Genomic DNA, 72,089 nt, shown 5'->3' with positions numbered 1-72,089 from the left:
ACATGTGAAGGAGGAATCCATCCCTTGTTTTCTTTCTTTAAAGGGGAAGAGGCAATTAGGACAAATCATTTTTAATCTACAATTCTTGAAACTGAAGTAAATTACAAAGAATGATAACCCTGTGGTGTAACTGTGTGCTTTAAAGTGGCATCCATGTGGCATGTAAAATGTTTCAGCCCAATTGAAGACAAATTTTACTGGGACTCTTGGGGACAACAAAGTCCTGCCATGTATTGAAAGACTTAAACTAGCAAAGAAATGAAATGGAGCCGAAATAATTGAATTAAGGGCAATCTGACCTAGGAAGCTGATTAAGGTCACTGTGACTTAACTCTTGGAATTTGCTGACCACCAGCCCTGAGATAGCAGGATACCAAGAATTCACACTGCCTCTTCTTTCAGTGAGTCAGCAGGTGGTAAATAGGGTCCTTAAGAAACAAAGAGATAGCTGCAACTCCAGTTTGCCCAGACAAGATTAATTAACACACCCCAATGCCCTAAGGTCTGCTGACCTTAATAGCCAGACCATCCTGCCTCAAAGGGTCACTTACTCAATAGACAGAGGGTAATACCCACTCCCTAAGCTTGTGGGTTTTGCCTTTAAAAACACCTGTGCCTGGAGAATGAGACTTCTCTTTAGCCTGCATGCTGAGGGGGGCCATTTGCACAAAGATTCCTGTTCATTAAAGCCTCTTGCGTGTTGCATCAACTGGACTGGCCATTGACTTCTTGGGGGTACTGACCGAAATTGGGAGACTCCTCATTCTGAGGGTCTTACAGCATCACTGTTCACATGTTAACATTGATGGAATTTTCCTAAGTATTTAATTTCTTTTCCTTACAAAAAAATAATTTTTTATTAAATCTATTTTGGAATCCTCTTACCCATGTTTGTTTTAATTAAACTGAAGAAAAAACATGGTAATATAAGTATAGATGAATAAAACATTCTGAAAACAACAACTAAAAAATCAAGTCAATGTATATGAACATTTTTTTTTATGGGTTGATAAAGAAAGTCTACAAAGTGTCATTTCTCTAATTTTAGCCTATAAACCCATTATTTATTTAAGATGTCAATCTTGGTACTTTATTTTCACATACTAAATAAAGTATATGAATATGCATTCAAAAATTGTTTTGTGAACCACATAAAAATAAATTATGCTCCATTTTTAGGGAAAGAATAATTCTTTACACAAAACTACAAATAAAATGTCACTGAATTTGATGGTATTTTTACTAATTATTAATCAATTTTAGGATCTGAAAATCAAATTTTATGTCCTCTATTTTGTTTATGCATACTCACACATGTTCATGTCTAAATTAATAATATAATCATCAGCATTTACACAGAATATGAAGAATTCCTTTTAAAGGCATGGCATGGTGAAAAATACTTTCTAAGTTTCCAGTCTCTTTTCACAAATTATTGCAAACATGCTTTATATGGAGATTGACCTGTGTTCTTTTCCTCTGAATTCATCTGAGGTTCTCGGTGCATTGAGAAGCATCAGCTGTGCATCCCCATAGGTAAGACCTAAGTCACTCTGAGTGTAGCAGATGCACAGAGCAAATACAGCAGCATGGAATACTGTCACTAACTCTCTAAGCAGAAACAAAAAGTCCATATTTTAAAGATGGAGTTTTATTCCTAATCTTGAGTGTTTGAGGGTAGAATTAATTCTGATTTTACCAAAGAGTGATTAAAAAGTTAGTCAGGTCCCTTCATTGAAAATAACTATTCTTTTAAAAGTGGATGTAATCATTAAATCAAAGTATTCAACTAGAAAAAAGTAAATCTTGCATCTTAGATTTCATGTGATTCAATTACCATGGAAATGGTTAAGACCTTATGCTTTTAGGCAAAAAGGATTTCCTTCTATTAATTATGGTAATTTGTAATTTGTAAAGGAATATACACATGCCACTGAGAAATGATGAGAAAGAAAAATAAAACATAGATAATAAATAAGTTATATAAATATTTGACATATATACATTTTTAAAGATATGTATGGAATCTATATGTAGATAAAATTAGAATAAGAATAATAAAATTTCTCTACTGATAACAGAAAAAATTTTAAGATATAAGTAAATTGATATATTACATATTTACATTATGTGAACATATTGGAATGCCAGAATGCTCTTTATAGACATTGACAAAATGATTTTTAAAGTTTTTGATTATATAACGAAATCCTAAAATAAAAATAGTTACTTATTTGGTATTATATCTCACCCTGGAGAGAATAAAACCAATACATGTTCAATATGTTATGATTTTTCAAATTTGAAGATCAGTCTTTTCTAAGGCCTGTGATCATAGCATATCACTATCCTCAACAAAAGAAGGCAAAATGCTGATGTGCCATTAAGTCAAATGTTAATATGTGAGTATTTAAAATGTATTGAATGCATTTTAAGCTATACATTGCTAAGTTATTCTAGATATAATAAATACTTTTACACTTATGATTACTTTCAATTTAAAATGTTTTGATTAAATGAAGACATAGACTCATAACCAGAGGTAATGGTAGCTGTTCATAGTAAAATGTACATGAATAAAATGTGCATACATAACACAATACACCTATAAGATGAGAAGTATCCAATTATTAAACATTGCAGTATTGGTCAAAGAAACAATAATTTACAGAATAAAAATGCTCTAAACCCAGGATTGTAAAATCAACTGATTTTTAAAAGAAGTAGCCATATAATTTTGCAAGGAAATACTTAAATATCGGATGCTTATATCCCCTAAACAAACAAACAAACAAAACAACAAAAACAAAACAAAACCAAGAAAATTAAAAGATACTTATGAATTAAGATATAGATCTTGTAGATCAGGCTGGCCTCAAACCTCCTGCCTCTGCCTCCCAAGTGCTGGGATTAAAGGTGTGAGCCATTAACACCAGCGTGAATTAAAATATAGACCTTATACTGAAAGTACCAAAAACAGAAAGTGATGTTGAATAAAACTTTAAAAACTTTGGGAATTCTACACTAGCCTAAGGAAGGATATTTTTCTCCTTTTGAGTCTAGGAACAATTTTCTGCAAATACCTTCAAAGGCAGAATCCATAGAGGAAAACAATATGTTGGCCTATATTAAACTTAAATACGTATGTTTTATAAAACTACTAAGAGAAGGAAAGATATCTCTCAACGAAGAAAATCATATTCAAAAGAACTTTTGAAATGAAACATATCAAAAAGAAAAAAAAATCTTGGCACTCAATAAAAACAAATCCCCTTCAGTTTTAAAATAAAAAAAAAAATCTGAAAAGTTTCTACACTAAATAAAATCTATCAAATGTAAATAACTTATGAAAATATTCTGCGTTATTTGTCATTATAATATACAAACTACCCCAACAAAGCCATTTCATACTAGACTGATGGAATCTATATCATATAAGATCAATTTCTGAGTATGTAAAAACCACATTGCTATCAAAAATGAAATATTGAAAAGGTATCTTAGACTCTTTTGGCTACTCCACTCAAAAACAAACACAACCTAACCATAGGATATACCAAGTACCTTCCTACAAAAATAAATGTAAATGAGCTAAAAATGTATGCTACAAAACTATTTCTACTATTTCCACTAATTACCCCACTCTGAGAATAAACAGAGGATGTGTAATAGGTGAGTGTATTTACAGAAAACAAAGCAAGCTGAACTGAGGTATTCATAATGAATATTACTCTGTATAAAAAGAATGAGTTATTCTGTTGTACAAAGGTGTGTGACATTAAACTTATATTTCTAATAAAAATAAACCAGTCTCAGAAGATTTTAAATTGTGTGATTACTTTTTTTCCTGGAATTTTAGAAAAAGTAGAAATATATAAATAGTCAATAGTGACCATCTGGGTTTGATTTGTTGGGAATAAGACTTGAATACAGGAGGCTAAAAATATTTTAGGCAGAAGAGGCAATTTGTTTGATGCAACAGTGTTACCTGTATCACAAAGATTAGACAGTTATAGAAGTTAGCATAAATTTTTAAGGAGTTTTTTTTTTTTTTTTTTTTTTTTTTGATTTAAGAATTGAGGAAATTTTAGACCAGTAAGCAAAGTATCATAGACTCATAAAAAGTATATGACTGAAAAACAGATGATGACATTAAGTAGTTTTGTAAGAATAGAAATACAAGTGTCAAGGTGAAAAATAATGCACCCTGTATGCTAGTGCTGTTGATGAAATTATTTTCCATTTTTATGAAGATTAAATACTATGATGTCATTACATATCATACTATACTTAACAAATTTGAATACCTGACTTTATGTGGTGAGAGAATAATTTCTCACAGATAAAGACAGAAAAGTATTTCAATTGCTGACTATGAAAGCAAATTAAAATTGAATTTATCAATCTGGAAGTTCATTAGGATAATATAGATACAGATGAATGTATCCAAACACTTTTCAACCAATACATATGCTCACATAAATATGTATATATACTATGTGTCACTTATGTAATATATATGTTATTCATTGGTTATTACACATATAGGGTTTGGTTTTTGTTAGCTTCCTCAGGTAAGAAGGCCTTGACATCTTATATAAAAACAAAGAAAAAGGCCATCTACTATACACATAGTGATTTGAGAGATTTCTCTAGGATGAATAATTAGCATTCATGATCGATTCCAGTATTATTATAGAAAATATATACTCTGAAAGATTTTGATATTGGGCCCAAAAGTAGAAACTTTAAAAAAAAATTTGGAACAATATATATCAGAAAACACTCCAAGAATTTAGTCAGCTTTCCATTGACACGATAATTTTCAGATAATTAACTAGAAATCGAAAAGGCTTAAGCTGGCTAAGAATTGATGATTTCCATTCTCCATGTGACTTCTGTAACTGCCCTGGTACAGGACATGTGTGGCATGGACAACTGCTCATTTCCTGGTAGAAATACAAAAAAATAAGAGAGAATGCACCATATTAGCAAGGTTTGTTTCATCAGTAATCTATGACTGTAAAGCTTTTCTAAAAACAGCATATTAAATGAATATTATCCATTGTCTTTTAATTTTAAAGAATTATTTTCATGTTTATCTGTGAGTGACTTTATACATGAAACCTTACCACATATCTGGTGTTTGCAGGGGGCTAGAATAGAACATTGGGTCCCTTGTTGCTGGGGTTACCAGGAGTTTTAAGCTATTTCATATGGATACCCTGGTCCTCTGCAAGGGCAAAAAGAGCTTTAACTACTTAGAAATCTCCACTATACTTTTATTTACTCTTTTTTCTAGTGTGTTTTTAAATGCGGCTTGGTAAAGCTAAGAGTAAGTACTTGCTAGATAACTTTATATTGCTCTTTTTCTAATATGACCTACAAATACCCTCTTGCATGGATTCATCTAATTATTAATACTAGATGACTCAAGTGCTTAAAGTATGTTCTTTATCCACTTTCAAATAGTCAATACTTCCTGGTTATTCTGTTTACAGAGAAAAATAGGAACATTTAAGAATGTAATCAAATCTAAGTATGCCTTGTATATAGCCCTCCATTAGAGATACTATGTAATAATTCTTCAATACAAAACAAGCAAAGTCATTTTCAAACTAATAAGATTTCACTTAGTCTATTTCTGTTCCACAATGAGCTTAATACTGAGGGTTCCTTCATGTTCATGGGAGATGACATGTCCATTGGACAGGAAGTGTAGCTAGCCATGGGAAAGTACTTGCTCACTGAGTATGTGATTCTGAGTTAAATTTGCAGCAGTGAAAATATCACTGAAAACCTATAATGAATATATATATATATATATATATATACATATATATGTATATATATATTATATTTTAAATAATGCTGTCCTATTTGGGCATATGATGCTCCATACAAGAGCCAAAAAAGCACTTAACAATCCCTTATAAGACATAAGAAGCCCTTTTTTTTTTTTTTAAAGTTATTGGCCAGTGCTCTCCAAGAGTCTCACAAAATATACAGACTAGTGTTACAGCCCTTAGTTGTCTTACAGTGGTGAAGTTAAGTCTGGAGGCACTCTAACAGGCCCAAGCATTTGCAAACATGGCTTTCACAAGCCTTGCCCTCCCCCTGCATCCCCTCCTGCTTGCTAAAACATGTTAGATTACATTCTTAAAGATAAGACATTTATTTGGCTAATTCCTACTCCTGAGGCTGACAATTTAAGCCCATCTATCAAAGCATTGATGTCCAGCAAATAAAAGCCCACTTTTGGCTACTCTAATTAAACACCTTGTCCTAACATAGGGCTTGCCCTTTTACCATTGCTTATAGGCAACATCTGTTTCCTCTCTATCCAGAGACAATCCTTTGTCCTTTCAAGGCAGTGACAATATCCCTTCCTCCTCTTCCATGTTCTTTTCTCTTCTTTGTCCTTTATCTCCTTTGTCTAGTATTCCCTGCCTTTGTCCCTCTGAGGAAAACAATTTGTTGTCCTGAAAACTTGGTCATGAGATGTTTTGTGCTGACTCTGAGATTACTTTCAAAGTACCTATTGCTGAAGACATCATGCACTTCAGAAATAAAACCCAGGGACACCTGGGGTAGAACTGGCTTAAATGTTTCCTCCATAAGGACTAGTTTTCATGGTACTAAAAGGCACCAAGAGAGCTACCAAAGGAGGGAGGCAAACAACAGCCCTATTTACCTCTGATGCTTTTCAACCACAACAATGAGGAGCTTGGCACAATACTCCTAAGTGTACAATATGTACAGTAATGACACTTAACTTTGTGGTAGCCAACAGCCCTCTAGTTGGTCTTAAGGCCTACTTAGCAGGAAAGAAAACTCGCTTGCTACTGAAGACATAGCTACCTACTTAATGCTAGTGACATCATGGTTATTTTGGTGGAAAACCTATAGACTAAAGCAGTCTACTGACTGTAAATAGGGAACCCACAGCAGATCAAAGTACAGATACCACCAATGGCCAATTTGGTGATCTAATTAGCTTCATTGGGATGACTTACAGGAATGTGGGTGAAAGACCCCAAGAGTTCAGAGCCTGTAAGGGGGAAGGCCCTTGCCCCCAAGAGATGAGACCGGACCACTGGATGCAAGCACAAGAGGCTGTTTATTGCTTATACAGGTACCTGTGGACACTTCAGTCTTTCAGGGGACTGAGCGTGCTGAGGTTAAAACTCTGGCAGTTTATATAGGGTTGAAGTGGCAAGAAGCAGTCTTACAGAAGCAGAAGCATGGTTACAGGGATTTCATTAGTCCATTCAATTAAGGCAATTGGGGTTAACCAAGGACAGAGTTGCTTATTCGGGTTGGGCACAGAGAAAACAAAGAATTCAGTTATGACTACCTCAGCACTCTGGTGGTCTCAATAGAATGCTCCCAGGATCTTCTGTTCCCAGATATCATCCTGCTGACCTTGCTTTGGTCCAAGCTGCAGACCACAGATATCTGGTTGACATTGGATGAGAGCAGCACCTGGTTCCCTCCTGTACTTTTCCCATAACTTTACCTTGGCAAATTGGCAAGAGCAGTTCAAACAGGCAATATGCATAGTGGGGGGGGGTCTTTCATGGGTGAAGGGTTATGTACAAGAGCAGAAATGGCTCAAAGACAGCTGCATCACAAAGTCCTACTACCAACATGGCTGGCAGCTCACAACACCAAGTCCTGTTCTCAACATGGCTGACAGTTCACAAAGCTGGGAAGCTGAAGCACACACAGGCTGCATGCAGATCAATAGGTTAGAGACTATCCTTTTCAGGTGCATTAGTTGGTCTATAAACATGTTCCAGGCAGTTAGAGTAGTTTGTGCTTCTTCCATGCAGGTCTGCTCTCAGAGTTCTATTTGCATTACTTCTCTTCTGAGAATCTTCTTGGCCACTCAGCTTGCTTCTGTCTGAGGAGGACTCTCAGTTTTAATTACTTCCTCTGGCAGGAAAGGAATCAGGTCAGTTTCAGGGGCTTCCTGAAGCTATTTTGATTTGTTTACCTTCCTGCTTAAGGAAGTTCTTGAAGGATAGAATGTTTCAATATTTGAGGAAACTTTAGCAATAATCTAAATATTTGTCTTTATGCACACAGTTAATTGTTGTCTTCATACCTCATCAGGGAAACTTTACTAGGCAACAGACAGAGGCCACTAGAGAAAACAAAACAACTATGGCACTGAAGACTCTGGAAACATCGTGGAAGAGGTGTGAGGAAGACTGTAAGAGCTAGAGGATCAGGGAGTTTGCTGTGAGATTGTGTATTCTAGTAATAGCAGAAACGATGCCATAAGGGCTCACCAACACAATTGCCCAAATGTGTCCTGAACAAGGATAAGAACAGATATGTCAAAGATCAGAAAACCCAATATGACTCAACCTTATATAAAAATCTGTAGCCAGCTGGGTGTTGATGGTACATGCCTTTAATCCCAGCATTTAGGAGGCAGAGGCAGACAGATCTCTGTGAGTTCAAGGCCAGCCTGGTCTACAGATCGAGTTTCAGGACAGGCTCCAAAACAATACAGAGAAACTCTGTCTCCAAAAAAAAAAAAAAAAAAAAAAAAAAAAAAAAAAAATAGAAAGAAAGAAATCATCTATAAGCAATGAATGCTGAGAAGGGCAGAGTGTTTCTCATGGAAAAAAACAGTTACTCAATACCAAATTACCAACCAAGAAAACATAAATGTAAGCAACATTTTACCTACTTAGTGTAAGGATTCAGGCATTATGTTGGCCTTCCTCTGTCACCTGGCAGAATGCACTCAGACAGTACTCTGGTCAGCCCAGCATTCTTTGACTTATAGTCTGTACATAGGGGCAAAAAATCCCCTTTAAAAGAAATACCCCTGTCCAGTTATGCTCTCTCTGCCTGCCCCTTTCTTTTCCCACTGCTCATTTTCCCACTGTTCCCTTGGGGCAGACAAGACCTTTCCCGTCTGCCCCTTCTCTTCTGTCCTCTCTGTGTCTCCATGCCTCTTTACCTCTGTTCTCTTTCTTTCTCCTCACTGCCATTTCTAATAAAACTTCTCACTTGAGTTCCATCCGCTTGGCATGTTTGTCCCCTGCCTCAGTCCACATCACCTGCCATGGAATCCACAAAGGTCCCCCAAGAAAGATTCATCTCGTGTATTATTATCATAACACTCAGTGTATATGTATGTAATAACAATCAATGAAATAGACATCATGATTCTGAAAAACAGCAAGAAGGAGTATGGGATGGGTTGGAGGAAAGAAAGGTAAATGAGGAATGTAGTCACCTCAAAATTTTCTAAGAAAAAAAATTCTGGAAATTGGTCCCATGTGCAATATGTTAAGAGGATAGAAAAAGCTCTTGAGGAGTGTTGTGGGACATTAGGAAATAGAACCTTATGGAAGCCTCAGACTACCTTTGAACTGAATTATATAACTCTGTTTAGTTCTCTGAGTGGCTCAAGACATGGTGATCACTCTGATATTTGCCTTTGTTATGAAGTACTATCATCCTTGGCTTTTACGAGAATGCAGGCTGTGCTTTAGTTCTACCTTTGACACCCGTATAAACATGAGCTCAAGCCAACCCTTCCTTTGTAAGCTATTTTATTCATGTGCTTCATAATAGTAAGGTGAAGTTAATACTGGCTGTCTGGTTTTACACCTAGAGATCATGGTTCTTCTCTTTTCTGTTTTCTGTTTTACATACACAAATAAGCACAAGCAAACGAAAAAAGCCTTATTCCTTTGACAGATGTTAGTTTTCTATAGGTCTGTTTTTAAACAATCTTATAGGTCGTGATTTTATGAATGTTTGACTTTTCTTAAATGTGGCCCTTTTTATGCAAAGTCTCACCTGACCCACAAAAAGAAAATGGAAGTGCAGCTCATTTTTTTCAGTTTGTGTGCAAAACATGGCTGAAGGGAGGGACACATATTGAAAACAAATTGTTAACCTCTGTCATATTTGGCAGTACTTTCCAGTAGAAATATATGTCTAGTACTGTCTGTACACTTGAACACTTTTGTGATTCTTATGCATTCCAAGAACACTTAATAGGTCATTACATTTTGTATATGATATATATATATATATATATATATATATATATATATATATATATATGTATGCTATATACTTTCTATGTCACAGAAAGGGAAGCCAGTATGTAAAATACATTTTTATTACCAGCAGTTTCCTGCATGGTTTGTATTCATTTGAATATAATTCTCACACACAATGAGAATTTTTCAAAACTTGTAAATATTTGCTCCTAATGCATATAGATTTGATTTAACCTTCAGTTTTATTTTGAGAATGAGATATTTCATTTGAAATTGTGTTGAAGTTTGAATTTAAAGCTATACAACTTCTTGATCCTAACAGTTGACAGTAAAAGTAATTAGACACAATTCATCATCTACATTTGATTACAGTACAAGTGACAAAATGGTCCTATAACATGATTGAGTCTCTGGGTACATGTATCTTCACATGCCAAAAATCTAAGTCATATCTTTAGCATGTACTAGTATCAACTTCTAGACTTTGATAACGTATTATTATTCTGTGAAGTGTACCATGAGAGTTAATGGCATACAGAACTTAAATTTAACCAGATTTGTAATTTCCCAAGAGTTGAAAATGCTCTCAAAATAAAAAGTTGAAAATGATATAAAACAAAAATGGAAAACTCAGAGTTCTACATCCAGTGAAGAAAATGTTGTGGGAAATCAGACAGTTGAATTGAACACTAAAGGAGATAAATAACTATTTTTATCTTGTTCTGGTTGTATTTATGACTAAAATATTCATATTTCCTCTTTAATTTTCCCAGACTTGTCATTTTTATTCCTCGTAGAATTCAACTGTATTTTCTAAATATCTTTATTTAAATCACAAAACTTTTCTAGGAATATTTGTGTAAACAAGCTAATTGTAACCTCTAGAGAAATAAATAGAAAGAATAATGGTGTTAAAAGATATATCTGACTCTTAATTTTGTGCAACATATTCAGAAAGCAATAAATTAGGTAGAGGTTCTCCATAATGTTTAATGAGATCTGACCAATTAAAATTCTTTCTTTTCTTGAATTAGACACTTACCTCTTCCATCATTTCCATTGTCTACTACTATAAGATCTAGAGACTGAGTATTTTTAACTGAGCTTGGAAAGACTACACTTGTATGACATAATAAATACTATAAATTGTACTTTTAAAAAACTCAATCAAAATATAGTCTTAGTGTGATCTTTCAGTATATTTACATAGCATACCCTTATCTAATCCATATTTACTTTCTACTTCTACTTCATTCTCCTTTTCCTGACTCCTAGCATTCATTCCATGTTCAAGTCTTCATTTACTTTTTTAACTTTGACATAGAAATCATGAACTATCACTCCTGCATCTCATTTATTTAAAGAAAATCTAAGAGTTGCCTTCATTTTGTTATGGATGAGAGAATTTGACTCTCTTGTGGATGAATTACACAACTGTATGTAGCTGTATTTTTCTTACCCATCCTTCCCAACTAAGCTGGTCCCACACTGTCAGTACTGTGGCTGCTTTTGTAGTAAATAAGAGTGTACAGATATCTCTTTCCTCTACTGTTTATAGGTGGGCTGGAAATGAAGCTGTATCACACTGAAAGTCAATTCTTAAGAGTTTCTTTGTTTGAATTGAGGAACCTTCATCCTTTCACCAATAACAGTGTTAACAAAGTTATAATCACTGAGTACTTTTGACCAATGCATAGATAAATCCATCTAATTTATAAAGGTGGCTTAAGGAAGTCTGTGAATTCTGGTTCACAGTTATGATATACATTAATTCAAAAATCATTTGTATTTTGTGCAAATATTTGCCTTAGTTTTGCTTGGAATAATTGCTGTCCCTCTCTTCTTTGCCTTCTTTGTTCCTTTTTTTTTCTTGTTTGAATATGTGTACATGTGTATGTATTTTGTATATGTTAATTTCAATGTATATTACATGTTTATGTGTATGTGCATGTGTGTGAATGTGTACTGTACATGTGTGTATTCATACCTGTATGTTTGTTTATGCATACACCACAGTGAGTTCCATTGTGTATGTTGGAACCCAGACAGAACCCAGAACCATGTTGTGTACTATAGATGAGTTGGACTGGAGCTTCCTGGAGATTTTCCCATCTCTACCTTGAAGCTCACTCTTGGATTGCTAAGATTTTAGTTGCATATCACCACATTTGGCTTTTTTGTTTGGGTTCTGTAGATCAAACTCAGGATGTCAGGCTTACAGAGTAAGCACATTTACATGCTCAGCCTTCTTGTCTGCCTCACTCTTCCTTTCTTCTTTCTTTTCATTCTATCTTTTAATCTGGTTTTTTGTGCATTCCCATTTTTTTTTCCATAAGGAAGTTTGATTTTTTACATTGATTATCTTTCTATTTCTTCTGTGTCTACCAGTAAGCTATTAGAGTAAATTGTAGTCTCTGATGTTATACTTTGAACAATAATCATTATTATTTATTCATACTTATTCATGTTCTTGTTGTTGTTATTTTTGTATGTGTTTGAGTATTTTCCTGCATGTATGTGCACCATTCATATGCCTGGTACCCACAGGTTCCAGAAGAAGGTATCTTATGCTCTTGAATGGGCCTTAGAGTAGTGAGTGGCTACATGGGTTCTGGATCCTCTGAAAGATAAGAATGTGCTCTTAGCCACCTAGCCTTCCGTCTCTCCAGACCCAAGGTTTGTCATAATTTATAGTTATTGTTTCAGAAATTGTTGTATGAGGCTTACTGAGAACACTTAGGCAAGAGATTTACTAGAAGTTAATTAATATCATGGGCTGACAGACAGAACATACTAGAAGTATATTAGTGTCATCGGCTGACCAAAAAATAAGAACATGGTAAGGATGCTGAATTTCAGGCTCTAGTGCTGAAGACAGCACAAGGGAGAGGGTATCTGAGGAGAGTCAGGATCACCTAGCCAAGTTGTGATTCATGACAGTAGGCTTTTAGTATGGCCATGAATAGTTTTGTGAGCTAGGAAAACAGGGAGATCTATTGAATCAGTGTAGTTTGAGGATCATGGTCTAGATTCCATTATGTTTCATATAGAAACTGTTGTATTTTAGGGAATCTCAAACTTATTTGCCTCCATTATTTCAATATATCATGACATTGATGTCTTTTTAGTTTCCTGATGAAGGATATGAAGCATATCAGTTATAATAGCCTTCTGAACAAAAAAGATATCAATATCCAAATGAGATGTAATGTAATATAGAACTTTTTAAATACAGTTGCCATGCTCTTACTTTTGTTTTGCATGGAAGAATGATTTTCTAAGAATTGTTTCTATGTATCTCATATATCTCATTCCCAGGCTGCCTAAGATAGTCTTCTGCTCTCTAATAACTTTAGATCAAATAAGAAACAGGTCTAACACAATTAGAAATTTGTTTTCTTGTAAGAGCCTTATATTAAGTCAGACAAATTGCATTATTCTTATTTTTTTAAAAATTAAGTTAATTTATTTTTTGAAGTGAACCCCACTATAATATAAATGCTTTTTGTCATGCCCCATGAATTCTTTGGGCACAGTGGTATGACCCTGACTGAATTACTTCTTCTGATTATTATGTTACACCAATGATTTAAATCTAGTTACTTTATGTTAGTCTGATTATTAAAATTGGATGAATGTCATATGACATCATAATGTACTTTTTGCATGTAAAGTAGAAAAAAGACTTAAAACATGATAAAGTATTCATATGTAGAGATTTTACAATCACAAACAGATTACCTTCACAGGCAGCCAAAGCAACACTCAAATACATTGTGAAATTTCAGTGTCCTCTGTGGAATAACAGTCACCAGAGTGACACAGATTGCTCTAAGCCTGGGGAGATAAAATCCAAATAGCAGCAGCATTTATTTTAAAACTTCTTTCCAGAGAATGATTACATAAACACACACACACACACACACACACACACACACACACACACACACACACCAAGCTAGGCTCTTGTCTACTTTTTTTTTTTTTTTTAGTCAGAAATTGTCCTGTGTGGTTTTATAAATCTTTGGCTTTTCTGAGAAACTCCATAAAGGCCATCATCTTTCTGAATTTAATTGGTAACTATTTTTAAATCATTTTTATTTACATAGAATCCAATCTCATTTTACATACTAATTCCAGTTCCTCTCCCTCCCCTCCCATTCTCTCCACCATTCTCCCATTCCAACCCCCACCCCCTACCACTCCTCAAGAAGGGTGAACTCTTCCATGGGGGATCATCAAAGTCTGTCACATCATTTGAGGCAGGACCTAGACCCTCCCCCATGGATCTAGGCCAAGAGAGTATCCTCCATAGGAAATGGGTTCCCAAAGCCCAGCCATGGACCAGGGATAGGTTCCACTGGCAGAGATCCCATTGACTGCCAAGCCACCTAACTGACACCCACATTCAATAAAAATTTTTGTAAAGAGGGAGTAGAAGGAGCAATTCAATGGCAGTCTTATTGATAAATATACATGGGATGGTGCCATGAATCACCCTTTTGAGCCCAATTTAAGCATCAGTTAATTCAAACTTAAAGAAGGAAATAATATACATTATGACACAATTGTGACAAAGAATGGTAACTTCTCTGTTGTTCTTTTGTACCTTGTCTATCTTCTTATCACAGATGGAAAAAAAAGTTCAGATCTCTAAACGTCTAGGCTGTGTTGACTCATTTTGAAGGTTTTTCTTCTTAAATTATCAAATTATATAGGTTTCTATAATAAATAAATACCGTGTCCAATCATTTACATAAGTACTGGTTCATAAATAATTATCTTTTCTTCCCTCATAGGTCAGCATCATTACTCATAATATTACAGCTCCTTGTTTGAGATTTGGGTTATGTTGGCTGCTGTGACTATGGCTATACCTTTACATTTTGATGCATTTCACCTTTGTACTACAAAATGATTGAGGCTCATGATATCTACATTTCACCTCTTTGTACTGTATCAACAATGTTTTCACTGTTGAGCCTCTTTGCTCTTTCTTTGGAAAGAGATCTTGGTACAAAGTATGTGTATTGTGTTGGAATGACACTATTGTTAGGTCATTAATAAAACAGAGTTATGAAAACACTCACGCAAAATGTCTGAATCTATATGCACATATCTCAATTCCTATTATAAAAAATTTAAATTATATTTAAGAATTTATATGTAAATCACTTTAATTATATATGGCTAAAAAAAATTATTCTCCAAAGTTGTTGTGGCTAAGTCTTATCTCCATCATGTATCATCAAATGAGTCTTTTGATTTTATAGCTTTACTTGCTTATGATAATCTACTTAGAACATCATTGGATTTCACCTTGAATTCTCTTTACCTTACTATTTATTTTTCTGTGCTCTGGTAATATTTCTAGAGGTAACAGCCATATATTTTGTACATAGGCCAGCTTATAATCTGTAATGTGAGATCTTTACTCTTCTTTTATAATATGTACACCACCCTTGACTTTTTTTTCCTTTGGCCATAAAGTATTTTTTATGATTTTATATGTTCTATTGCTTTCTTATCTAAATTAGAAAAGAGGCATGGTGTCCATCATGATTACATATTTTTCTAATTGTAAAAAGCTGTGATAAGTGTCTCATGTCTTACATATTTTCTAATATATTATTGGTTAAGCAGATATTATAAGGCTGTAGATACAATAAATATCGTCTTCTATGTTTTTGTGTATAAATATTAATTTTTCTAATTGATTTAATTGTACAAACTTATACTAAAATATTAAGGAATTGAATTATTTTACTGAATTTAGATGAAGGCTAAAGAAGGCATAATATGACTTTTTCTCTTCTGGAAGTTTGCTGAGTCTATCAAATTTTAACTTTGTGTGATAAGTTTTAAGTGGCTATAAAGCTTTCAACTTTCTTCCACTTAAATGTAGTGTCTATTTCTCCAAAAAAGGCAGGGTCACTAATTTCTTTGGTAAATAGTAAAGGAAATATATTCTGTACCATCAAGAGACTGTAGTCATGGTGATGCTGAGAACTTCCTACCATCTACTGCCTGTATGAGTCCAGGCTAGCCTGAAACAAAGTGAAGGATATATGTGCTATCTTCTTTCTCCCAACATCAAAAATGTGTCAAATTCCAGTTATATAAATCAAGGTGTCAGCCATAAGTTGAAAGTAAATACCTGTGTGATCATAGCTAAAGCCAACATATAAACTGTTCACACAGCTTAAGTACAACCTGAATTGCCTGTTGACAAATTAGATCACAGGGATGGATACTAGATACAACAAACAGATAATTTCATTCATCATGTGTTTTCTATTCTCAACATATAGAACAAGGTTCTTCTGATTATTTTATATTATGAACCCATTATATTTACTCTTTACTTGGCCTATAGCTCTTCCCTTTTAATTGTGAAAAAATATTTTATAATATTAAAGAATCATTTGGATGTGTTTTTTCCATTCATCTTGCTTTCAACATTGATTCACTGTACACTATTTTTCTATAACATCAAAATTCAGACATAAACAATAAGCTTTTTGTCTGTGTCAAATACCATCAGAAATTGAAGCATTAATTTCAATGGGGGAAAAGTAGGAATCATATGGACATATGATATAAGGAACATGGATTCAGCATCATGCAAATATCATCTATCTTATCATTATTAACCACAGAGATTCCTTTGTTATTAAATACTTATTTCATCACTAATTTATGACATTCCTTTATATATTTTCTAGTTTATTTTTAAATTTAGCAATTTTCAGTACTTATTACTATGCTTAATTTTTATTTAAATTAAAAAAAAATCTTATTTCACATACCAAAACCAGTTTGTTCTCCTTCCAGTCCTCCCATTCCCCCCACCATCTTCCCATATCCATCATAGAGAGTGCGGACTTCCATGGGGTATCATCAAAGTCTGGGACTGAGGAATTGGTATTGGTATGTAAAGTAAGATATTTAAAATTTAAATAAAATAATTTAAAAAGACTTACTAAAATATAAAGTGGAACCAGTAATTATTTCTCTGTTCAGTTTCTTAGCTTGATTGCTTATCTTTTTGTTTGTTTGTTTGTTTTGTTTTTTTGGTTTTTTTTGTTTGTTTTTTGGTTTTTTCCTTTATAGCTTCCGTTCTCTTACAGGTAGATAGAGTCTATATTTTTCTGTATAAAGGTCCATCACTTATTTTATTCTTGATCTCTGAAGTTAGACTTCAGGTGCTTTCCATGTGACTCATTTAGTAGAATTATCTGATGCAGACTTATTTAGTTGATGCACTCTAATAAAATGAAGCTCTTCAAGTGGTAGTAGGAATATGAATATAAATTGTTTCTTCCCAAGAGATGTGAGAAAACAATTCCACTTTCACCTCATCATTTAAAAAAGATTTTCAGGTAGACTTTGACACCCAATTTACCAAATGTGGAGGAAAACAGAAATAACTGGTAATGCAATAGCATATATTAAACCCATCACTTTAATTTGCATAAATGAACAAAATATATATTAATGACCCTGCCATTATCTAATTCTTTCATATATATATATATATATATATATATATATATATATATATGCTTTTAGCTCTCATCACACGCAGAATTAGCTTATGCCACTCTCTGAATTTAGGCTATGTGTGAAATGTTCTTTGCTCAATGTAATGAAGCAGGAATGCTTGATTTGGACTTCCACCTATATGAGTCTCCTGACCTGTGGCTGCCAGACCCTTCCTGCCATCGATTCTCCCAGAGGGACCTAAAGGCAAAACAAAGGATCCAGCATCAGACACCTTTCCTGTCATGCTCATCTTCCCTCCACTAGAGAGGAGAGGGAGAAACCACATGTATATGCACTGAAAGAAGAGATGGGAAGACAGCAGTAGAAGAATATAACCAAAACAAAAAGACTTATATGATATTACCAGAGTCTAGGGATTCTATACCAACAAGACACAAACATCCCAATGCAGATTAAGCAGAAGAGAATGACATTAAAAACAACTTAATGAAAATGATAGAGGCCCTCAAAGAGTATATGAAAAATCCCGTAAAAAATGAAAAAAAAAAAACCCAAAAATGCAAAAAATCAACAAATCTTTTAAAGAAAGCAAGGAAATCCAAAGGGGTTAAAAAAATTAAACAGATGAAGAAAACAATTCAAACAGTCCATGACCTGAGAACTGAAATAGGACTTAAAGAAAACACAGAGGGAATGCTGGAAATAGAAAAGTTGGGTAAATGACCAGGAACTACAGATGAAAGCATAACCAAAAGAATAAAAGAGTTGGATGAGAGAATCTCAGGTGCTGAAGATAAATTGGAGGAAATAGACTCATTGACCAAAGAAAAATTTAAATCTACCAAATCCTTAACACACAATATCCAGGAAATATGGGACACAATGAAAAGTACAAACCTAAGAATAATAGGTAAAGAAGAAGGTGAAGAAGCCCAGCTCAAAGGTGCAGTAAACATATTCAACAAAATCATAAAGAAAAATTTTCCAACATGAAGAAGGACTTGCCTAGGAAAATACAAGAAGTGTACCAAACACCAAATAGTCTGGACTAAAAAGAAAAAGAAAAAGAAAAGAAAAAATCCCCTTGCCACATGATAATCAAAACACAAAACATACAGAATATAGAAAGAATATTATGAGCAGTGAAGGAAAAAGGCCAACTAATATACAAAGGCTGATCTTCTTTGAAAGTCTGAAAGCCAGAAGGTCCTATATGGATATTCTACAAACAGTAAGAGACCACGGATGCCAGTCCAGACTATTATAACCATCAAAACTCTCAATCACTATAGATGGAGAAAACAGTATATTCCATGACAAAACCATATTTACACAAGACGTATCTACAAATCCATCCTTACAGAAAGTTCTGGAAAGAAAACTCCAACCTAGGGAAGTCAACTGTACTCACAAAAATGTAAGCAATAGATAATACCAATTTACCAGAACACAAGAGAAAAAGCAGAGCAAATAAACTTACAATAACACCACCAGCAACAAATACAAAACAAATAAGAATTAACAATCAATGGTCCTTGCTTTCCCTCAATATTAATGGTCTTAACTCACCTATAAAAAGATACATGTTAACAGAATGGATACAAAGACAGAACCCATCTTTCTGCTTCATACAAGAAACACACCTAAGCTTCAAAGACAGACACTACCTCAGAGTAAAGAGTTAGGAAAAGGTTTTTCCAGTCACATGGGCAAAATAAATGAATAAACAAACAAACAAGCAGGTGTAGGTATCCTAATATCTAACAAATTAGACTTCAAACCAAAAACCAATCAAAAGAGATGAAGAAGGTCATTTCATATTTATCACAGGAAAAATCCATCAGTACAAAGTCTCACTTCTGAACATCTATGCTCCAAATACAAAGGCACCCACATTCGTAAAAGAAACATTAGTAAACTTCAAACTCACACACTTACAATGGGAGACTTCAACACTCTATTCTCACCACTAGACAAGAGCACCAGACAGAAACATAACAAAGAAACAAAAGAAGTAACAGAAGTTATATCCCAATTGGGTTTAACAGACATCTATAGAACATTCCATCCAAACAAAAAAGAATACATCTTCTCAGCTCCACATGGGACCTTCTCTATAATCAACCACATACTCAACAACATAGTAAACCACAATAAATAAAAAAAAAATTGGAATAACCCCCTATATCTTAATAGACCATCATGCTTTAAAGTTAGAATTCAACAACACAAAATGCAGAAACCCTACAACCACATTAAAACTGAACTATATGCAATTGTACCATTCTTGAGTCAAGGAAGAAATAAAGATTTTCTAGTAGTCAATGAGAAGGATGACACTTTGAAAGCAGCACAAAGAGGAAAATTCATAGCCCTAAGTGCCCACATGAAGAAACTGGAGGATAGTAACCTTAGAGAATTAATAGCAAAATGGAAAGATCTGAACAAAAAGAAATAAAATCACCCCAGAGGAGTAGAGGCCAGGAAATAATCAAATTGAGGGCTGAAATCAATAAGGTAGGAACAAAGAAAACAATAATAAGAATCAATGTAACAAGAATTTGGTTCTTCAATGGGTCTCAGTTAGAAGGCTTGGACAGTCTGAGGGACCTTGGGCAGTCTAAGGGACCTTGGACAATGGAACCAGGATGTATCCCTGGTGCACAAAAGGACTTTGGGAGCACATTCCCTATGGGGGGAATACTTCCTTAACCTAGAGGCAGGAGAAAAGCCCTAGTCCCTATTACAAACGACTTGAGAGATTTAGGTTACCTCTCCTAGAAGGCATCACCCTACATGTGGAGTGGAGGGGGGATGGAAGGAGAGGGTGGTGGTGGGGGCATGGGATGGTGGGAGAGAGAAAAGGAGGGGTGGACAGGGAACTGGGATCAATATGTAAAATAAAAATTAAAAAATGAAAAAAAAATTGTTCTTCCAGATAACAACAAGATATTAAAACGTTTATGCAAACTAAGCAAAAAACAGAGTTAGAACATGCAAATTAACAAAATCAGAAATGAAAAGTAGGACAACAATGGACATTGAGGAAATCCAGATAGTCTTCAGGTTATACTCTGAAAACCTGTACTCCACAAAATTCGTAGATTTCTGGATAGATACTGCTTAACAAAATTAAATCAAGAGCAGATAAGCAATTTAAATAGGCCTATAATCCTTAATACACAGAAGCAGTCATCAAAAGTCTCCCAACCAAAACAAATCCCAGAGCCAGATGGCTTCAGTGCAGAATTTTACCAGAAATTCAAAGAACAGTTAATACCAATACTCCTTAAAGTCCTTCACAGAAGGGTTATTGCCAAACTCTCTTTACAAGACTACAGTTACCTTGGAATCCAAGCCACACTAAGACACAACTAAGAAAGAAAATGTCAACCAACATCCATCATGGACATTGATGCAAAGATAAAGTACTGGCAAATCAAATAAAGTACTGGCAAATCAAATCCAAGAACACATCAGAGAAATCATCCAATATGACCAAGTAGGCTTCATCCCTGGGCTGCAGGGCTGGTTCAACATAGGAAAATTCATCAATGTAATCCACCATATGAATAAATTGAAAAAGAAAAGACATATGATCATCCCACTAGATGCTGAGAAAGCCTTTGTCAAAATGCAAACACTTTCATAATAAAGGTCATGGAGAGATCAGGAATAACAAGAACATACCTAAACATAATAAAAGCAACATACAGTAAACCAACAGCCAACATTAAACTGAATGGATAGAAGCATAAGGCAATTTTCCTCTTATATCAGGAACAAGTTAAGCCTGACAACTCTCTCCATATCTCTTCAATATTGTACTTGAAGTTCTAGCTAGAGCAATAAGAGAACAAATGGAGATCAAGGGGATAGAAATTGGAAAGGAAGAAGTGAAACTGTCATTATTTGCAGATGATATGACAGTTTACATAAGTGACCTGAAACACTTTTCCAGGGAACTTCTACAGCTGATAAACACCTTCAGCAAACTGGCAGGATACAAGAGTAACTTAAAAAAAAATCAGTAGCTCTATTATACACAGATGATGAAGGGGCTGAGGAAGAGATCAGAAAAACATCACCCTTTACAATAGCCACAAATAACATAAAATATCTTGGGGTAACACTAACCAAAATAGTGACAGACCTATATAATAAGATATTTGCATCTTTAAAGAAAGAAGTTAAAGAAGATACCAGTAAATGGAAAGATGAGGAAAAGTAATACCATAATAGAGGAAGCCATTTTAAGTTTAAAGAGAAATCTCACACTAAGGGAAATGTACAGAGACCTACATGGATAACCCCAACTAACAATCTAAGCAATACTGGAGACTCTACCTTAAATGCCATTTCCCAATAATGACATTGATAACTACCTTATATGCCACCCTAGAGCCCTTATCTAGTAGTTGATGGGAGCAGAAGCACATATCCACAGCTAAACATTTAGCCGAACTCCTGGAATTTAGTTGCAGAGAGGGAGAAATGATGAGCAAAGGGGTCAAGAACAGGATGCAGAAACCCACAGAAACTGCTGACTTGAACAAGGGGGAGCTCATGGACTCCCGCCTTATAGAAAGGAAACTAGCATAGGACTGACCCAGACTCCCGGAACATGGGTTTTAGGAGGATTAGGCAGTCTGTGGGACTTCTGACAATGGAACCAGTATGTATCTCTTTTGCATGAATGGACTTAAGGAACACATTCCCCATGGAGAGATACTCCCTTAGTGTAGAGATGAGAGGAAGGGTCTAGGCCCTACCCCAAATGACTTGATAAGTTTTGATGAATCCTCCTGGAAGGCCTCACCCTCTCTGGGGGATGGACATGGGAGGATGGGAGGTAGAAGAAACTGGAACCTATATGTAAAACAAGGAAGAAAAGAGAGAGTGCTTGGTTTTCTTCCAAGCCTAAACCTAATGCTCTCCATGCCTTGCCTTCATGTATTCCTAGCAATCTGCTGGGAGCAAACCCATGTTTAACCTTTGTGGGACTGTGGCGTACATTTAACCACTTATTACTACTGTAGCCTTAGTAGATAGCCTGAAATCCCCAATGTATAAACCCATAAAGCAGATAGGAAACAGAATGATGTCCACAGATGAGGACAACTGACATGGGAATGGCCAGCCAGCTGACCCACTAACTGATGGGCATCATCAGAAGCTGTATAAGTAATGAAGTTTTAGCTACAAACTTTGGGATGGCTGGGGTAGTCTAAATCTGATACCTTACACAGCATTTAGGACAAAAATTAGAATTTAAAGCCACTAATTCCCAAATTCACCTGCTCTTAGATATTTGACTTTTGTTATGGAATAAACCTCATCTCCCCCTTAACTGGATATAAATGTGAAGTTTTGATAATAGGTATATGCTCCAAATTTCATTCCTCCAATATACTCCCTGCAATACAAATAGGAAAATATTGCCCTATTTAATAAAAAGCATCTTTGACTCCCATCTTCTATTTAAGTTTTCATATATCAAGCATGAATAAGAAGCACATGGCATAGCCATTATGTTATGGAAGTTATCATAATCACAGTCATAACAGCCTTGAAAACTGTGTTATGTCACTATACATTTGTGCTTGAAATTCTTAGTGCTACTGTCTCTGTTTATCACTGTTTCTAACTCCTCTCAAGAATCTCTATGTTTAGCAACATGTAATAAATGTCAGGTAATATGCACAAGGATTATCTTCTACTTTTGACTTTTGGTGGCACACTTTGACCCAACAAAGGATGCTTCACCAAGTGGTAACTGCACTTAATGGATTTGTTTCTTCAAAGACCATAGTCTATGGCTTACATAGAACAACTGTTCAAAGGGTCTCAATGAATGTTATCTACTGAGAATATATCCTTTATGGGATTTAAAATTGTTGACTTGGTCAGTTATCTAGTTATTTTTTCAATTAAATTAATGGGCTGCAATCAATAAATTTACATAACAAATAACTCCAGAATTAAGAATTTAGTACTTAGGAAGAGATGTCTGAATGACAGTCTAAAACCACGCTTGTGAGAAGGAAATCACCATCAGGCATATTTATTAACTGCAGTTATTCAAATGTATCACAATATCAAAATAAATCTGCAAGTAAAATCCAAGGGTTAATTGACCTCTTCCTTTGTTTCACTAACTGTAACCTTTGTAAATGTGCTAGATGCTTGTCATTTTGCTTTTTGTATTTTCATAGATACTAACATCTGTCCTTTAGTTAGGATATTCTCTATTCTTCACACTAAATTTACTAAATTTTTATGTTGATTATAATTTTTAATCTCACAAATTAGTTTTTTTTATAAATACTAACATTCATCTAGTGTTGTTCATATGCAAATATTTCTTTGGATATGAAATTTAAGAAACTTTTGGAGTGGTTGATACGCAAAGGTAACACACCTTTAAAACTCAGCATTGGAAATGCATTTCTCCATGGGATTTTGGCATAAAATAAAAAGAACTGAGGAAGCGTTATCACTATGAACCTACATAATAAGGTTGATAACTTTTGGGATAAAACAGTGTTTTTAGCATCTAGGGAACAATTAAAACATACAAGTTTTACATTTATGAGTATTCAATTGAATTTATTACAAATTAATAAATTCATGTATTATGGTGTTTAAGAACTAAAAGGCTGGAGAGATGGCTCAGTGGTTTGGAGCACTTAAGTTATGGCAGACGGCCCAGGTTCAATCTCTAGCACTGTCATGGCTCCCTACCTTCTTTAACTCCAGTTTAAGGTGATCCAACACGATTTTCTTATCTCTGAAGACATGAGGCATGCATGCGTTTCACATACATACATGAAGGCAAAAATACACACACACATAAAAAAATGATAAAAAAATATTTTCAAAGAATAAAAAGTGTGCTGGGCAGTGGTGGCACACACCTTTATTCCCAGCACTTGGGAACCAGAGTCAGGAGGATCTCTGTGTGTTAGAAGCCAGTCTGGTCTACAGAGCAAGTTCCAGGACAGTCAAGCTCCAGAGAAACCCTGTCTTGAAAAAACAACAACAACAAAAACAAACAAATAAATAAATAAATAAAATGTCTTTCTGAAAAACCTAGGTTAAAATTTTTTAGTTGTATCTATCCAGGATTTGAAAATTCCCTTATTAGTATGTGGACAGAACCTTAACAATAATACTATGAAAGTTTACAAACCTATATTCAACCCTTGTAGTGGAAAAAATAGAAAATACTTTATCCCACAAAGCATAGTTTGCTAGAATGTTATATCTTTCCAATCAAGTCTATGATGACCTGTTTAAGACAAGTTACTTGATAGGCCAATTGTCCACATAGTCTTTCAAAATCAACACCCAGCAAAACTGGACTTAGGTAGTATGCTGTTTTTATCTCCAGGAGAACTGAATAATAAAGATCATATTGATATCTGGCTCTAAATAATGACTGAGAATTTTTTAAAAATATGCAAAGTTTTACATGAAATATAGTCAAGTATATTTTGTATATATGTCTTGACTACATCAATGGCTCTTCTTTTATTAAAATGTATCTGATTGTCTTCTGGTAAATTGCAAATATTATTATATGGGAAATGATCAGAAGTGCCCATGAAATGGTAGTAGTCTTCACAGAAAGTCATTTTCCATCTTGTTAGCTCAACATTCTTCTTTTTTTGTCTTTCCGGCCTGTAATTGTTTGTGCAACTCCAAGCAACAACATTAAAGAGTGGATAATTTAGACATTATAAAACAGATGACATTTAAAACTCAAATGTAAATATTTCATTTGAAAAGAGAAACAGAAAGAAGGCAGAGATATAGAAGAATAATAACCTGTATGAACTTATGCTAACAAATTTCATTACTCATGCCATTCATAATCATTTGAGATTTATAAAAAAGTCCCTCACTGATCATCTTTGTATGTGTTACTGTCTTCAAACTGCAGTGAGCACTGTGACTCCTGTGAACATATGGTAGTTCTCCAGACCTTCCATATAGATAATAAATGGAGGTCTACAAAGTGTTTTCATTTTGAGACTATCAAACATTGGGAATATTTAGCTCTGGGTACCTTGTTTTTTTTCTCATCTGCCCAATGATGTTGTAAACAAATTGCACTTCTCATCCTTCTTCATGTTTCCTTTTTTTTTTCTTTCTATTTTGTGGGGAGGTCCTTGAAAGAGTTTTTTTTTTTTTTTTGTGGCATTGGCTATCCTCCAACTTGCTCTGTATACCAGGCTAGCTTCAAATTCACAGAGATTTGTCTGCCTCTCAAGGGCTGGAATTAAGGACATGTGCCATGACTGCACTTTCAACAGCTGTTTTGGTAATTAGAAGACTTAATAAATAAAAGTCCATTCAAACCATGCCTGGAACATGAATGTCATTTGTTATCTCCCATTTATGAAGCCCACAAAAAATATATATATCTGATATACTCATTTTTTTTATTTCATGTCTTTTCTTTAAACTCATTATTTTGTCTTTGAATTTTGTTTTCCAACTCACAGTTACCATATTTCTTGGATAAAATAAGGGCAACTAATGTGGTTTGATCAAGCCAGACCGCCTGAAACATTGTACCAGGTGATCTTACATTCAAAACAGCTAGACAAAGCAGCCTTACAGACAACAGCCAGGATTTCTGCATCTTCTCAGAATTCCCCATGACAGTGACCCTTAGCAGCAGGAAGTAGTTTGGAAAGAACGGACACCCAAATTCCCAAATATTGACTATAAATGTTTGTTTTCATTTAAATGGACTTGGTTATAAATAAATAAATAAATAATAAAAATAAGGGCCCTTATACATATGTAGTATGTATCTTCTGCTATATTAGAAAGCTGTGTAATATGAGATTTTCACCACCAGACTGGTCCTACAGCCATGTCATTCCCAAATGAACACACACACTCTATATTAATGATGAAATTGTTGGCCATTGGCTAAGGTTTGTAAGGAGTAAGGTTTACCCCGCCAGCCTGGACCCACCATGGCGCCAGCCCCAAATAACACATAGAGATTCTGTATTTGATATAATGCTGTTGGCCAGGTACTAGTTTCTTATCGGTTAGCTCTGTCTTAATTATTAACCCATTTCTATTAATAAAAGTAGTTCCACGTGGTCTCATCTTACAGGAGAGATGGGCCACCAGCGTTCTGCTCTCTCTGTCTCTCCATGTTTACTCCCCTTACTACTTCCTCTAATCCTCCTTGTCTCCTAGTCCCACCTATCTTCCTTTCCTATTGGCCAACAGTGCTTTATTCATTAACCAGTATGAGAAACATATTTACAGAATGCCATCTTCCATCAAAGGTTTCTTATGTGTTAGTTTTGCCTTAATTATTAAACAATTTATATTAATTTAAATATTTTCATGTGTGTCTTATATTACTGGAGAACACAGTCTGGACCTCTTACTTTTTCCTCTGCTACATGGCGACTGCTAAGTGTCTCTGCAGAGAAGAAAGCAGTTTCTTGTTTGTCCCTGCTTATATTCTGACACTGCCCAGCTACTTCACTTCCTATCTGTACAGACCTCCAGACTTGTATGGTTAGCTACTGGCAAGTCTCTGTCCAGCTACATCACTTTCTATCTGGCCTATCAGCCAATCACTATTTTATCCATTGACCAATAAGAGAAACATATATACAGAAGAACATTCCTCATCATGTCCTCTTTTCTGTCTAAATAAAAAGGGTTTTAACTTTAACATAGTAAAATTATATATTTCTATATGAACAGTTATTAAGCAAGAACTACAATTACAATATCTAGTCTATTAACATTTGGCAAAATTTAAAAAAATATTCTCTCTTCTATCCAATCTTTGTAAGCCCAAAGTTGTATATGTAACTTACCTTTTATCATAATTAAGGAAACCATATCTATCTATCTTCAGCTCCATCAAAGACAATATAAGGATAATATATAAACTCAAGAATTGACATAGATATTTTGCTGCCTGGACAGTTATCCAAAGTTCTTCTATAACATAGGAGCATCCAATTTCAGCCCATAGGCCATAGTGTGTCTGGAGAACTTCTCAATGAAGCGGGAAATTTCAAACTCTACGCCTCTATTGGCAGTTTTTCAGTCATTTTCCTCTGGGCCCTTCAAAATGTCTGCCAGACTCTTCCATGAAGTAGAATCCTGCAGCTGTCCCTCTTGTTTTGGAAGTTCTGCAGTCACTTTCCTGTGATTCCTGCATTTCTACATTATATAGCATACAGTCAAACCGTCCAGGCAAGAGCAGTTTGTAGCCCAAATGGCTCTTTTTGCAATGTTAAAGGCAAACTCCATGACAAGTTTCTCCTATGCCTTTTCCTTTTTGAAGTAATTGGTTTTGCCAGGAGCAGTTGTTTCTCACTGTAATGAAAAATCCTAAACCATTTTTAAATGCCATATTCTGTAAGTCTTTGAATGGTCTGAAGAATATCTATCCATCTCAAATGTATCTCGGTATAACTAGAAAACCTAACTAACCTACATTTTGACCATTATAGGTGACTGTATTTAATCATATATTACATTTAAAAAAGATATGTATAAGCACAATACCTAAACAAGAAGAGAAATATACATAAAAAATTGACCTTAAATTTGTATCTAGAAACCAAAATTCATACCAATACAAAGTATTCATTTCTATATCATATTCTCCTTTTTTCCTTTAGTAAGAGATTGGTTGTAATCATTAACCATTTGTAACTAACCATGTTTAAATGAAATAAAAGTTTATGAACAATATTTAGGAATTTGGGTATAGTTTTCTCCTAACTGCTTCCTGCTGTTTGGAGGAACTATTGAAACCATGAGGATCATGATAAAACAGAAACCTGGCCAAATCTTGGCTGTAGTAGTCTACAAGACTGCATCATCTGCATTATCTCAGCTGTTTCGGAGGCTGAAACCCCTGTTTCAGGGTGTCTTGCTTCATCACACCATATTAGTCTAGAAGAAATCCACAGCTTTTCATTTTCTGTGGAAATACAAACAAAACTTCTTTTCCAAAGTAGCATGTTGTTATACTTAAATTTTGAAGTCAAAGCATATTTAAAATATATAGATTGGATTAATTCTGTAGCATTTATAATCAAATGTCTGTTAGCAGCCATTATTCTTTTCTCAGCAATTAAATAACTCAAAGAAAGACAATAGCATATTGTGTATTCTTGGTGTACTTTCCATCTTTACATGACTTATTTATTTATTTATTTATTATTACTCCATTTCTTTTATTTTTATTTTCTTTTTCCTTTTGTGAGACAGGGTTTCCGTGTGTACTTTTGCCTGTCCTGGATTTCACCCAGTACAAAGAGATTTGCTTGCCTCTGCCTTCCAAGAGCTGGGATCAAGGGCATGTGCTGTCACATCCAGCAACTCTATTTCTTTTTTCCTTTTTTCTTTTCTCTCCCAAGTCAACATATATTTTCAAACACATTGTAAACTCTTTAGAGATTTTACTTCATATGAGTCTGTCTTTCCTGTAAATCTTTACCTTTTTCTGGTCATGAGTCTTTTATCTGCTAAACAACATTGCTAAAAATTAAAGTGGCAGCTGTTTTAGCCACTGGCTTTCCAAGATGGTGGTGGTGGCAGCATTGGTGTGTGTGTGTGTGTGTGTGTGTGTGTGTGTGTGTATGTGTGTTTGTTTGTCTGTGTATGTGGTTATGTGGTACATTTACCACCTGCACTGGGAGCTATGCTCACCACTTTGGTCTATGTGGCCATCAGGTAGCATGCTGCCAGCTTGGAGATGTCACTGCCACTGCCAGCTGGTCATACACACCATTTAATTGTTAACAGGGCTTATTAAAAGAGTCTTGCAGTTTTTTCTGCTGCCTGTCTGAACAATGTAGATCAGGAAGTACTCAAAGAGTACTGAAGTAAGGAGCTGACTTAGAAACTCAGGCTGATTTCACAGCTTTCCATACTAAATGAATGTACCCTAGAGATAAGATCACCACTTCTGTAACCCTATAAGCATGTACTCTTATCAGCATGCAGGACTAGGGATGGAACTCAGTGGCTAGAGCATTTGCTTAGCAGGTAGAAAGCCCTTAGTTAAATCTTCTTTAAGATAAACAAAAGAAACCTATGATCTAACATTTATAGTTGGTCAATGAGACAGGCGTTCCTTAGCAAAAGGAGCCTGAGTCTCTCCTATTTCTGCATACAGGTCTAGCCAAAGAGAGTCAGAAGGTAAATAGTCTCTGAAATGTTTCTATGCAACACTCTATCCTCTATGAAGCTCTGTCTATTCAGTTCTAGTGACTCAAATGGTGCTGAACTGACCTGCAGAGCAACTGACTTGGCTATTCTAGCTCATTGTTCATCACTTGCTACAAAATCCATCTGACCTGTGTGAATGCTATCTGATTCTATGATCTATATCATTAATGGCAGAGCCGTAAGAATTTTGTCCTTCTGTACCTTGCATGTTCGGATGTGTTGTGTGAAAGATAGCTGTCGGCCATGTCAAACTATATATGCAGGATTCTTACTAACTTCTTATATTCATTCCTAGTTCCCTAACACTCCCTTCTATTAACTACTATAGTTTAGTGCAAATATTAATAATTTTAAGTGTTTTAAATATTTGAGAAGTATTAAAAAATTCAGTGTAAATAGAGTTAACAGTGGGGACACATGACTTTTTATAAATTAAGATAAATCTCATTTCATAGGCATTGTATTATTTTATTAATAGAATAAATTTTCTTTTGAAAAAATTAGATGCTACTATTCAAACTTGATCAGAAAATTAAGAACTGTATTAGTTATTTAAATAGTCTTTCACAACTTTTGTGATGTATTAAGATGGAGAAATATTACTATATTTATTTGCCTCCCTCTAAATATAATGAATAGATTTTTATGTACACATGTACATGTGTATATGGTATGGCATGAAATACCAGGCTCCTTAAAATAATAGTAACCCTGAAAATGATGCACAAAAGCTGAGTGCCACTATTATTTCAGCATACTTTATAGAGGCACTTTCATAAAGAGAGTCTGTGAACTGTATATAAATGGAGAAAACCTCATGTACACATAACAGGAGTGTACAATGAAGAAGGGGAAATAAAAAAGAAAACAAATCAAATATAGACATGCAACTCAGAAGCTCCCAAATTTGAGGAAAAGTATGAATCCACACAACTAAAACATTTAGTAAAACCCAAGAGACAGAAATGTTGCCATAGAATATAATAAGTTGCACACTCAATTTCTACAACACATGAACCCAATAAAGCCAAAGCCACAAAGGCCTTCCAGGTAAAAGCAGAAGAAGCTTTCCAGTAACTCAGAATTTTACTTTATGAATGGTAAAAGGAAAACTGCCTAAGAATATGGTAACAAATAAACAAAAATGAGAAATGCCAACAACCATTCATGGTAAAAGGAAATCTATGGAAGATATGGAATTTCTTCCACCTCATAAAAGATGTTTACAAAAGTAGATGTGTGTCACTACAAGTGGCATCACACTAAATAGAAAAGAAATGAATTTACTTTTCAAGTCAGGCACAAGATAACAAGGTCAGCTCTCCTCTTCAACATTGCTTGTAAAATTACAGGCAGCTCACAAAGACTGAGATTAGAATAAAAGAAAATATGACATCAGACTGTAGCTAATCAATCATGCTTATAATACTGATACAAATGTATATGTATACATTATAAATTTCTTCAGTGAAAAGAAAGAAAGATGAAGGCATTTAGAAAGCTGATATCAACAACATACAAACAGAAATTTAATGATCATGACAGTTGAAGTCATGAATATACAACAGGTGTAGTGATACCAAGAAGAACTACCAAACAGAAGCAGAAGGAGGAAGGGAAAGTCTGATGGGGAGGGGAAATGGGGAAGAAGGAGAGATCCGGGAGGCAGGAGGTGACTCTTTGGCAAGAAAGAAACAGAAAGTGCAGAGCAATATGAAAGATGAGTGTAAATATATTCCAGGTACATCCTATACATGCATAAAACTTTCAAGGAGTGAAAAGTAAACATAACTCCGAAAAAGTAAAGGAGAAAGCCTATATCTGATAAATGCTGAAATGATAACATTTAAAGTGTCCTCAAACTCAGGAAGAGGAAACACACACATTGTTAAGGCAATTGACATGAGCTTTTTAAAAGTTGCTTATACAGATGATTTAGGAAAATATTCTTAGCAAAGTCTCATTTAAGAAGCCAGATTTAGGGCTGGAGAGATGGTCCAGCAGTTAAAAGCTTTCTTCTTTTCTGAAGTACCCAAGTAAGGTTCTCAGCATCCATTTCCAGAGGATCACAACTCCTTTTCAGTGTATTTCTAAGGCTTCTGATGCCACCCTTTGGACTCCACAGGCAACTATATGCATGTGGCTTACACATGCAGACACCAAACACATTTATAAATAAAAATGAGAATAAATATTTTGAAATCCAAATTCAATAACCACATTCAAACTGTTCACTTAGCATAGTGGTTGGTATGGGCATGCCAAATTCTGGAAAAGGTACTGATCATTTCTCAGGAGATTGCAGTGGTGTAGGAGATGACACAGTAACTCCAGGACACTGTTCTAAATGTTTGTGTTCAGTGACATATAGGCTTGCATTTCCAGTTACTTCATTATTTACACAGTCAAATGAAATTGCATCTTTATAAAAATATTGTACAAGAAGTTAAATAAAATGTTATAAACAGTTTGCATAAAATGCTAGAAGATTCCATCTGATTTATACACAGAGTAGTCAGTTAGAAGACCAGGAGGGTCCTAAGACACTCTGGGGATGTAGGATGTGTTTGTTACCTCTTTTGTATTCATAGATTTGCTGATGCACTTTTATGTTAACACATCTAACACATTTTAACTTCATGGAATTACCATGTGACAACTATATTTAAACAAAGTTGTTAAAACAAAAATAAAGTATCATGATTTGCTATGAAGCCAAAGGAGTTATCCATATGAAAATGTGGACAACGTAGGTGGAAAATACTGGTAAGACTCTGATGCATATATTAGAAATTTTATCATGGTCTTCTAAGCTAAGAAGCTCATGATACTTGTCTCTGAAATCAAGTACAGGTATGTACTCTCACTTTTCTGCCTCTACTGTTTCCTATTCCATAACAAACATATGCTACAATAGATTAAGCAGTCAGGTATATGGGTAAATGTGATGGGTGGGTAAATTAATTTGTATATGTCTAAATAAAACTGCTGTTAGTAAAAGTGCATAACAGCTCTAAAAAGGCAAAAGAAGAAGAAAAAAAAAAACTAAATCTCTGTGAAGACTGAAGAGTCAACATGAAAGAGTTAGAATGAGCAGTGAAAATAACAGCCTGCTGCTACTTGTAATAAGAGAAGAGTGGCCATCTTGATGACAAGACAGCAAGAGCAGTGCCTTGAGACATTAAATGGCCTGTCAAGATCAGACAGAGATAAAGAGAAAGATTTGGCTGGGCCAGAGGGCCAGAGATAGAGGCAGGAGAAAATGTATTTAAAGAGATCTGAGGGAAAGCAGCATTGCAGTGCAGGATGTGTTAACATGCTTCATGTGGGCCTTTTGTGATCCACAGCTGGAGGTGGGGAGAAAATTTTGTGCTTTACTGACATAGAGTTACACTTACAGAATAGGCAAGAGTAAAAACTGCTGTCAAACAACAATTTACAATGCAAGAAGCCTTGCCAACATCACTTATTGACTACACATTTAAGGGAATGTGCCAGGTAGATAATTTTAAAACCTTGGTTCAATATTAACATAATTTAATTGTTTTAGGAAAAAACTAAGAGATTTGCAAGAGCCTGCATCTTATCTAGAAAAACTAGCATATTTTGTTTGAGTCCTAATTATAATTTTGTAATGTGGCAAATTTCTGGGGCTAAAAAATAGGAAATATATGTTAATGTATAATGAACATTCTAATTTATCCAATATAAAATTGACCAAAGCTATCACAAATTTTCTAAACTGATAGCTCATTTTCCTACTTTTGATTTTTAAAATGAAATCGCTGAGGACTAAATAAACTAAAGAGTCATTATTAGTTTGTGGAATTTGGTATCAGTTAAAATATAATTCTATTTTAGTTTTCATTTGTGCATTGATATGATTTTGACCAAATTGAACCTGAGGGCAGAGCTATGTGCTTGAAACATCATCAATATATATATCAATATCTATCTATATCTATCTATCTATCTATCTATCTATCTATCTATATATATATATATATTTACTCATGAACTGACTTTAGGCTGAAAAAGGCTTTAAAATATCAAATGTAAAACAGAAAAAAATAAAAAAAACTGACCAATGTTAGTATTTACTGGGCTGTGTACCGAGTCTTACATAAAACAGGCATATAATGGTTATAGTATTACAGACAAGGTTCTTTTGGTTCAAATTAAAACTTTGATACATAAATCTTTTAGACTTGCTTAACTCATGCAGTACCAAGTTAGTAACAAAAATATCTCATAGAACCTGAAGTCTAAGGAAATGTGGTCAATTCTTGTTATTTTATAAGGAATTTCTATTACAGAAGCCTTGATTTGAACTACTTCATTACATAGTCACTGTTGTACTCCAGCTGATAATTTAATATATTTTTTATTATCATAGAAAATGTACTAAAAGAAACAAGGTTTGTTAGAAAAAAGGAAATATCTGTGAGCTGATGTTTTGTTTCATTCTTACAAAGTAAGGAGCTTCATTACTTGAAATATAGTGATGAAAAAGCATCTGTTTTCTGGGCTTGAATCCTTTGGTCTAATCAGTCTTTATAAAAATCTGAGCTTCCACACATTTCAGGGTAGATTTTCTTCAGTCTTCTTAAATTAATGAATGAGTTCAAATGTTCTGCTGGTGTTTGTTGGATAATATAAAGGTGATACACACACACACACACACACACACACACACACACACACACACACACTTAGAACCTTACTTGACTTCTCTCTACAATTACTGTGCAATAATCACACATAGCCTTTTGTGTTTGATGATTGTTTTATCATCCGAGATCTTCTACATTCAATTTTTACACTTTTCCAATATGTTAAAATTCAAACAGTATAAATGGGTGCACATGTCACTCAGGTTTTAAAATATTTGTTACTCCAATATGATACAAAGTTCTTCTTTATGAGATTGATAACCTTTTACTGTTAACAAATATTCTAAAATATGAGATGAAATATCTTGAATGGACCTGTGTAATTGCTAAATTGATTAATCCAATGTCAATGGTAGAAAGATATTTACCATTTCATTCATAGAGATACACAGTGTATGACTTAACCAGAGATGGGAATAAAATCATGGTTATCTTCAAACTTGTTTTTCCTTATGTGATGTGAAGGGTGTTAACTGTTTCTCCAGAGCTCTTCCTACATGACTGACAGAAGAAATACAATACTAACCCTATACAAAATAATTGCTCCTGTACTACCAACCCTATCCTGGATTGAGCTTGTAGGGATATATGAATGTTAACAGAGAGGGCAAATTGAGGTGGAAGTGGGAAGAATAGACCTATAAAATGAAATTTGGAAGATAGAAAAGAACTTGTTTTTTTTAGTTATTCTGTTGCTGTTATTCATATTATTTAACTCTTCTTAAAATTAAATAATAATAATAATAATAATAATAATAATAATAATAATAATAAAAACAAAATCAAGTGTCTGAAGCAACAATCCCTCCAAATTTCGGAAACACTTCTAAAAATTGGAGGCCACATGAGGGCACTGTGGCATTGCATTTAGTCCAGTGACCTACTAAGCCTCAACTCAGGGAGAATAATGGAGTTTTTCAAACACCAGGGTGAGCATACATAGGTACTCTGGGGTAATGTCTGGACATGTGGATGGGCATAGCTGTGTGGACATATAAATCAGTTAGTGCCCCACTGAGGCAGCTCCCAGACCAGAGATTGCTTTCCATATCCAGCCTTCATGACACGCTTCAGAGATTTTCTTTACCAGTTGCTCATGCTGAACTATGATATTATGATTTTCCAATTGCAGCGATAATGGATCATTTTTGGCATTTTGCACTCATTAGAATTTGCACCAGCATGATGGATTAATTTAGGGGCATTTTCTGTCCTTGGCATAATCACTGGGAAGGATATGAGAATAGCTGCTGTGTTGGGTAAATGACAGCACAGGGTCTGTCTAGGGCTTAAATATGAAAAAGGAAAGAATGTGTAAATGGGTGGTGCAGGCAGGAGAGAGTGTATTCACAAGGCTTAGCTGAGCAAAGGTGAAAGGCTCAGCCTGCTACCTCAGATCAGAATCAGCTCACAGTCCATGTTGGAATGCGGTGCTAATATTGGAAAATGTTTAAATGCATGTTAATAGAGCTGACCCTCTCATGCAGCAAATTTTTCTTTTTATTAAAAAACCAACTTAGTGCATTAAAAATCATGAGTCCTTTTACTTTTCCTTTGTATCTTTTACATTTAATTCTTATGGCCAAATAAATGCTGAAGACTGAGTCCCCATTTTGTTTCTGCAATATGATTTCAGTGTATTTTTCTGATGAATATTTTTTGATGATGATGCACTGAGTAACTACTCTGTATTTGCCATACAGAAACTTTATCATTTCCTTTTGTATTGAGTTAGGGAACTTTGATAATTTGAAGGATTTTATTTAAATAAGTGGGATAACAGAGCAATATGGATAAGGTTTCTGTGATTTCAGCTTCTTCATTTTCTAAATTTATTTAAAAACTTCACTAAAGAGATTCATCATTTTTGTGTGTGAGCTAAGGAAGCTTGGGATTCAAAGAGCAGCTTCCATCCTCATCCATTTCATTAATTAAAATTACCAATAACCTTGGCAGTATCTCATGTGGCTCAAATGAAAGAGTAAATGAACTCTAACTTTTTGGCATGTATGTACTAAAAAAAAAAAAAAAAAAAAAAAAAAAAAAAAAATCAGAAGTGATTCCATTACCTGAGAAAATGAAATATATAATATAATAGAAGATAAGACAGAGACAAAAGTTGAGAAGACTGCTTAAAAATCTTTTGATGTTAATACATATTAATAAATGAGAAAGACTATTTCGTGTACAGACTCTATAAATGAATAATCATGAGACTTTGTTGGGTCAGTAACATGATTTTGTATATAGTAAAACATAATGGATAAAACAAATAATGATTTGGAAGACAGTCTCAGAATGTTAATTAATGCAAAGATGGAAAAGATAAAAGGGAGAAGTTGGGTACATCGACTTAAAACCACATCTTGTAAAAAAAAAAAAAAAAAGACCTTCAGATGGAAGGATTTTATAGACAACTAAGAATAAATAAAACAAAATCTATGCTAGCTAAGGCAAGGCATCTTTAAAAAGGCACCTGGAAAGAAAGTTTGACTAGAATTCTTTTAGCTTTTACAAATAAGCCATATCAGTGGGTATATTAAAAGAAAAAAAAACTGTGTGTGTGTGTGTGTGTGTGTGTGTGTGTGTGTGTGTGTGTGTGTAGCAGCCTGTTGATGATAAGAATATCAAATAAAGATAAATAACCATTTAATGATACAGGGAAGAGAATTTTGAGTTAGCTAATTATTAAACTTTATCTTTAAAGTGATACCCATCTCAAAATCTACTAGCATTTGACAATTACACATTTAATAATTTTGTACAATATGAAATACTAGCCACAGAAGTTTTCATTTCTTGATGATACAGGATTGAAAAACATCTGGCATACCATACACTTAAAATATGTTAGTAGATGAAAGTTTAAATATCATATGTGTTATGGATTATTAGTTTAAGATGTGTTATATTTGTTTATGGTGTCTAATATTTGTTTAGTGATGCAAAGCTGTGTTGCATTCTTTTGTGTTTCATTTGTTTAACTCTGTGAAGCTGTGTTATTTTGCCTGTCTAAAACATCTAATTAGTCTAATAAAGAGCTAAACAACCAATGGCAAGGCAGGAGAAAGGATAGGCAGGGTAATAGGCAGAGAGAATAAGGAGGAGGAGAAATCTAGGCTCAAAAAGAGAAGAGGGACCTGTGAGAAAAGGGGAGCCACCAAGGAGTAATAAGGAAAGAAAAATGTGTAGAATAAAGGAAAGTAAAAAGCCCAGAGGCAAAACATAGTTAAAGAGAAATGGGATAATTTAAGTTACAAAAGCTGTGTAGAAAAAAGCCACAGCAAAGCTGGGCATTCATATGCAAGAAAAAGTCTCAGGGTATTTATTTGTCAGCATGCAGCATGATGGTGGCCCACAACAAGTCAAACAAAACAAAACAACAAAAACAAACAAACAAAAAACAAACAACAACAAAAAGCTACAAAACAAAACAACAAAAACAAACAAACAAAAAACAAACAACAACAACAAAAAGCTCCAAAACAAAAAACTACATATATGAGTAGTTGGTGTTGAGAAATTTATTCTCAGAATTAGTGAAATTAAATGAAAACCTAAAAAGAACCTTAAATTTAAAAAGATTACTGGATTTTTGAGCAGAGAATGCATAAGCCCTTGGGGAAGTAGAAGTTATTGCATGGCATTGACATGAGATTAGATAAAGTGACCAATCAAGAGAAAGCAGCCTGGGGATTACATAAATTAAGCTAGTATTCTTAGTTTGTCAGGCATTTAAGACATGAAATTCATTTTACCTTATAGAGATAAGATATTTTATGTTTACTATTATAAACTTAGATGTGTATATCATAAACATAATGCATGTACAACATTAACTAGGATGTGGGTTTAAATATATAATCAGAATGTTTAATGTTCAGAAACATATGAAGGAAAAAGTTCAATTACAATATTAGATAAGGTTGGCTATATAATTCCTATTCCAAACATATATATGGCAGAATTTTTAAATACAATCAACATAGTAAAAAAAAAAATCACAATTTTATCAAAAGCTATTTACGGATGTAATGCAATCCCCATCAAATTCCCTAAACAACAAACAAACAAAAACCCCAATACACAAATTCATGTGGAAAATCAGAAATCCAAGATAGCCAAAACAATCCTATACATTAAAGGAACTCTGGAGGCATCACAATCCCTGACTTCAAGCTCCAAGAGAGACACAGATGGATTTGCCTAAGAAGGGGAAATAGACATGATCTCTTGAAACCTTCACCCAGTAACTGGTAGAAGCAGATGCAGAGATTCACAACTCCCAGGAGTCTAGTCAAAGACAGGGAGAAGAAATAACATGAGCAAAGGGGAATAACATGACCATGCTGGGGACACTAGTAGCAGAAAGAGCTGACCAAAACTAGTGGGAGCTCACTTACACTGGACTGACAGCTGGGGAACCTGCATAAAACCAGATTAGGCCCTTTGAATGCAGGTAACAGTGGGAGGCTTGGGCAGTTTGTAAGGCCACTACCAGTGTGACCAGGAGCTATCCCTAATGAATGAAGAAGTGGGTTTTTTGTTTGTTTGGGTTTTTTGTTTTGTTTTGTTTTGTTTTGTTTTTTGAGATACCTTGCTCAGCTTAGATATAGGGGGTTGGGGCATGATTCTACATCAAATTGATGATGGGACAGATGGGACAGAATTCATTATGCTGTGGAGCATATGAGGGGATGAGATAAGGGGAAGTTAGGAGGAACAGAAAGAACGGAGGGAGTGGAAACTGGGATTTGTATGTAAATAAAATAAATGTCTCTATTATAGTCATTAAAAAGCTTAGTATTGACATTAAAACAGACACAGACAAGTGGATCGACTGAATCCAATTGAAGACCCTGACATTAATGTACACACATATGAAACCCGATTTTTGAAAAAGAAGATAAAATTGTAGAACAGAAAAAAGAAAGTGTCTTTAAAAAATATGCCATGGTGTTGGCGTAACTAAAGGTTGACATGTAGAGGAATGCAAATAGATCCATATCTATCCCCATACATAAAACTCATGTCCAAATAGATTAAGAACTCAACATAAATCCAGTTACACAGATCCTGATAGAAAGAAAAGTAGGAAGTAGCCTGGAATTAGTACAGGGACTAATATAATTCCAGTAACACAGACACAGACAGTATCAATTAATAAAAGGAACCTTCTGAAACTATGAAGCTTCTGTAAGACAAAGGACACTGCAAACAAGACAAAATGGCAGCCTACAGAATGGAGACTGTCACCAACCTAACATTTGACAGAGGACTGACCTTCAAACATATATCTTTAAAAAAATCTAAAGAAATTAGACATCAAATAATACAATTAAAAAGTGCGGTACAGAACTACATAAAAAAATACTCAATAGAGGAATCTAAAGTGGTTGAAAAACATTTAAGAAAGTGCTCAATGTCCTTAGTCGTCAGGGAAATGCAAATCAAGGCTACTCTGATATACCATCTTACTCCTGTCACAAATGCTAAAATCAAAAACACCAATGACAGTTTATGCTGGAGAATTTGTGGAGAGAGGGGAACACTCCTCCACTGCTGAATGGAGTGCAAACTTGTGTAGCCATTTTGGAAATCATCAGTATTGCGGTTCCTCAGGAAAGTGGGAATCAGTCTACTTCAACATCCATTAATTCACTCTTAGGCATATACCCAAAAGATACACATTCGTACAACAAGGACATCTGTTCAATTATGTTCATATCAGCACTATTTGTAATAGCCCTAACTGGAAGTAACCTAAAAGAACCTTAACTGAAAAATGGATGAAAAAAAAAAATGTGGTACATTTATACAATGAGTACTACTCAGCAGAAAACAAAACAAAGCAATAAAACAGTGGAATACTGAAATTAGCAGGTAAGTGGATGGATCTAGAAGAAACCATCTTGAGTGATATAAGCCAGTAAAAAAATACAGTCACAGTATGTACTCACTCATTTATATTTATGGTTTTTAGATATAGAGCAAAGGATTAACAGCCTACAGCCCCCACTGCCAGGAAAACTAGGCAAGAAAGATGACCCTAAGAAAGACACACATGGTTCAATAGAGAAGAGAAATGTACAAGATCTCCCAAGCAAATAGGGTACATAGTGGGAGGAGAGATGGAGTTAAGAGGAAGGAGAGGGGAGAGCTGGGCATGCAGAAACAGGAAGATTGAGTCAGAGAAAGAATAGAGTAGAGCAAGAAAAAAAAATACCTTAATAGAGGGAGCCATTATAAGTTTTAAGAGAAATCTGGCACTAGGGAAATGTCAAGAGATCTACAAGGATGACCCCAAGTAACAATCTAAGCAATAGTGGAGAGGCCACCTTGATGGGAGATGTCATTCTGTAAATATGTTTCTAGTATTGGTTAAAGAATAAAGTACTGTTGGCCAATGGGAAAGCATGATGGGTGGGGCAAGGAGACAAGGAGGAGAGAGGAAGCAGTAAGAAGGAGATTCAACATGGAGGATGGAGAAAGCAGAGTTCTGGTCCCTCTCTCTAGTAAGCCAGGTCACATGGAAACATTTAGATGAATAGAAATGGGTTAATATTTAAGACAGAGCTAGTCAATAAGAAACCAGAAACTGGCCAATAACATTATATTTAATACAATTTCTTTGTGTGTTATTTGGGGCTGGTGTGGCACTGGGACAAGGCCGGCAGGAAAACATGCTCTTAGCAAAATGGTGCCTTCAATGTGGTTACTAAGAACTTCCACTTAAAACTTAACAAAAGCTTAAGAAAGGATTTTAGAAACAAAAGAACAGAGACAAGCAAGTCTTCTTGATAGCAGCATTTTTCTGAGTTTGGCTCTGTTTTGCTAAAGACAAATAGAGATTTGTGCAGTTCCTTTAAGTGAGATTTTTTTGACAGCATAAGTGGCAAAAAAAAAAAAAAAAAAAAAAAAGTCTCTGCTTTTAAGAGGCACTGCTAACAATTGTATGGTGTGTATGAACAGCTGGGGAGAGTAGCTGGGTATAATGGCACACACCTTTAATTCCAGCACTCAGGAGGCAGTGGGCTGCCATTTGGTCTTGTGGACTGTGTCCTTTGCCTTACAGAAGCTTCTCAGTTTCAGGAGGTCCCATTTATTAATTGTCAATCTCAGTGCCTGTGCTACTAGAGTTTTGTTCAGGAAGTGGTCTCCTATACCATTTGTTCCAGGGTACCTCCCACTTTCTCTTCTAAGAGGTTCAGTTTGGCTGGATTTACATGGATGTCTTTGATCAATTTGAACTTATATTTTGTGCATGACAATAGCAATGGGTCTATCTGCAGTTTGTTACACACCATCATCCATTTGTGCCAGCACCATTTATGAAAGATTCTTTCCTCCTTCCATTGTGTAATTTTAGCTGTTTTGTCAAATATCAGGTGTTTGTAGTGTGGGTTAATATCAGAATTTTCAATGGGAGTCCATTATTCTTCCTGTCTAGTTTTGTGCCAATACCGGGCTGTTTTAAAACCATAGCTCAGTAGTGGACCTTGTCAGGGATGGTGATACCTCCTGTAATTCCTTATTGTACATGGTTGTTTTGGTTATCCTGCACCATTTGTTTTTATATATAAAGTTGGTTATTATCCTTTCAAGGTCAGTGAAGAATTGTGCTGGGATTATTATGGGGATTGCATTGAATCTGTAGATTGCTTTTGTCAATATTGCCATTTTTAGTTTCTTGATCCTCCCTATCCGAGAGCATGGGGGGGGGCCTTCCATTTTCTGGTATCAACAACAAAGTTGTTGCTATAAAGGTCTATCACTTGTTTGCTTAACATTACCCCAAGATATTTTGTGTTGTTTGTGGCTATTGAAAAGGGTGATTTTTCTCTGATTTCTTTCTAAGCCCTTATATCTTATTGTCTTATCTTCTTCTGTATCGAACAGGGCTAGTCTTTTTTTTTTTTTTTTTTTTTTTTTTTAGTTAATCTTGTATTCTACTATTTGCTGAAAATATTTATCAGGTATAGGAGTTCCCTGGTAGAGTTTTTCAGAAAGCTTATGTAAACTAGCATATCATCTGCAAACAAAGACAGTTTAACTTCTTTTTTTCCAGATTGTATCCCCTCGATCTTCTTTTGTTCTCTAGCTAGAACATCAAGTACAATATTTAAGATATGTGGAGAGAGTGGGCAGCCTTGTATTGCTCCTGATATTAGAGGAATTTCTTTAAGCTTCTCTCCATTCAGTTTGATGATAGGTGTTGGTTTACTGTAAGTTGCTTTTATAATGTTTAGGTATCTTTCTGTTATCCTTCATCTCTCCAATACCTTTATCATGAAAGTGTGCAAAATTTTGTCAATTTTTCAGAATCTAGTGTTATGATCATATGATTTTTCTTTTTTAGTTTGTTTATATGGTGGATCACTTGATAGATTTTTATATGTCGAACCATCCCTGCATCCCAATGATGAAACCTACTTGGTCATGGTGGATAATTTCTTTGATGTTCTTTTATTTGATTTGCCAGTATTTTACTGAGTACTTTTGCATCAATATTCATGAGGGATATTGGTCTGTAGCTCTCTTTTTTAGTTGTGTCTTTGTGTTTCTTGTGTACCAAAGTAATTGTGTCCTCATAAAAAGAGTTTGGTAATGAACCTTCTGCTTTTATTGTTTGGAAAAATGTGAGGAGTATTGGTATTAGCTCTTCTTTCAATTTCGGGTAGAATTCTGCACTGAAGCCATCTGGCCCTGGGCTCTTTTTGGTTGGGAGGCTTTTGTTGACTCCTTCTATTTCACTAGGGGTTGTAGGTTGGTTTAAATTGCTTATCTATTCTTCATTTAATTTAGGTAAGTGATAAATATCCAGAAATTTGTCCATTTCCTTTAATTGTTTGCATTTTGTAGAGTACAGGTTATCAAAGTATGACCTGTAGATTTTCTGGATTTCCTCAGAGTCTGTTGTTATGTCCCCCTTTTTATTTCTGATTTTGTTCATTTGCATGTTCTCACATTCCTTTTTGTGAGTTTGGATAATGATTTGGCTTTCTTCTTGATTTTCACAAAAAACCAACAAAGAGTTCTTTGAACTGATTCTTTGTTTGGTTTTCCTAACTTATACTTTATTGATTTCAGCCCTCAAATTTCTTTTCTGGTGTCTAGTCCTCCTAGTCTTCCAGTGTGAGTTTGCTTCTTCTTTTTTTTTCCTTGGGCTTTCAATTCTTTTAATTCTCTAATATGCTATCCTCCATTTTCTTCATATGGCATTTAGTTCAATGAACTTTCTTTGTAGTACTGCTTTCAAAGTGTCCCATAAGTTTGGGCAGGTTGTGTCTTCATTCTCATTGAATACTAGGAACCCTTTAATTTCTTTATTTCTTCCTTGATCCAGGAATGGTGCTATTGCACATTGCTCACTTTCCATGAGTTTGTTTTCTGCAATTAGTGTTGTTTTTGAATTCTAACTTCTGCAATTAGTGCTGTTTTTGAATTCTAACTTTCAATCATGGTGGTCTGAAGAGAAACACGGAGATGTTCCTATCATTTTGTATCTATTGAGGTTTATTATGTTGCCCAGTATGTGGTCGATTTTAAGAAGGTTCCAGGCGAAGCAGAGAAGAAGGTATATTTTGTGTTTGGATGGATTGCTCCGTAGATGTCTGTTAAACCCAATTGGGACATAACTTCTTTGTTTTTTTTTTTTTTTTTTTTTTTTTTTTTGGTTAAGTTTCTGCCTGGTGCTCCTCTCTTGTGATGAGAGTGGGGTGTTGAAGTATGCCACATGATTGTGTGAGGTTTTATGTGAGCTTTGAGTTTTAGTAGTGTTTCTTTTATAAATGTGGGTGCTTTTGTATTTAGGGCAATGATGCTTAGAATTGAGACTTTGTGCTGACAAATTTCTCCTGTGATAAATACAAAATGACCTTCTTCATCTCTTTTGATTGATTTTGGTTTGAAGTCTAATTTGTTAGATATTAGGATAGCTACACCTGTTTGCTTCTTGGGCTTATTTGATTGGAAGATCTTTTCCCAACACTTTACCCTGAGGTAATGTCTGTCTTTGAAGCTTAGATATGTTTCTTGTATGCATCAGAAGGATGGATTCCATCTTTGTATCCATTCTGCTAGCCTATGTCTTTTTATAGGCAAGTTAAGACATTAATGGTGAAAGAAAGTAAGAACCATTGATGGTTAATTCTTGTTTGTTTTAGATTTGTTGTTGGTGGTGGTATTGTGAGTATATTTGTACTTCTTTTTCTTTTTGGGCTCTGGTAAAGTGGGATTGTCAATGACCTATATCTTTGTTAGTGTATTAAACTTCCTTTGTTTGAGTTTTAGTTCCAGAACTTTCTGTAGGGCTGGATTTGTGGATATGTATTGTGAAAATCTGGCTTTGTCAATGAATATTATTGTTTTCTCCATCTATAGTGATTGAGAGTTTTGCTGGGTATAATGGCCTGGGCTGGCATCCGTGGACTTAGTATTTGTAGAACATCTATCCAGGAACTTCCTTCCTTCCTTCCTTCTTTCTTCACAACCCTTCCTTCTTTCCTTCTTGCTTCCTTGTTTATTTCTGTCTTTCTTCTTTCCTTCCTTCTTTCCTGTCTACCTTTCCTCCCTTCCTTCTCTTCATCCCTCTTTCCCTTCCTTTCCCTTCCTCTCTCCTTTGCTTCCTTCCTTTCTACTTGTCTTCCACCTTCCTACGGTTTTTTTTTTTTTCATTTTTTTCGAGACAGAATCTCATATAGTTCAGGCTGCCAACTTGCTACTTAATCTTCAGACCTTCTCACCCCCATCTCCCTAGTTAGGATGGCCATTGCAGCATCTCCAAATTGCCCAGTTTGTGTCATGCTTAGTGTGGATCCAGGGTTTCCTGTATGGTAAGCAAGCATTCTACCAGCTGTGCTACAGCTCATTACAAAGCAGTTTTTTTTTCTTATTTTACATATCAGCCCCAGTTCCCTCTCCCTCCCTCTATCTTTCCCATCCTTTCTCTCTCACTACCATGTCTCTTGACCACCCTCCAATCCTATTCCCACCCTTTACCACACAAGGAGGATGATGCCTTCCAGGAGGCATCAATAAAATCTGTCAAGTCATTTGAGTAGGGACTAGGGCATCTTTCCTGCCTCTAGATTAAGGGAGTATCCCTCCATGGGGAATATGCTCCCAAAGTTCTTTGTTGAACCAGGGATACATCCTGGTTCCAATGACAGAGGTCCCGTAGACTGCCCAGGATTTCTAATTGAGACCCATGTTCAGGGTGTCTGAGTCAGTCCAATGCTGGTTTCTGAGCAATCAGTCTTGGGGAGGGCATTTGCTCCTTCAGCTGTTCTTGAGGGTTTGTATAGCATGGTCTTGTCCTCCTTTACTGCATTTGGTTTCCAATTGGGCTCAGTGTGTAGCTTTGGGTGTCTGCTTCTGTTTCCATCAGCTATTAGAAGAGGGCTCTATGATAGTGGATACGTTAGTCATCAATCTCATTATCAGGGAAGGGCATTTATGGTAGCCTTTTCACATTTGCTCAAATTGTTAGTTGAGGTCAGTCTTATTGGTCTGTGTACATTTCTCTAGGTTCAGTTTTCTTTTCAAACCAATAATGGCTCCATCTTTTATGGTCTCTCTCTCTCTCTCTCTCTCTCTCTATCTCTCTCTCTCTCTTCCCCTCTCCCTCTCATCTCAGACTCCTGGGACTCAAACCTCCTAGTCCCACATGCTTCCCTCTCTTTCTCTGAGGGCCCTTAACACTAACTGCTGCCCCGACTCCCAAGATGCTCAGGAAATCTTTTCCCTTTTGCCTTCTATGAGGGACCTTATATAAATCTATTAGATTTCTCCTTGTATTTTAGTTTCTCTGTCGTTGTGAATTATAGTCTGGTGATCATTTGCTCTATGTCTACAATCCATATATGAGTGAGTACATACCATGTTCCTCTTTTTCTGACTGGGTGACCTCATTCAGGATGGTTCCTTCAAGTCCATTACTTGCCTGCAAATTTCAAGATTCCATTGTTTTCTTTCCACAGAGTAGTATTCCATTGTGTAATGTGCCGTATCTTCTTTAAACTTTCTTCATTGAGGGGCATCTAGGTTGCTTCCAGGTTCTTGATATTACAAGTAAAACTGCTATGAACATAGTTGAGCACATGTCTTTGTTGCATGGATGGGGATCATTTGAGTATATGCCTAAGAGTGATATTGATGGGTCCTGTGGTAGACTGATACCCATTTTCCTGAGGAACTGCCATAGTGAACCCCAAATGGCTATCCAAGTTTGCACTTCCACCAGCAGTGAAGGAGTGTTCCTCTATCTCTCCATCTTCTCCAACATAAGTTGTCATTGGTGTTTCTAATTTTATCCATTCTACCAAGAGTCAGATGGTATCTCAAAGTTGTTTTGACTTGCATTTCCCTGATAGCTAAGGATGTTGAGAACTTTCTTAAGTGTCTTTCAGCCTTTTTGATATCCTCTATTGAGAGTTCTCTATTCAGTTCTGCACCTCATTTTGTAATTGGGTTATTTCTTGAATTCTTTTCATAGTTTGGAGATCAGACGTCTGTCAGATGTAGGGTTGATGAAGATCTTTTCCCAGTCTGTGGACTGCTGTTTGGTGTTGTCAACTGATTCCTTTGCCTTACAGAAGCCTTTCAGTTTGAGGAGGTCCCATTTATTGTCGATCTCAGTGTAGTGCTACTGAAGTTATATTCAGGAAACTGATGGGAGATGTAAATCTGTTTCTCATACTGGTTAATGAATAAAACATTGTTGGCCAATAGGAAAGAAAAATAGGTGGGACTCGGAGACAAGGAGGTTTCGAGGAACTAGTAAGGAGGAGTCAAGATGGAAGACAGAGAGCAGAACGCTGGCAGGCTCTCTCTCTGGTAAGATGAGACCACGTGGCAGTACTAGATTAATAGAAATGGGTTAATACTTAAGACAGAGCTAGCTGATAAAAACAAGTAAGTGGCCAAGAGCATTATATCAAATACAGCATCTCTCTGTGCGTTTTTTTTGGGCTGGCTCAGTGGCGGGACAAGTCCAGCGGCAAGCAGAAAAAACATACTAGTAACATATGTCACCACAACATGGCTAACAAAAACTTCCATTTAAAACTTAACAGAAACTTAAAAGGGTTTTAAAACCAAAAAACAAACAAACAAAAACAACAACAACAAAAAAGCAAGGCTTCTTGGTAACAGCATTTTCCTTGGTTGGATTCTGTTTTGCTAGATTTAAACAGAGATTTGCCTGGCTCATTTAAGGGATATTTCCTGACTTAGCTTAAGCTGTACTGGGGAGACAAAGTAAACCTGGTATGCAGAGTGAATTCCAGGACAGATAAAAGTTACACAGAGAAACTCTGTCTCAAAAAAATGGAAAAACAGAAGTAAAAGAAACAAAAAATAAAAAAGCCATATAAAGATGGAAAGAATCTGCATACTGAATAACATTTTATTGTCTCTGTATCATTTGACTGCTCAGGAAATAACAACTGTTAAAGAAATGCTGCTGGATCATTCCAATTTATATATTTTAAATATGCTTTTACTCCAAAATATAAGTCTAAGGACAAGTTACTGGGGGAAATAATTTCTATTTTTTTCCACAGAAAATGAAAAGCTGTGGATTCCTTCCAGACTAATGTGGTTTGATCAAGCCAGACCCCTTGAAACAGCGTCCCATGTGATCCAACATTCAAGACACTTGGGATGAGCCAGACTTGCAGACTACAGCCAGGATTTCTTCATTTTCTTAGGATCCCCATGATAGTGTCCCCTATTAGCAGGAAGCAGTTTAGAAAGAACAATGCCCAAATTCCCAAATATTGTCTATAAATGTTTGTTTTCATTTAAATGAGGTTAGTTATAAATGGTTAATGACTACAACTAATCTCTTTTTAAAGGTAAAAAGGGATTATGGTATAGATATGAATACTTTGTTTTGGAATGGATTTTCATTTATTGATAAAATTTAAAGTCAATTTTGTGATTAAGTATATTTCTCCTCTTGTTTAGGTATTGTGTTTATATAGCTCATTTAGAAATATAGTGGAAACAAAACTAGAAATCCTTTTCCCCAGTAACTTGTCCTTCAACTTAAATTTTGGAGTCAAAGCATTTTTTTTTTAATTTAATTTATTATTTTACATGTGGATCCCAGTTCCCTCTCCCTCATTCCCTCCCTCCCTCCATTCCTCCTTTCCTCCTTCTCTCCCTTTTACCTTCTCTGCCCTCTCCCATGTACTCTAACCACCCTCCCCTCTCATCCCCCCACCCCAATTTCATATGTAGGGGAATGCCATCCAGTTGGGGTCATGTAGATCTGACAGGTCATGTGAAGTAGGGACTAGGGCTTCTCTCCTGTCTCTAGATTAAGGCAGTTAAAACAGAGTACAAGGTGATCCTACATTCAAAACAGCTGGACAAAGCAGCCTTACAGACTACAGCCAGGATTTCTGAATTCTTCAAATCCCCCATGACAGCGCCCCTTACCAGCAGGAAGTACTTTGGAAAGAACAACGCCCAAATTCCCAAATATTGTGTATAAATGTTAGTTTTCATTTAATTGGACTTTGTTATATAAAATAAAATAAATTAATAAAAAATAAAAAAACGAATTATAGTGTATAATTTAGTACAGATTTTAGATAGTTACCTATGACAGTCAAAACTTATAGTTAAGTTAGTTAGGAGTTCTAGATATATAGAGATGTATTTAAGATGAATAGGCATTCTTCAAACCTTTCGAAAACCTACAGAGTATGGCATTTAAAATGGTTTAGGGTTTTTCTTGACAGTGAGACATAAATGCTCCTGCCAACACCACCTGCATCAGAAAGGAAGATGGACATCGAAGAAACACAGTATGAAGTTCCTTCCAATATGGCAAGACTAGCCATTTGGACAAGGTACTTCTCTTGTCTGGACAGTTTGACTTTGTGGTGTGTAAACTGGACATGTAGGACCCACAGAAAATTAACTGCTGATTCAAGATGGACATTGCTACAGAGTTCCTGCTTCATAGAGGAGTCTGCCAGACAGTCTGTAGGACACAGAGAAAATTGACTGACAAACTGCTAATACAAGAAGACAGTTTAAAGTTTTCTGCTTTGCTGAAGAGTCTGCCAGACACACTATGGTCTATGGGCTGAAGATCGAGGATTACAGAACAACTTCAGGTGACTGACATGGCGAGTTGTCTTTGTCATTTCTAGAGTTTATATATTATTAAGTGGTCTTTGATGGAGTTGACGACAAATAGTTATGGTCATAGTTTTCCTTAGTTACGATTAAAGATAAGTTAAATATAGGACTTTAGACTCACAAAGGTAGAATAGATGATGGAATATTTTCTTTAAATCTTGCTAAATGTTAATGAACTAAATATTGTTAACAATAGTTCTTATTTGATAAGTGTTGTGTGATATATTTTGCCATGTTACGGTTAAAATCTTTCTTTTTATTTGGACAGGAAAGAGGGAATGATGGGAGATGTCATTCTGTAAATATGTTTCCAATATTGGTTAATGGATAAAGCACTGTTGGCCAATAGGAAAGCAAGATAGGTGGGACTAGGAGACAAGGAGGATTTGAGGAAGTAGTAAGGAGGAGTCAACATGGAGAGACTGGAGAGAGCAGAATGTCAGCCCCTCTCTCTGGTAAGATGAGACCATGTGCAAATATTTAGATTAATAGAAATGGGTTAATATTTAAGACAGAGATAGCAGATATTTTTGCATCAATGTCCATGAGGGATATTGGTCTATAATACTCTTTCTTAGTTGTCCCTTTATATGGTTTGGGTACCAAGGTAATTGTGGCCTCATTTAAAGAGTTTGGTAATGAACTTTCTACTTCTATTGTGTGGAATAAATTGAGGAGTATTGGTATTAGCTCTTCTTTCATTTTCTGTTAGAATTCTGCACTGAAGCCATCTGGCCCTGGGCTCTTTTTTGTTGGGAGGCTTTTGAAGACTGCTTCTATTTCATTAGGGTTTATAGGTCTATTTAAATTGCTTTTCTGTTCTTGAGAATTTTGGGGGGTGGGTAAATAACAGTTCCCAGAAATTTGTCTATTTCCCTTGAATTTTCAAAATCTGTAGAGTATAGGTTGTCAAAATGTGACCTGAAAATTGTCTGGATTTCCTCAGTGTTCATCGTTATGTTCCTCTTTTCATTTCTTGAATGTTAATTTGCATATTCTCTGTCTGCTTTTTTGGTTAGTTTGGATAAAGTTATGCCTATCTTGTTAATTTTCTTGAAAAGACAATTTTTGTTGCATTGATATTTTGTATTGTATTGTTTCTATTTTACTGATTTCAGTCCTCAGTTGGATTATTTCCTGGCATTTACTCTTCCTGGGGTAGTTTGCTTCCTATTGTTCTAAGACTTTCATTTGTGCTATTGATTCTCTAATGTGACTATCCAATGATTTCTTCATATGGGTACTTAGTGCAATGAACCTCCCTCATAGCACACCTTTGAAAGTGTCCCATATGTTTGGGTATGTCGTGCCTTCATTCTTGTTGAATTCTAGAAAGTCTTTAATTTCTTTATTTTTCTTTGACTCAGGTACAGTGCAATTGCACTTTGTTCATTTTCCATGACTTTATAGGGTTTCTGTGATTTGTGTTGTTGTTGAATTCCCACTTTAAAGCGTGGTGGTCTGATAAGATGCAGGGGACTACTACAATTTTTTTTCTTTTTGTATCTGTTGAGGTTTGTTATGTTGCCTAGTATGTTAGAGAAGGTTCCATGTGGAGCAGAGAAGAAGGTATATTATTTTGTGTTTGCATGGATTGTTTTTTAGAATACTGTTAAACCCACTTTTTAGTTCTTTTATTTCTTTGTTAAGTTACTGTCTGGTGATCCTCTCTAGTGGTGAGAGTGCTGTCTTAACGTCTCCCACTATGAGTGTGTGGGATTTTATATGAGCTTTGAGTTTTAGTAGAGTTTCTTTTACAAAAGTGGGCCTTTGTATTTGGGGCAATGATGTTCAGAATTGAGACTTTGTGCTGTGATGAATAGAAAGTGACCTTCTTCATCTCTTTTGATTGATCTTTGTTTGAAGTTTAATTGTTAGAAATTAGGATAGCTACACCTGCTTGCTTCTTAGATCCATTTGATTGGAAGATCTTTTTCCAACACTTTACCCTGAGGTAATGTCTGTCTTTGAAGCTTAGATGTGTTTTCTGTATGTAAGGATGGATTCTGTCTTTATATCTATTCTGCTAGCTGGTGTCATTTTATCGGTGAGTTAAGACCATTAATGTTGAGGGTGATTAAGGACCATTGATTGTTGATGCTTGTTTGATTTAGGTTTCTTGTTGGCAGTGGTATTGTGAATTTATTTGTCCTTCTTTTTCTTTTAGGTTCTGGTGAAGTTTTATTATCTATTGCCTATGTCTTTGTGAGTATAGTTAAGTTCCTTATGTTAGAGTTTTCCTTCCAGATCTTTCTGGAGGGCTGGATTTGTGGATATGTATTGTGAGTTTCTGGCTTTTTCATTGAATATATTGTTTTCTCTGTCTATTGTGATTGATAGTTTTTGTGGGTGTAGTGGCCTGGGCTGGCATCTGTGGACTCTTAGTACTTGTAGAACATTATCCAGGACCTTCTGGAGTTTCCATGGAGAAGTCAGGTTTAATTTTGATAGGTCTGTCTTTATATGTTACCTGGCCGTTTTCCTTCTCTGCTCTAAATAATCTTTCTTTTTTCTGTATATTAGGTATTTTGATTACTTTGTGGTGAGGGGACGTTCTTTTTGGTTCAGCCTATTTAGTGTTATGTATGCTTCTTATACTTTTATAGGCATGCCCTTCTTCAGAGTGGGAAATTTTTCTTTGATTATTTGTTGAATATGTTTTGTGAACCTTCGAGTTGGGCATTTTCACCTTTGTCTAAGTGTATTATTCTGGTTTGGTCTTTCATGGTGTCTCACATTTCCATGATGTTTTTTGTTAAGAATTTTTTGGATTTATTATTTTCTTTGGTTGATGATTCTATTTCCTAGTTTATCTAGTTTATCTTCAGTGCCTGAGATTTTCTCTTTTATCTCTTGCATGCTGGTTGTTCTGTTTTCATGTCTAATTCCTGATGATTAACCAGTTTTTTTTTTTATTTTTATTTCCACTTTTCCCTCAGTTTGTGTTTTCTTTATTGTCTCTATTTCAGTTTAAAGGTTTTGAACTGTTTGAAATGTTTCTGATATCTGTTTGATTGTTTTGTTCTTGGCTTTTTTTTTATTTTCTTAAAGATATTTGTTTATTTCTAGCATTTTTGCTTGTTATGTTTTTTTCATCTATTTCTTCCAAATTTTGTTTTTTTTTTTCCCTCCTCCATTTCTTTAAGCAGTTTTCTCATATCATCTTTGTGGGCCTCTCTCATTTTTATGAAGTTTTTTTTTTAAAGACTTTCTCTTCTGCTTCATCTGCTTTGGTCTAGTTGGTGTAGAGTCCCTAGATTCTGGTGTTGTTATAATATTCTTTCTATTTTTAGGTGTTTTCTTGTTTGGCCATCTTCCCATTGTTTCTTCAAGTGGGTAAAGTTGGAGTTTCTCTGTCTTCACTCTGTTCTCTCAGTGGGTGTAGGTGGGTCAAGATTTCAATGTTTGTATCTCTGAATGATCAAAGATCTCTTAGTGGTCTCTCTCTGGCAGAGGACAGGAGATTGGGCCCAAAGATCAGGTGAGTGAGGCCTCAAGGTGGTCCTGCTTGGATAGGCACATCCAGTATGTTCAGAGATGACCCAGGGAGTTCCACAGAGATGGAGGGGGCATTGGACCTACACTCTGGCCCAGTGCTTACCCTGGCCAGTGATCCCTGCAGGACCGAGGGTCACTATACCTGTTTTTAAAAGAAGAGTCCGACTAATGTAAAGGCTACACAATGGTTTCAAGATGAGTCTGGGCAATCCAATGGGATGTTTTCTTGGAAAAATAAAAACTTACAAAAAAAGGTAAAATAAAGCAATACAAAGGACATATTCTGAAAAGGGAGTAATTATAGTCTTTTTTGCAGATGATATGTTAGAATATGTAAGCGACTAAAAGAAAATTTTACCAAAAACTACTATAGCTGATAAGTACTTTCAGCAATATAGCAACAAAATTAACTGAAAAAAATAAAACAATAGCCTTCAATATATAAATGACTACCAAGTTTAAAAATAAATTAGGAAAATTATACAATCTAGCCAATATAACTGAACAGTCACTTATACCTGGGGGGAAAGGCAAAATCAGTTTTCTCCAATGGAGTGACATTGGGTATATCAACCCCTTCAGATTAGGCCTGACCAGAAGTAGTGGTTTCTTTTGTATATGTACTTTTATTTGGTTATAATTTGGTGTTGTTTGGTGGAGGCTTTTGTATTTTTTTCTTTATTTGGAAGTTTTTGCTGTTATTTGGAGTTTTGAGGGTTTTGTGGGGAGGGGAATTTAAAGTTGGGTACGTAGGGAAGGAGAAGAAGATCTGAAAAGACTTTGGAGAGTGGAAGATTGTGATGAAAATATGCATAAATTTAGCATTTGTTTTAAACAATAAAAATATATTTAAAAAATTAAAAAGAGGTATGCCTGTGAATATAGTTTAATGATATAATAGTTGCATATTACTCGACCTTCAATCCTAAGTATTGTGATAATAAATACATTAGTTAAAAACAGAACAACATTTTAGTCTTTGAAAGTCTCCTGAAGCTTTGTGTGTTGAGGACTCGGTTTCCAAGGCATTGCCCATAAAAATTTTCTAAAATTTTAGGAGACAGACTCATGTAAGAATGTCCTTAGGTGATTGAATACTTTGAGGAATATTGCAGGAGTCTGGTGTCTTAGTTTTTCTTTTGATAGTTGTCTGTAAGGCAAGCATCTTGTTCTACTACATGACCTATGCTGTTAAGACTGAGGGTGCCTTCTAGGACTCCAGACTAATGTATCAATCCAGCATGGAAAACAACATCCTAAACAGTGAGCCTTAGTACAAATGTTCTCTTTATAAGGCATATACCAGCTATTTCATACTAGTGAATGAGAGCTCAAATCCTGGCCAGACAATTTACTCTCTGCTGATCTTTGAGAACATGCATACTATTTAACACTGTGCATTTCTTTCATATTGAATGGATATAAACTTTCTTGTACTAGCTCCACTGAAGATCCATAGGAAAGTAATGTGTGGTGCCACTTCTGAAATTAATACTCGAAACAAACACACACCAAAAACCTATGTATATGCATTTAATCTTAGGATAGTGTTTCATCTGTTTGTACTTCAAAGAAAGGAAGAATTACCTCACTAATTCAGAGGAAACCTAGTTTCAGATCAGCACACACACACACACACACACACACACACACACACACACACACACATATGTCTGATTCTAATCAAGCACTGATCCATTAACAATTGTCACTCAAAAAGTATTTTCTAACTCATGGAACTGCAAGCATACTATAAAAGTATGCTTTCAGAAGTCCTGTTGTTAATAAAACTTCAGAAATAAGTATGAATTAATGGAATTGTGAACAGGAAGACAAAATGTGTCTCTGTATTATAGCAGACTTGTGCTCATAAATGAATGTGAAACTTGCCACAACTATTATCAAAAGTTCATGTGCAATCACTGCATCCCTCATTTGATTACAGATTTGACAGTTACTCCCAAGATTATATGTGAAAAAATGCATCTGAAATGTATTTAATGTGCTATTCACAAAATATTGCAGAAGGCAGATTTCTTTTTTCAAAATAGTTTTCCGACTAAGTGGAAGATTTAGTACATGAAAAGCTGGTGATGATCGCAAATGATGGTAAAGTCTGTCATGAGAAATCTGTTATGAAGCTCCGACCTGTCTAAGTACTAATTATCTGACAAGTGCTATGTATACACACACTGTCTCTTCTTATCCAAACACTCACATCCATGTGCATTTATATGCATATATATTCTATCTCACAAATATTGATCATTTTAAATAAACTTTCAAGTACTCTTTGACTTTGGGCATCACTGTTCTTTGCTAATTATTGCTGTGACATAAGCCTTCCACAGTATTATTGCCTGAATTTTATATATATGATATTGTACACATTAGATAGAAATACAATTTTTGAACCAAACTCATTTCTTATAAACAATATAGGCATCTTCAAAGTATATCCACGATAGCTATATTTTAAGTATTATCTCTTAATTTAATAATGCATTTATGCATTTATTAAGAGGTTTTTTTTTAATGTGAAGTTCTGTGAATTCATTATCAGGGTGAACAGAGAAGGAGAAATCTTTAGTACAATTATTATCTGAATTGTGAATAATTTTACACATAACCTTTTTATTTTTATAGTAATTCTTCTTGACCTAGAGAGAATATATTTCTGAAATCCATCTAGATGCCTGAAATAAGAAATATATAGATATTTGTGCATACATATATTTATATATAAAATTATATATATTGAGGTGTCTCATATTTATGAGCCTCTAATTTGCTGGGTGTTAGCCTCAACACAAAATATAAATAAAAGTATTCTTCTAATCTACTATTAAGTTTGGGGAACTTCTTATGGAACAGATGAAAGCAAAATGAATTAATACAGAAATATTTTATGAAGAAAGAAAATAAAAGTGAGTGAACTTTACATTATTATGAATGCAGAAAACAACACTCCAATGAAAAGAGGCCAAGATCTGATAGTTCAAGTTTCTGAGCTCCTGTGGTCATTACTCTATGGTTATTGTTACTTTTGATGATTGACTAAGTAATTTATTCATTTATTTACATGTATCTAATTTTCAAAAACATACTTTTTGTGTGTTCAAAGTTTGATTAACTTCAGGTAGGCAAACAGATGAATTCCTGTCCATAAATCTAGGAAATGTTTCCAAATTGGTAAATTCCAAACCTCAGAGTTCTCAGAGTCATGTGGACTTTGGAAGAATTAGTTATAAAACCTAAATGTTATATAAGATGTTGAACAACATTAGTCATAACATATGGTAAGTTGAGATAGGAGAACTCCTATTTTGAGTCTGTGGGGGTTTGAAAGAAAATGTTCTCCTTTATAAGAGTTCCCATGGTCATGATTTCTCTTCATAGCAGTAGAAGCCCTCAAACAGAATACAAAGTGCTTTCTACAAGAAGATCCCATTTAAAAAGGATTTACACTCTATATAAAAGAATTAGCCTTATATTCAAAGAGTAAATATAGAGGCACCAGGAGAAGAAAGAAGTTAGCTTGGGTTTTCTTTATTAAACATCAACATGTTCACTATTCCTACTAGTGTTATCCAGTCTCACTAAACATCCATATAGTAAATGAATCCACAAATCTAACCCCCACCTTTAGAGCAGGGTGTAAAAAAAAGAAAAATGACTGTAGTGGTTACAATTCATTCAATCATGTAATGGTAGTTTTCAATAAAAGTAATATGCAGTTCCTCTCTGATTCTCTTTTTAAAGCTTCCCTTTATCTTGGAATCAAGCTGATACCTTATCTTGGCTTAAAATATTTTTTATTCAATTTCTGTATATGGTTTCAGTATACCTATCACAGTCTCTTCTGTCTATTAACAACTTTAGTTTTGTGAAATTCAACAATTTTTCTAACTTCTAGATTGCACTCTATGTTCATCCTTTTGTCTGAGATAGAGTCTATGGTACATATTCTTGCTGCAACTGCCTGTTTCAAATGCATTTCTCTTAGAAAGGAGTTCACTGATTAACAAAACATTTCAGTGTAATAACATCCATCAGTCACGAATAACTGGATATTGCCCTTTGTGTCCCTCAAAGTCATAAACTTCAAGAGAACTGCCATGAATCTTTTCTTTTTAACAGTTGCACTTCAGGTACATTAAGGAAAGAAACTAGTAAAAAATTTGTGTAATAAATGGATTAGAGAATTGATGAATCGAGGAATTGGGGCAGATAAGACTCAGATTAATACATCTTTTAGGAAATACAGATTAGGTACAAATGGTGTCATAAAACCATTGCTTTGACCAAATTTTCGCTTCTAAAAAGTATAAATTCAACTATCAAGGTAATTCTAAATAACCAGCTTTATTTAAAGTTTTATTATAATTTCCCAATGACCAAGGAATTGTTATATTCAATGAAAACAAGTTATTATAATAATCTATATAAAATATTAAAGGATGTCCATGTACTCAATAAAATTAAACAGAGTTGTTTTTTCATTACAGTTACAAGAATAAAAGCTGGGGAAGGGGGTAGGGATCCCGAGTGTGGGTCCCCAGTGAGTGGGTTCCCAAGATAAAGGACCACATGGGAGAGCAAAGCAGGTTGCATAGCCGGTGAGGGTGACCCAGGAAGGGAGGGAATAACATGCCAGTCAGATAGAGCTTAAATGAGAAGTTTATTGAGAAAGGGGAGTGAGGGATAAGGGAAGAGACATAGAGGCACCGGGAACTGAAGAAGAGAGGGAGAGAGAGAAAGAGGGGAAGAGAAGAAGAGGGGAAGAGAAAGACGATTGGGGGGGAGTAGCTGGTGGCCAACCGAAATCAGGAGAGAGAGAAAAAGAGAGAAAGCAAAAAGAGAGTGGGGATGTGCAGTACTTGCTTTAAAAGGGAAACAGGCACATAATTGAGTCTCCTTCGCAGCCCCATAATGAGTGACATAGGGATGACATTGCCATGTGTGTCCTGCCTATCATTAGGGGACATGGTCAGAAGACTGCTGGTTTCCAACAAACAGGGTATATTGTGTATATGGAAAATGCATAACTATAGGTAAAACTAAATTTTTCTATAAATTTTGTTTCCTTTAAGTTATTTTGAAGTATAAATATTAGTGCTTTTTAATGTAAGCTTTAGTATTTTATCAATATAGCATGATAGCTGGTATATATTAAATTTTTTTTCAGAACTTTTATATTGCACTTTTGAATCAGATTTTCATAGTAAGTATGACTATGCCTGTTTTTATATATTTCCACCATTTATGAGATATCTGCCACACACCATGGATGCATATGAATATTTGGAAAGACCGATAACATCCAGTGATGCAATAGTCTCAGTTCTGATTGGAGGCTTGTAACTACTTCTGTGTTATCTAAATTTTGTTCATGAATGCGAGACTTGAAAAAAGTATTGCTCAAATTTGCTCTAAATACAGAATTGAAGTCATCTGAATAATAATTTACATAAAAGCTTTGGTTTTTCATTACCATATATAAGATATCTTTCTAAAAAAGATTCACCACCTAATCTGAAAAAAAAAAGCTACAAACACACACACACACACACACACACACACAAGAAAACCATCAATTCATATATACCTTCCCTGAATATTCAGAGTCTTTGCAGCATAAATAGTAGTATAAGTTGGCAAGTACCCTTAGTAGTAGTACTAATACTCCAGTTACTATCAATATTACTACTACAGATGCTCTGTCTCCTGAGTCCTGGCATTAAAGGTATTGGCCACTACTACCCAGCTTCTATAGCCTACTAGTGTGGCTGTCTTTGCATTCTGATCCTTCAGGCAGTATTTATTAAATTATAAATAATCTATCACCACAATGATTCCTAAATCATAATTTCAAACTGGTGAAAGAGTTCTAAAAAATTCAATAGAACAACATTGTGTTTAGTATATTAAATAAAACAGAAATGATCAGCTATTAAGAAAGAACTGAATAGTATAGCAAAAAATTGACAAAAATACTTTTTTATTTATTTTTTAAATTTTATATACCAACCCCACTATCCCCTCCCTCCCCTTCTACTACTACCCCCACCACTACCTTTCCACTCCCATCCACTCATCAGAGGAGGAAAGATCTTCCTTAAGGAGTCATCAAAGTCTGGCATACCAAGATGAGGCAGGACCAAGCCCCTCCCCCTGTATCAAGGTCTGAGCAAGGTATTCCACTAAAGGAAATGGGTACCAAGAAGCCAGTTCATGAACCTGGAATAGGTTCTGATGACACTGGTAGTCCCCCACCCCCATGCAAACAGATCAAGATAAGTAGCTGTTATCCACATTCAGAGGGCCTAGTTTGGTCCTATGCATCTTCCCCACCTGTCAGTTCCTACTCTGTGAGCTCACACTAGCTTGGTTTAGCTGTCTATATGGTTATCAAAGAATACATTAGCAACAAGTTTCTTTCTTTTTCTTTTTTGTCTTTTTTTTGATTTTTTTATTATTTTATATAACGAAGTGCATTTAAATGAAAACAAACATTTATAGACAATATTTGGGAGTTTGGGCGTTGTTCTTTCCAAACTGCTTCCTGATGGTAAGGAGCACTGTCATGGGGGATTCACAGAAGATTCAGAAATCCTGGCTGTAGTCTGTAAGGCCGCTTTGTCCACCTGTATTGAATTTAGGATCACCTGGTACTCTGTTTCAGGTGGTCTGGCTTGATCAAACCACATGAGTCTGGAAGGAATCCACATCTTTTCATTTTCTGTGGAAACAAAAATAGAAATCCTTTTCCCCAGTAACTTGTCCCTGAACTTAAATTTTGGAGTCAAAGCATTTTTTTTTTAATTTAATTTATTATTTTACATGTAGATCCCAGTTCCCTCTCCCTCCTTCCCTCCCTCCCAACCTCCCTCCTTCCCTCCCTTTTACCCTCTCTGCCCTCTCACATGCACTCTAACCACCCTCCCATCCCCCCACCCCAATTCCATATGTAGGGGAATGTCATCCAATAGGGGTCATGTAGGTCTGACAGGTCATGGGAAGTAGGGACTAGGGCTTCTCTCCTGTCTCTAGATTAAGGCAGTTATCCCTCCATGGGTGATGTGTTCGCAAAGTCCTTTTGTGCTCCAGGGATACATCCTGGTTTCACTGTCTGAGGTCCCTTAGACTGCTCAGTCCTTCTGGCTGAGACCCATATTCAGGGGGGCCTGAGTCAGTCCCATGCTGGCTTCCCAGCTATCAGTCTGGTGGCCTGTTAGCTCCTCCTTGTTCAGGTAAGCTGTCTCTATGTGATTCTGCTGCCTGGTCTTGTCCTCTCACTCTGCATCTGAGTTCAACTTTGACTCAATATTTATGTATGGGTGTTTGCGTCTGTTTCCAACAGGCATTAGTTGAGGGCTCCATGGACAAGTTAGTTGTTGATCTCAGTCTCCGTGAAGGGCATTTATGGTAGCCTTTCCACGGAAGCTCAAATTGTTAGTTGGCAGCAGTGTTGTAGTTCTCTAGACCTTTCTTTGTGTTCAATGTTATCTTCAAACCAATATTGGCTCCCTCTTTTATGTTCTCTCTCTCTCTCTCCTCCCTCCTTTTATTCCTAACCAGGCTCAATCTTCCTAGTTACAAGTGTTTTCCTTTCCTCCCCCTTGTTTTCTCCTACTTCTCTCTCCATTTGCTGCCCCCCCAGAACCCAGATGCAGATGGAGAGGACAAGGCCAGGTGGCAGAAACACATACAGACTGCTTACCTGAACAAGGAGGAGCTAATGGCCACTAGACTGATAGCTGGGAAGCCAGCATGTGAGAGGGCAGAGAGGGTAAAAGGAAGGGAAGGAGGGAGGGAAGAAGGGAGGGAGAGGGAACTGGGATCAACATGTAAAATATAAATTAAATAAAAAAACATGCTTTGACTCCAAAATTTACGTTGAAGGACAAGTTACTGGGGAAAAGGATTTCTATTTTTGTTTCCACAGAAAATGAAAAGATGTGGATTCCTTCCAGACTAATGTGGTTTGATCAAGCCAGACCACTTGAAACAGAGTACCAGGTGATCCTACATTCAAAACAGCTGGACAAAGCAGCCTTACAGACTACAGCCAGGATTTCTGAATCTTTTTTGAATCCCCTATGACAGTGCCCCTTACCAGTAGGAAGTAGTTTGGAAAGAACAACGCACAAATTCCCAAATATTGTGTATAAATGTTTGTTTTCATTTAATTGGACTTGGTTATATAAAATAAATTAAAAAAATAAAAAAATAGAAAAAAATTAAGCAGGTTTTAGGAAGTGACTTTAGAGAATATGATTAAATGTGGAATATTACAATGTGTTTATAGCATTAAAATAATGAGTCTTCAGACAATACGAAACACAATATTAAGAAACCAACTTTCATCTTTAAAAGAAAAATATTAACTGATTGTAGTGGAAGATTTTGATTGAAAATAACACTTGATCTAGATCATAGTTCAGTTGTAGCGTGCTTACCTAGGAAGCAAGAGCCAGGGTTCAAGCCCAGTAACTGCAGAAATACCAGGTATTGTTACTCACACCTCTAATATCATCATGCAGGAGAATGAGGTAGGAGAAAAAGATTTTCAAAATCATACTCTGCTATAAAGCAAGTTCCAAAATCATCTGTTCTACATGGAACTCTATTGCTAAAGAACTATAAATTGAAAATAAGTAACAAGAAAGACCAAAACTAAAGTAATAATATTAAATAAAGTTTTAATCCCCTTTTTATTATTAAATTTCCTCTCTTCTCTTTGAAGAAAATTAGACATACTGAAACTCAGTGATCTTGGGATTTATTTTTAACAAAAAGTGAATTCTCTATAATTATATGTATATAGTTGATCAGTTCTGTCTTTTACTTATTTTTTTGTTAATTTGTGTTTTGCATGTATATATGTCTCTGTGAAGGTGCCAGAAGCCTTGGAACTGTGATGGGAGATGTCATTCTGTAAATCAGTTTCTCCTACTGGTTAATGAATAAAGCACTGTTGGCCAAAAGGAAAGCAAGATAGGTGGGCCTAGCAGACAAGGAGGATTTGAGGAAGTAGTAAAGAAGAGTCAAGATGGAAGACAGACAGAGCAGAACACCAGCCTTTCTCTCCTGTAAGATAAGACCACTTGGAAATACTTACATTAATAAAAATGCATTAATACTTAAGACAGAACTAGCCGATAAGAAACAAGTAACTGCCAACAGAATTATATCAAATACAGTGTCTCTGTGTGTTATTTGGGGCTGGTGCCGGCAGTAGGACCAGGCCAGCAGGAAAATCCTACTGGTAACATTATGGCGCCACAACGTGGCTAATAAGAACTTCCATTTAAAATTTAACAAAAGCTTAAAAAAGGGTTTTTAGAAACAAAAGAACAAAGACAAGCAAGGCTTCTTGATAATAGCATTTTTCTGGGTTGAACTCTGTTTTGTGTGAGACCAACAGAGATTTGCGTGGCTCCTTTAAGGGAGGTTTCCTGACTCAGCATAAGTGACAAAAAACCTCAAGGTTCTGCTAGCAACTTTATGGTGTATATGAGAGCTTGGATTGACAGTGACCACATCTCCAAGCTGGCAGCAAGCTGCTGGATGGCAGCATAGACCAAGGCAGTGAGAACAGCTCTTATTTCTTGTTGTAAAAGTAGCCGCTGCCGTTTTGGATAGACCGTGGCTAACACAGCTATGACTTTCATTTTAGCAATGCTATTGTTTACCAGATAAAGACTCCTGGCCAGATAAAGATAAAGATTTACAGTAAAGACAGATTCACATTAAGAAAAAGCACTAGAGGTGTACAGTATGTTCTAAAATATATGTAGGCTTAGGAGAGAAAAGGAATAAAATGGTTTTAAAAATACAGTGAGGAGCTGGGTATGGTGGCACATGCCTTTAATCCCAGCCCTTGGGAGACAGAGGCAAGCAGATCTTTGTGATTGCAAAGTAAACTTGGTATGCAGAGTGAATTCCAGAACAGATAAAAATTACACAGAGAAACCCTATCTCAAAAATTGAAAACTAAAATAGTAAAGGAATCAAAGTAATAAAAAAGCCACATAAATATGTAAAGATGAAAATACCAAGAAAATATGGATACTGTACGGTATATTGTCTTTGTATCATTTGACTGCTGAGGAAATAATAACAACTGTTAAAACAAATGCCGCTGGATCATACCAATTTATATATTTTAAAAATACTTTGACTCAAAATTTAAGTCTAAGGACAAGTGACTGGGGAAAAGGATTTCTATTTTTGTTTCCACAGAAAATGAAAAGCTGTGGATTCCTTCCAGACTAATGTGGTTTGATCAAGCCAGACCCCTTGAAACAGACTCACAGGTGATCCAACATTCAAAACAGTTGGGACATAGCAGCCTTGCAGACTACAGCCAAGATATCTGTGTCTTCTTAGGATCCCCATGACAGTGTCCCCTACCAGCAGGGATATATTTTCTCAAAATACCAACAGGAAACTTTTCCTGAAAATATTTTAAACAAACTGATTTACAGATAAGAAGCCATGTTTGGGTCTATTATTAATATGAATATTTAGAACATTAATTGTGTAAAGAATACTGTTCCTATGTTCTAAATTTTACAGCTTATACATTATTAATTAAATACAAAAAAAAAAACATGTCCTTCTGTGAATGCTGGGCATAAGTATGGAAATCTGTGCATTGAGAAAAACAGAACTTGCAGATTTGTAGCTCTATATGAAGCCTGTGTTCCCTCATGATTTTATACACACCCCCACACACTTACCTGTGTGTGTGCAAAAATAAATCCAACTGCACATTTGCTTGCACACACATAGACATTGATAGCCTTACCTGGTTTGATGTAGTCATGTTGTATCACTATAGAAAGTTATGAAGCTATACACATTAAATAGAAAGCATGCTTCAGATTTTGGCTTTTACTTTCAAAATTTTCCTTGGACAGCAGTATTCGACACTATACTGTCTAGTAGTTCTGGGTAGTACAGGTGATCTTTAGATCTCAGCCAGTAATGAGATTTGGAAACTTAATGACAGTCTACATTATATACAGTTGCCAGCAGGCTTTGGCTGTTTTAAGCTTACCCTTCATATTATACAAAGCATTAACATGTTTAAGCACTTGGGATATTCAATACACTATTATAAGTCAGGCTTTGTGTTAGATTATAAAAGTGTAGTGAAACATCAAATGCCTTTAAAGTAGACTCCACAATACTGTTTAGTAGATAAAGGGTTGTAAATGTTTGACTTACAATATTTTCCATCTATAATAGGTGTGTTTGAATATCATGCCATCACAAATTATAGACACGCATATACATATATACATACATACAAATACATACATATATATGCACATAGTATTTGTGCATTTATATATCAATATTTATAGTAGATATTACATAATTATATATTTGTACATGCATATACACATATGTACATATCATATATATATTTATATATTATTATTTATAATAAATATTGTATCTATACATATACATACAAATACATACATATGCCAAGGCTGGGCTTGAATGACAATATTTCTGTATTAGCCTCCCAACATATGGTATTACAGGAGTATTTCTATCTAACTGGCCTTAAGTTTTTGTGTACTACTTTTTAGATGAAAAGTGATAGATTTTATATTAATCTTAGAATCCTTATACATTTATTACAACTGGGAATACTACATGAATAAGTCAGACAGGCTATCATTATCAATGTATTTCAAGTTATATTGTTTCATTTAAATGAAATTTCTTCTACTAAACAGAAGAAGAAGAGGAAATGATGATTATATTGGGAAAAGAGGTGGGTTCAAAAACCCTGTATGGTCCCTTGGTATTGGCATTTTCTTGCATCTTCTGTGTTATATATATTCCTAATCTCACATCCTACACAATGAGTATGATGTCCCAACTTCTAGGCTCTCTGGAGATTTTAATATTAAAATAAAAAGTGTTCAAAACCATCATACATGTAAGTTGGCATATAAATATACTCTTTCAATAATAATTTAAACATACATGATAAATATTGATGTGGCTACCCAACTATACCAAAAACTATTTATATGTTATTTATTTGAAAGAAAAACCCTGTCTTCTTGTAGTAGCTACTTTTATCACTTTTCCTATAATACACAATGAATTCTATTTTTGTCAGTAAAATTAGATTTTATTTTTGTCACTAAACTCTAATTTTACCTGCTGAGAAAGCATTTCTCAACTCAAGCATTTTCTGTTTAACTTTGAAAAGTTTTTTTTCACCATCAAATCCGTAATAATAAATCTCATTTCCCATCCAGCATTCTGAGGGATTTACTGGCTTCTTAATTTGATGATTTGAAACATATCCATAATAAAATACATGTAGAGCATATTTCTGATACAGTGGTTTAATAACCATGTGTCTATTTGCCAGAGACAGCGTTATTGTCACATTTATAGAGGATTGTGGTCTTACTAAAAGCTAAACAGAATGTACCAGCTATGAAATTTCTACATATTTATTCGTGCTTCTTGTCTTCTTCTAAGGCTATTGCATTTTCTGAATCATATTTTCATAAATATATTCATATTCTTGATTGAAACTAATTTAGAAACTATATTATCAAAATGTTCTTGATTTGAACTGAAATCAGGCTATTAGAAAGTACTTCCATACTACTAAAATTTCAGAAATATTTCATAGGTAGTGTAGACATGACATGATTAAATGATGACCTGAATAATTACTCTAAATTATATTCATGCCCACCGTGTTTTCCCTTAAAAACGGCCTTTAACCTGGTTATTGAGAACATGCTTTAGATACAAAGATGAAATATAAATATTTATACCATACACATTTATGTGAAATGGGAGATATATTTCAAGAACACTCTATAACTTCATTTGACACATGGCCAGATATATTCTCTAGTTCTGTAAATATTATTTTAAATTGTATTTATTTTTATTTTATGTTTATGAGAGTTTTTCTGCATGAGTATGTTTGGAACCATGTGCTAATCTCATGCCCAAGAGAACATAAGAGGCTGTCAAATCTCATGGAACTGGACTTAGGGATAGTTGTGAACCACCATATGGGTGATAGGAATAGCACTCAGACCCTCTTCAAGAGTGACATTTGCTATGAATTTCTGGGTGAACCCCCTTTAGCATCTGCTACATTATTAAACAAGGCCTACTATGTATAGACTTATAGAGTTCAACAAATTCTAAGATTAGATGGCCAAGTATGTTCCCAGAATGATCTTAATTCCAATAAGCCAACAAGCAGAGGGGTAATGAAAGCCCATAAAACATCAGAATCATAAGTAATATTTCCACCTGGTGATGCTGTGTCTTGGTACATAAAAGGTTTATTAAATAAAAATAGAAGAACAAGACTGCTACAGGTGAAAAGAGAGCAGATGAAGGCAGATATTTGGGAAATTTCGCTTTAAGACAGACACTTGGGAACCAGCATAAGAGAGAACCAGGCCACTTGGGTGACAGTCTATGAGGCCTCTTGCAGTGGAACCAGTTTTTATTCCAGGTGCACTAATGGACTTTACAAGCCCATTCTTTCATGGAGGGATACTCTCTCAGCTTAAATACATGGGCGAGGGCCTTGGCCCTACCCAACATAATGTGACAAATGTGACAAACTTTATGATCCCCATGGAATGCCTCACTCTCCCTGGGGAGTGGATAGGGAGTCAGATGGGGGAGGAAGGGTATGGTTGAGGGGGGTATTAGGAAATGTCATTTGATGGGAAATGTCATTCTGAAAATATGTCCCTCTTATTGGTTAATGAATAAAGCACTGTTGGCCAATAGGAAAGCAAGATAGGCAGGAATAGGAGACGTGGTGGAGAGAGGTAGTAGGGAGGAGTTCCAAGATGGAGGACTTAGCGAGTAGTACACCGGTCCCTCTCTCTGGTAAGATGAGACCATGTGGAAACACTTAGATTAATATAAATGGGTTAATATTTAAGACAGAGCTGCGTGATATGAAACCAGTAACTGGCCAACAGAATTATATCAAATACGGTGTCTCTCTGTGGGTTATTTAGGGCTGGTGCGGTGGTGGGACCAGGCCAGCAGGCGGAAAAACCTACTCATAACATAATGATGCCACAACGTGGCTAATAAGAACTTCCACTTAAAACTTAAGAAAAACTTAAGAAAGGGTTTTATAAATAAAAGAACAAAGACAAACAAGACTTCTTGGTAACAGCATTTTTCTCAGTTGGACTCTGTTTTGCTAGAGACAAGCAGAGATGTGCGCAGCACCTTTAAGGGAGGTTTTCTGACTCAGCATAAGCAGAAAAAAAAAAAAAAAAAAAGCATGGCTTTAAAAAAAACTCTGGTAACAACTGAATGGTGTATACAAGAACTGGCAATGATAGTGACCACATCTCCATGACAGCAGCATGCTGCTGGATGGCAGTATAGACCAAGGCAGTGAACACAGCTCTCAGTTATGGCGGTAAAGGTACCAGCAGCGATCTTGGATAGACTGCGGCTAATACAGCTATGGCTTTCATATAGCAATGTTGTTGTTTACCAGATAAAAGACTCATGGCCACAAAAAGATAAAGATTTACAGTAAAGACAGATTCACATTCAGAAAAACCTCTAAAGGTTTATAGTGTGTTTTAAAATAAATGTACGCTTGGGAAAGAAAAAGAATAAAATGGTTTTACAAAGACAGAGAATAGCTGAGTGTGGTGGCACATGCCTTTAATTCCAGCACTCAGTAGGCAGAGGCAAGCAGATCTCTGTGATTTCAAAGTGAACCTGGTATACAGAGTTAATTCCAGGACAGATAAAAGTTACACAGAGAAACCCTGTCTCAAAAAATGAAAGAATAGAAGTAGAAGAAATAGAGTAATAATAAAGTCACATAAAGATGGAAAGCACAGAGAGAATATGGATACTGCACGGATTTACATTGTCTTTGTATCATTTGATTGCTGAAGAAATAACAACTGTTAAAAGAAATACTGCTGGATTAATTCAAATTATATTTTAAAAATGTTTTGACTCCAAAATTTAAGTCTAAGGTCAGGCTACTGGGGAAAAGGATTTCTATTTTTGTTTCCACAGAATATGAAAAGCTATAGATTCCTTCCAGACAAATATGGTTTGAACAAGCAAGACCCCCTGAAACAGCATCCCAGGTGATGATACATTCAAAACAATTGGGACTTGGCATAATTACAGACTACAGCCAGGATTTCTGTGTCTTATTAGGATCTCCCATGACAATGTCCCCTACCAGCAGGAAGCAGTTTGAAAAAAAAAATGAGGTCAAATTCCTAAATATTGTATAGAAATGTTTGTTTTCATTTAAATGGGCTTGGTTATAAATCGTTAATGACCACAACCAATCTCTTTAAAGGTAAAAAGGCGATTATGGTATAGATATAAATACTTTGTTTTGGAATAGATTTTCTTTTATTGATACAATCTAAGGTCAATTTTGTGATGTGTATCTCCTCTTATTTGGGTATTGTGTTTATATAGCTCATTTAGAAATGTAATGTATAATTTAGTACAGATTATAGATAATTACCTATGATAGTTAAACTTAGACTTAAGTTAGTTAGGTTTCTAGATATATTTAAGATGAACAGGCATTCTTCAAACCATTCAAAGACCTACAGAATATGGCATTTAAATTGATTTAGGGTTTTTCTTGACAATGAGGTACAACTGCTTCTGGCAACACCACACACCTGCATCAGAAACGAAGACAGACATTGAAGAAACTCGCTATGTGGTTTCCTTTCAATATGGCAAGACTAGCCATTTGGGCAAGATACTGCTCTTGTCTGGACTGTTTGACTTTATGCTGTATAAACTGGACATGCAGGACCCATAGGAAAATGACTGTTGATACAAGATGAACATTGCTGCAAGCTTTCTGCTTCATAGAAGATTCTGCCAGACAGTCTGCAGGACAGAGAGAAAAGTGACTGACAAACTGCCAATACAGTTGGACAGTTTAAAGTTTCCTGTTTTGCTGAGGAGTCTGCCAGACACATTATGGCCTATAGGCTGAAGATAGAACTTTAGAGAAGAACTTCGTGTGACTGACCAGGCAGTGAGTTGTCTCTATCATTTCTAGAGTTTATATATTATTCTTCTGTGGTCTTTGATGGAGTTGAAGACAGATAGTTATGGTTATAGTTTTCCTTATTTAGGATTAAAGGCAAGTCACATATAAGACTTAGACTCACAAAGATAGGATAGATGAAGGAATCTTTAAATTTTCTTTAAATCTTGCTAAATGTTAATGGACTAAATATTGTTAACTAAGGTTCTTATTTGATAACTGTTTTGTTATATATTTTACTTTGTTAAACTTAAAACCTTTCTTTTTATTTTAGAAAGAAAAGAAGAGATGATGGGAAATGTCATTCTGTAAATATGTTGCTCTCATCGGTTAATGAATAAAGCACTGTTGGCCAATAGGAAAGCAAGATAGACAGGACTAGGAGACAAGGAGGAGAGAGGAGGTAGTAGGGAGGAGATCCAAGATGGAGAACGGAGAGAGAAGAATGCCAGCCCCTCTCTCCGGTAAGATAAGAACTCATGGAAATACTTAGATTAATAAAAATGGGTTAATATTAAAGACAGATCTTGCCAATAAGAAATGCTAGTAACAGGCCAATCACTTTATATCTAATACACAATCTCTGTGTGTTATTTGGAACTCATGCGGCTGTGGGTCCAGGCTGGTTAGAAAACTGCTCTTTACAGGGGGGAATGGGAGGATGGGAGGGAGAGGGAACAAGAGTTGATACACAAAAATAAAAATGTTTCTAATTTAGATTTTAAAAAGGGAGAAAAAGAAATCTAATATTCTTTTCTCTGTAAGTCCTATAACATCCATACCTACTCAATTATGGGCAAGGGCTCATGAACCCCTTCCTACTCCATGCTAGGGTGTTGACTGCCTTGATCTTGTACAAGCAATCAGAGTTGCTGTGATTTTATGAACAGCAGTCTTATTATGTCTACAAGATACCACTTCAAAAGCGACATATTTAATGAACCCTCACCTAATTTCTGTTGCAGTTCTTGAGAGGTTACAGGAAGCATGACAGGAGTCAATGTGAATTTGTTGTCTTCATAATCCTTTGTGTCCCCATACACTGTCCCTAGTCATTGTGTAATACCTTTTGCACTCATTAACTGAACATGTCACCTTTCACTGTGCACACCTTTGAGATAATGTTGAAACACTAACAGGACTATACGGACGGAAAAATAATCTGATTTAGAATGAATTATAAGCCAACACTGCAAATTCCTATTATTAAAAATTTAAAAGCTTTGGTAAGTGACCTCTTCTGTTTTTATCATCTATTCTTTAATTTAGAATCTAGAAATATTTATTACCCAGACCATTTTGATGACATTTAATGGTATAAGTATTTCAAAATATTTTGTATTTATGAAAGATTATATTGAATATTCAAAAAAATATTTTTTAAATCTATTTATGCATATGTATATATGTTTCCTACTATTTGTCTATATGTTTAACAACCCCATTCACTTGTGTGTACAATCCAGCAGGGAACATCAGATCCCCTAGCACTAGAGTTACAGGCAACTGTGAATACCAGATGCTGGTATTGAACTAAACTAGGTCCTCTTCAAGGGTAGAGCATGTTCTTAATTGCTCAGCCATTTCTCTACCCATGCTCCATGATTTCAACTTATTGTTAACCTTATTTTATAATGTTTCTGTGCTCATAATCCCATGTACAATCCAGGAAATGGTACACATACCTGCAGTCTTATTATTTGCAAGGTAGACACGGGTGCTTAAGGAAAGGATCAGCTACTTAGCGAATTTGTGGATGTGATGAGCTACAGGAGACCCCAATGAAAAAGGATAATGCTAGAGGGCTTTTGTTCTAATAATTCATGTTATAGGTTCAGTCATCCTAAAACTTCATATTTGATAGAAAATATAGAAAAAGTAAACTTGAATACATTTCTTTTTATTAAAAATACTTTTTTTTCTCCCATGATATATCCTGACTACACTTTTACCTTTACACCAACCAGTTTATTCCCCACTTTTGTTCCCATCCAGAGAGAGAGTGAGAGAGAGTGGGAGAGAGAGGTTTCTAAAAAGTAAAAATAAAATAAAAACTAACAGATTGGAATTGAATAAGGCAAATAAAAGTAAAAAGGGAAAGAGCACATGATAAAGCACAAGAAACACATAATCAGTAGTTCACACAGTCATCCACCCATAAATAAACACTAAATGGGAAGTGATCATGTATAAGTAAAGGACATGATGCCAAACATGCCAGGCTCTATGTTTCCTGCCTTCATCTCTGGGAGGTTTTATGTGCCTTCATTATGCATATTTAGAGGGTATTGGGTGCTTGGTACCATCCATCCCCTTTGGCTCTTTCATTGTTCTTCCTTCTCTTCAGCAGGGTCCCTGATCCCTGAGGGGATGGATTTGATGGAGATATACCACTTAGTTCTGGATGTTTAAAGGCCTATTACACTTTGCCTAATATCTGGTTCTGGTTCTCCATATTTTTTCCTGTTTTCTGAAGAAGGAAGCTTTTCTGATGATAGCGTATCAAGATTATTATGTATTAGTATAGTACAATATTTTTCAGAGTCATAGCTATTTATTTTATAACAGTATTACTTGATTTTAACAAATAGGTTTAACATATTTACCCAGATCACTGGCATATCTTGTTGCAAGATATTTGATTACACTATGTAAAGGTATGTCACTGTGATTGGTTTGATTAAATGCTAAAAGGACAATAGCTAGGCAGAAGTTATAGGCTAGACATTTGGAAAGAGAACTCTGGGAAGAAGAAAGTGGGAGTTGCCAGCCTGAAGCAGAGGAAGCAGTATATGTAGGATAGGTAAAAGACATGAGCCATGTGTCAACATGTTGATGAATAGAGTTGGGTTAATTTAAGTTATAAGAAATAGTTAGAAA

Source organism: Phodopus roborovskii, unplaced genomic scaffold (assembly GCF_943737965.1).
Source record: "Phodopus roborovskii unplaced genomic scaffold, PHOROB, whole genome shotgun sequence".
Lineage (NCBI taxonomy): Eukaryota > Metazoa > Chordata > Mammalia > Rodentia > Cricetidae > Phodopus > Phodopus roborovskii.
The sequence above is the reverse complement of the archived record's forward strand: the minus strand, read 5'-3'. Positions refer to the sequence as shown.